A 71920-nucleotide genomic window follows, 5' to 3' on the forward strand; every position below is an offset into this window, starting at 1 on the left:
CCCTCTGTCACAGACAGCGGGGATGGGAATAGGGTGAAAATGGGAGAGAGGGAGAAACGGGAGGATACAAGGGATGGGATAACAATTGAGATTATAATCTGAATAAATTACTAAAATAATAATAAAAATGTATCCCTTTATAAGAGTTGCTGTGGTCATGGTGTTTCTTCACAGCAATAGAAACCCTAACTAAGACAATGACTATTGTGGAAAACTTAACCTCCAAAAATAAAAAGGATGAATTTTAAAGTAAATCATTTATAGTGTCCATTTATAATGCCAGGGAGAAAAACAGTACTATTAACTCTCCAGATCTCAATAGATCTTCCTAGTATGGTTTATGCTTAGACAACTTCATGTGTGACTTTTTGTCACTTCCTCTGATCATTGTCCTTGGATACTAGGCGTTCTTCACAAAGAACAAAAAGAAGACGTCAGCTAGAAGCCCAATACTTGCTGGTGTGGACACACAGCACGCCAAGAGTTTCTTCTCTACTGGCTTGCTTCTAACTTGAATTTTCTCAGAGATTCTTTGAAGACTAGTGGGATGACTCTCTGGATAGAACAAAGAGAAGAGGCTCTATCTTCTTTACCATCTCAGTTTAAGAAGGGAATAATTCCAGTAGGAATTTCATATTTTTGTATTTGTAATTTTGTATCAACAAGGTGTGTCATCTTAAGAAAAAAAAATCTCTGTTTTGTTACTGGAGTATTTAGGGGGAAAGCCTGGCCTCTGAGCCCCCAAACAACTAGGTTGAGCTGCTCATTTTTTCAGTACATCCATTATAAATACAAACAATAGTGAAAACCAGAGAAAGGAGATTTCTTCACTGTGGCTGTCATACTTAGAGTTTTATTATGTGATGAGATACCATAACAACAGCAACTACAATAAAGGGAAGGATTTAACTTGGGCTTCCTTACAGTTCAGAGGTTTGGTCCATTGTCATCACGACAGGAAGCATGCATGCCATTGCCCAGACAAACACGGTGCTGGAGAAGGAGCTGAGAGTTCTACGTCTCGATCTGCACGCGGCAGGCAGAGAGAATAAGCCACTGGACCTGGTTTGAGGATCTGAAACTTCAAAGCCCACCCCTGTGACACACTGTCTCCAGCAAAGCCACACCTCCTAATCGTGTCGCCCCTCATGCACTTAAGGGCGTCATTTTCATTCAAACTGCCACAGTGGTCACATTGAAAAGAAAGACTGAAGGTGTCACATGATCCCCAAAGTTTGTCTTTGGGAACAATGTTATGAGGTTTAGGTTTACCTAAAGAGCAAGAGGTATACACAACTGCACAGTCCAGGACAACATGTGTCCTTGCCCATCACTGACCAATTATTGTCTTAGCTTCATCATCCTGCCAAATAGTCCAGTTGATTGTCAGTGTGGTGTAAACATCTTCCTGTGAGGAATGACCCTCCTCTGGATGACACCAGGATTTCAACCCCCACCTCCCATCTCATAGGATTCTTAGGGAATTTTAATGGGAGGGAGATATCTTTGTTTTAATAGTCTAGTAGCTAGCCTCACATTCACAGAGATCTCCCACCACCACTACCTCTGCACCACCACTGTCCTAGGCTGACTTCCATTTGATATGGCCTGGTGTTAAAACAAAGGGACAGAACACAGACTTAGCCCAAGAAACCTTTGAAGGACCATCCTGACATCCTGACTCCAGCTTAAGGTTGGAAGCCATTTTGTTAAAAGGTCAGGATAAGTTTATTTATTTCTGTTTGCTGCAAATTTTGAGCGTGGATGTGCCTTCCTGTTTCTGGAATCTGACACGGTCCTCACCCTATAGAGTTTGACTCACATCTTGAACATACCTTGATAAGATGCCCTCTCAAATGATTTTGAAATATTCAGCCAAGTTCATACATAACTGTCGAACTCCCTGTGGCCAAGATATGCCTAGAGGAAGGGCGGCAGACATCTCTTTTGTGACTGTGTGCACATTGATTGACTTCATCAAGTGAATTTAAACAGAAGCTGAAGTATCTGTTTTTCGATGTTGTATTATTCAATGTTCTCTAGAGTAACAGAACTTATAGAATATTATATATATATAATAAATATATTTATAATTATATACAATTACCTATGAATAACAGGATCCTGTCAGGGATATTTTTTTCTTAGCTAATCCACTTCTACTCCAGATGTTTGATTTGGAAAGACATTGACTTTGATCTCAATCTTAAGATGGGAAGACACATCTGTTGTGATACATTATGTGAAGGTGTGTCTCTGTATACTCAATTGTTAATTCTCTACCCAAAGAAAGCTAAATACTGGAAGGAGTCTCATATTGTCATTTCTTTGACCCTCTACCAAGTTTTCTATTTTGTAAATGCTTGTTCTTCCACCTAGAACATAAACCCCTCTATGCCTGAAGGCAGTCTGAGGATGTATCATCTGACCGACTGTAGTAAGGAACTGACTGCCAACATCTGGGCAGGAAGTGGAGGGTAGATCTTATAGGCAGAGAAAGGGTCACTGGGGGAAGAATGGAAGGCAGGAGATTCCCCAGTAGATACAGAGGTGGAAGGATGATACAGGGTAGAGTAGGACCTCGCCACATGGCAAGACATAAAGCCAGGATTAGTCAGGATAGAGCATAAATGTGTGTGTACATATATGTATATACATATATGTACATATGTATGTGTGTATATGTGTGTATGATTATATAAGAATATATATTAATATATGAAATTTATTAGAGTGACTTACAGGCTGCAGTCAAGTTAATCCAACAATGGCTGGCTGTGAACAGAAAGTCCAAGAATCCAGAAGTTTCTCAGTCTAAAAGGCTCAGTGTCTCAGCTGGTTTGCAGCAAACACTGGAATCCCGAAGAAGTCAGTGCTACCGCCCTGGTGAAGGAGAAGACTTGTTAGTGAGGAGGGCAGCAACCAGGAAAAGATCAATATCTTCCTCCTGTCCTTAAATAGGCTTCCCAGAGAAGGCCTGGCCCCAATTAAAGGTGTGTGTAATGAGGATTGTCGGGTCCCAGCCCGCTGGAAAAATCAAATCAGGGCTCACCTGAAAAAGGGAGTGGGGATTGAAAGTAGGATACAGAGACGCGAGAAATAACGAATCAAGTCAGGAAATTTCTGATCAAGATTCCTGTTTAAATTTAAAGAAATGCTCAACCTCCTTAGTCATCAGGGAAATACAAATCAAAACAACTCTGAGATTCCATCTTACACCCATCAGAATGGCTAAGATCAAAAATTCAAGCGACACCACATGCTGGCAAGGATGTGGGGACAGAGGAACACTCCTTCATTGCTGGTGGGAATGCAAACTAGTACAGCCACTTTGGAAATCTATCTGGTGCTATCTCAGAAAACTGGGAATAGGGCTTCCTCAAGACCCAGCTATTCCACTCCTTGGAATATATCCAGAAAATGCTCCAGCACACAACAAGAAAATTTGCTCAACCATGTTCATAGCAGCCTTATTCATAATAGCCAGAACATGGAAACAGCCTAAGTGTCCCTCAATAGAAGAATGGATAAAGAAACTATGGTACATATACACTATGGAATACTATTCAGCTATTAAAAACAAGGAATTCCCGAAATTTGTGGACAAATGGATTGAGCTAGAAATGATCATAATGAGCGAGTTAAGCCAGAAGCAGAAAGACTCAAATGGTATATACTCACTTATATCTGCATACTAGCCCAAGGGGCATGTCCCATGAAAGCCTTCACTTACCAGGAAACTGGGACAGAGGGGAGGACATCCCATTGAGACTCTGGATGAGAGAAGCATGGGAGAATAGCAAAGTAGAAGGATCCAGAGGGTCCTAGAAACCTACAAGTTGAACATTATGGTAGGCAGATTTGGGCCCCGGGGTCCTGCCCAAACTAAGGCACCAGCCAAGGACAATACAGGCCGTAAAACTTTAAACCCCTACCCAGATCTAGCCAATGGTCAGAACAGTCTCCACAATTGAGTGGAGAGTGGGATATGACTTTCTCACGTACTCTGGTGCCTGACCTTTGACCATGTCCCCTGGAGAGGGAGACCTGGTGGCACTCAGAGTAAGGACAGCAGGTTACCAAGAAGAGACTTGATACCCTATGAGCATATACAGGGAGAGGTAATCCCCCTCAGGGACAGTCATAGGGAGGGGAATAAGGGGAAAATGGGAGGGAGGGAAGAATGGGAGGATACAAGGGATGAGATAACCATTGAGATGTAACAAGAATAAATTAATAAAAAAATAAATAAATAACAAAAAAAAAGATTCCTGTTTAATGCAGATGAGTAAGACTTTATATAGTAAGGTCAATAGGATCTAGTCTGATCCCTCTCTCCCTAGCTCCCAAGGCAAGAAGAACACAATAGCCTGAATAGCTCTCTGTAAGAACTTCCTTAACCCTCCAGGTGTTTCTCAGTAAGGACTTCTCTACTTCTTTAAAAGGTAAATAGTCCAAGGATGGCCTGGAACACAAAGGCCACCTCTGGCAGAGATCAGCAGTGGAAGGTCACAGTATGCAGCCTAAGCACGGGATTTCTAACATGGCAGAATTTGGCATGGCTTCCCACAGAAGATGAAAGCAACTAGGAAAAGAGCAAAATCTTGCTTCTTCCATGTCCTTATATAGGCTTCCAGCAGACGCTGTGGCCCCGATTAAAGGTCTGTGTAGTGGGATTACCTCAGACCCAACATCAATATGAATAGTGACATGGAGGCTTATTCATATTTTAAAGCTTGAGTTGCCAACTACTCTATCCTGACTAATCCTGATGTAACATCATGCTATATGCCCAGGTCCACCTCCCTGCTCTACCCTGAATCGTCCATCCACCTCCTTGTCTACTGGTGAATCTCCTGCCCTCTAGTCTTCACCCAGTGACTGTTTCTTTGCCTGGAAGATTCTCCCTCTACTTCCTGACCAGATATTGGCAGTCAGCTCTTTATTACAGTCAATCAGATGAGACGATCTCTGACACACCCTTAGACTGCCTTCAGGAATAGAGGAGTTTGTGTTCCAGGGCAGATAAAAGAACAAGCACTTGCAAAATAGAAAGCCACAGGCTGGAGAGATGGCTCAGTGCTTAAAAGCATTGACTGCTCTTCCAAAGATCCGAGTTCAATTTCCAGCACCCACATGGCAGATCACAGCTGTCTGTAACTCCAAGATTGGACAGCCTCACACAAACATACATGCAGGCAAAACACCAATGTACATAAAATAAAATAAAATAAAATAAAATAAAAAATAGAAAACCTGGTCAAAGAAATGACAATACTAGAATCCTGGCAGTATTTAGCTCTCTGTGAGTACAGAATTAACTACTGAATATACAGGGACACACCTGCACACAATGCATCCCAACAATCTTCCCACCTTAAGATCCAGGGAGAAGCCTACTTTTTAACTAGAGATCAAAACAAAGGGATCTTGTTAAAAAGGAAAAAAAAAGATGAAAGTAATCAACTAGATAAACAAGGTGCTAAAAGGTATTGACATCTCAAAAATCCAAAGGATCCCAACACTAAGGAGAACATCTAACGCCCTCCTTTGGCCTGCACATGCATGCATGCATGTATGCACACATATGCGCACACATACATGAACACACAATAAAACAAATAAATGTAAAAACCTCTAAGGTTCAGCTAGGGAACATTTATACCACCAAATAAGTCTTTGGTATTGACTTGAAGATGTAAGAAGACAGATCTCATGATAATTGGAGTAGAGCTATGACACCCAGGGCTGACACAACATGGTGGGTGAGAGAACGCCAGCTCACTCCAGTGAAATTCCCCTAGAGCAGAGAGAGCAAGCAAAGGCAGAGTCTACCTCCCAACAGACTGATAAGAAAAACAGGTGAGTACACTTGCACAAGAGACCCTGTCCCCTCCAAGTCCAGACACCAAAGAGTAAGAGAAAAAAAAAAGCCAAAGTTGAAGACAAGAAGGAAAAAACAATATTCCTCCTTTCTGGAGTTTTCCAAAAGACTGCCACCTGATGTCCGGTTGAAGGATTTCAGGGCTCAACAAATAGAAATATAACAAGTTATTGTCAACTCCTCAGAGTCTGGAAGCCGGCTGGCCCCTCGCTACTTCAGTAGGGGGCAGTATAACACAATATTTTCTGAGGTTTATGCATATAAGAGAGTCCCACTGAGAGACTAAAATACGGGTGCCAGAAATGATAGTTTGGGGGTAAATCTAATTTTTAACTAGATATCAGAACAAAGGGATCTTGAAGAAGAAAATGAGAATAATCAGGGAGACAGAAAGGATGCTAATAGAAATTCACATCTCAAAAATACCAAGTGGTGCCATCCCTAAAGAGATAGAGGCAGGAGAATAAGGAGTTCAAGGTCAATATCACCTATGCAGAGAGTTCTAGGCCAGCTTGGAACATGTAAGACCATGTCTCAAAAAAAGTCATAACTGTATGTGGATTAGCAAACACTGTGTCTATGGCATTTAGCAATTGTATACTCATGAGTGACTTTGACCAGGTGAGAGCCATTTTAGTGAAAGCAAAATCAAGGCTCTCCTTCCCTCTTCTCTCTCTTCCCTCCCTCCCTCACCCTATTGAAACTGTCTTCTTCTACATCTGGGGATGAAGACAAGCGAGCCTGTGCAGCTTCACTGAAGAACATGGGGAAGCATGCTACAGTGTGAAGGTTAATCTTCATTGTCAACTTGGCTGGATTTTCAATTGTCCAAGAGACACTTCTGAGGGTATCTCTGAGGACATTTCCAGAGAAGATTACTAAGAAAGGGACACACCTCCTCCAATAAGGCCACACCTCCTAATCCTTCAAACAGCGCCACTCCCTGGTGACCAAGCATTAAATCTATGAGCCTATGAGGACCGTCCTTATACCAACCACCACATTCCACTCCCTGGCCCTCTTTAGGCTTGTAGCCATATTATAATGTAAAAATGCATTTGGTCCAACTTCAAAAGTCCTCATAGTTGATCACAGTCACAACACTGCTTAGAAGTTCAAAGTCTCCTCAGAGACCCATGGCAACCTCTTAACTGTGGCTCCCTGTAAAATAAAAAAAAAAAGTAGATCATATACTTTCTATATACAACGGCAAAAAATATATTACAATTCCAAAGGGGAAGAAAAGGAGAAAATTGAGAAAGCACTGGACCAAGGCAAGACCAAAAACCAGCAGGGCAAACTCCAAATTCTGCATCTCCATGTCTGATGTCAAAGTGCTCTTCCCATCCCTACTTCTTCCCAGCTGTGTTGACTGCAGCACACTTCTCTCTCTTGGGTTGGTTCCACACCTGGTCTGCAGCTTCCCTCGGCATTTCCGCAGAACTCTGGCATTTCCAACATCTAGGGGTTTCCAACACAATCCACACTTCACCTTTACAGCTTCACCCACTCAGGGAAACCCCTGACTCATGCCTCACCTCACAAGCTTTCCTTGGCCATGGAGGGAGGTTCCACAGCCCCCTTTTTTGTATCTTTGACTCTAAAGCCAGAACTACACGGGCCAAAGCTGGCAAGTTCTGCTGCTTACTGGGGCTGGAACACGCCTCCCTCATTCAATTATATCTGTATCAGCTTTCGATTGTCGATCTTTGTGCTGATTAAGCTCTTCTTTAATTGCTTTTGATAAACTGGAAGCTTAGCTGGATGAGGTCTTTCCCCATGGTCACTACTCCCTTTATTCCATCTAGCATCAGGTTTTTCCTTAAGCTTCTTATCATTTTGAACACTGGACTTAGCTCTACATACACTTCTTGGTGTTCTGTTTTTCTTTAAACTGTACATTTTGTATTTCTTATTCTCCAGATTGCTCCTTTTTATTATAAATCTGCAGAAAAGTGGCCACTAATAACCACATGGCAGAGTCAATATGAGGCTTTCTTGAAATTTTCTCTGCCAATGTGTGGTGGTTTGAATAGGTTTGGCCCCCATAGATTCATGTTCTGAATTCTTGGGCCACAGGGAGTGGCACTATTAGGAGGTGTGACCTTATTGGAGGAAGTATGGCCGTGAGAGAGAAAGTGTGTCACTGTGAAGGTGGACCTTGGAGGTCTTAATTGATCAAGCTATGCCCAGTATGAAACATACATAGTCTCCTTGCTGTCTGCGGATTAAGATGTAGAACTCTGCTTCCCCCGACCCCCACCCCCACACCATGTCTGCCTGCGCACTGCCATGCTTCCCACCATTATAATAATGGACTAAACCTCTGAAACTGTAAGCCAGTCCCAATTAAATGTCTGCCTTAGTCACGGTATCTCTTCACAGCAATGGAAACCCCAACTAAGACACACTGCCATTAAGACAAAACTCTTCAATTTAGCTTCAGGTAGACTTTTTTTTTTTATAATGACAGAAAGCAGTCACACGCTTTCACAAAAATATCAAGAATGGTCTCTAGGCCACTTGCTAATATTCTTCTCTGAACTCACTTGACCCAGGCCATCATAACCCACATTGCTCTTGACATCACTGTCTTCCACACAACTACTAATGTGGCCCATTAAGCTTAAAGCACTCAACTGCTTTCCTAGCCCAAAGTCCACATTCCAACCAGACAAGCAGCATGGCCAGGCTTCTTTCAGCACCGCCCTGCTCCCTGGTACCAACTTCTGTCTTCTTCGTTAGTGTTTTATTGCTGTGAAGGGATACCATATCTATGGCAACTCTTACAAAAGAAAGCATCTAATTAGGGGCCTGGCTTATAGTTTCAGAGGTTTAGTCCACTATCCTCATGGCAGGGAGTATGGCAGCTCTCAGGCAAACATAATTGCTGAGAGTTCTACATCTGGATCCAAAGGGATCAGGAAAAGAAAGATCCTGGGCTTGGCTTGGGCTTTTGAAACACCTCAAAGCCCACTTCCAATGACACACTTCCTCCAGTGGCACACTTCCTCCAGTGACACACTTCCTCCAGCAAGGCTGCACCTCCCAATCCTTCCAAATAATGCCAATCCCTAGTAACCAAGGATCACATCTAGGAGCCTATGGGGGACATTCTGATTCAAACCACCATAGACTGCATCCCTCCCCACTGTAAGCTCACCTTCTTCATGGTGCTTCTTGTCAGGCAGTTGGTCACAGCAACAAGAGAAGTTAACATCTGAGAAGTTAAGTCTTTTCAAAAGTTGGGAAAATGAAGGCATTTTAGAGTGGCTGAAGCAGACACTAGCTTAGGAAAGAGGGACTGGGTGGTTAAGGTTGGTTGGTTTGTTTGTTTGTTTGTTTGTTTGTTTTTGTAAATTAGTAAGAGTTTTGATTTGGTCTTGGAGGTTTGTGAGGGAACATCATTGGCAGATTGTAAAAAGATGAATGGTGATAAAGGGAGGAATAAAAATAGAATCAAGGAGACATTATAAGGCTATGGGATAGGTTCACCCTAGTTATAATAAAGATATTAACAAAATCATGGGTGGTTAGGAATCGAATGGGTCACATGGGCATAGCTTGATACTTGGTTGTGTATGGGGAGAAGGGTGGGAAAAGGTATCTGGTTTCTGCCTTGAATGATCAAAACAATGAGCAGCATAAGAGATAAATTGGGACCTGAAACACAGTAAGTACAGTTCTTGAATCTGCTAATTTAAGAAAGTTTAAGATACAGGTATGCATATATGGGGGGGCGAAGAGAGAGGAGAGATCTGAATTACATAGCAAATATGTGAACAAATTATGGTCATGTCATATGTATGTACGGGTAAGGGTTTCGCTTGGAAAGAACATATGAAGTGAGGGTGGTTAAGGAGGAAATCCCCCCTAAAATACCACCGTTCTAAGGGTGACAAGGAAAGAGACATGTAAATGAAGTTGGTAGTGATTTGCAAAGTAGGAAGAAAGCTAGAACATTTTGAAGGAAATTGGTAGAAGACTAGAGGATCTGAAGACCTGAGAGAAAGAACAACTGTAAATAGTAGACAAAGACAAAGGGAAATTCAGACATACCGAACTCTAGTTATGGAAGGAAAAGTGGGCCCTGACACAGACAGTAAGGAATGGAGAGAGTCCTTCCAAATGGGACTACGAGCAATGCCTTGGGTGCTTCATGGACATACCATGTATTGCTGTGAAAAAAGAAAACTTAAGACGGAAGATGTATGGCCCACAGAGCAAGCAGACACTAGAGAAAGCCCCCATTCCCCAACTTCTCACTGATGCAGTGGAGAGAGGACATTCTCATGGGAAAGGCTTTGTCGTTGAACCTCTGTCCGAGGAAACAAGAAGGACATGCATCTCAAATCTCCAAACCACACAGGACTTCCATTCTGAACTAAGTACGTGACTACTTCAAAGATAGATATGGATCTGAGAAGCTAGTTGTGACTGGATCTCAGATCCTGGGACACCAAGGGCTAGCTGTGCTGTGCTGTGCTGTGCTGCATGAGGACGCCAAGGACAAAGACATGATGGAAGCTGAAGCTGAAACTCAAAGAGAAGAGGAGAGAAGAGAATGGAAGAGAAGAGGAGAGGAGAGGAGAGGAGAGAAGAGAAGAGAAGAGAAGAGAAGAGAAGAGAAGAGAAGAGAAGAGCACAGTCTAGCATGGTAGTACTTATGTACCTTTGACCCTAGCACTTGGAGGCAAGCCTGGTCTATACAGAGAGTTTCAAGCTTAGCAGGGATATATATAAAGATGTACATATGCGTGTGCGTTAGAAAAATGATAGATGATAGAAAGATTGGTCGATCTATAGATAGATAGATACATAGATAGATAGATACATACATACATAGTAGATAGATATATAGACAGACAGATAGATAGATAGATAGTAGAGACCAGACAGGTGTATATGAAGAACTGAGATGTTGTTGCCAAATACAGAAATGAGATGTGATGAGCTTATGGAGCTCTGTGCATTGGGATGTATCTAAACAGTCAATTCATAGAGTAGTATAGTGAAACTAGTGTCCTGAATCCTATCCAGAGTAAGTCCACTTTGCAGCAAGCCACCATTCAGAGTCTCCATGGACCAGGCTTCAGTTAATCAAGCCATCCTTCTCACAGTTGCACTATGCTTCCCAAAACCATCAAGGATTTTGACTAGGGAAGAATGGAGAGCACACATATGTACAGCTTACCCAGAGCCTGGTTCTATCTGTGTAATATGTTATCCTAACTTGGAGTCACCTCTGTTGCTTTAAGACTGAGTAGTACTGTGAGCAGAGACGTGCATCAATCCTGCTTCAACTTAGAATCATATAAAATGAGAGGTTAATAGCTAGAGGAGTTGAGGCTTGAGGAAAATGCAGCTGTTTGGTTGTCTACTGTTCTCTAACTCAACCCTGATAATTCGTGTGTGAGTCATTCTTTGGGCTATTGGTGCTGTCCCTTCAGAAGCAGATGTTAACTTCACATCCCCCAGGGAAAGTTGCACAAATAAGAATAAGAAAATAGCTCAGAAACATATGAAAAGTACTAACTTATATTGAAAATTTGAGAAATGAAAATTAAATATAGTTCCCTTCAAGTTGGGAAAAAATAAATGGATTAACAGATTACCAATGGTGGTAGAAATAGTGAGGCACACACACACACACACACACACACACACACACACACACACACACATCTGATAAAAGTATACATTCATGTCATTTGGAAGGAAATATAATGTTATCTGAAGTTTTCATTATACATTCATTACCTTTGGTAATGCATTCTACTTGCAATAAGCTACATACAAACAAAATAACAGACCTAGAAAGCAGCTCAGATGGCAAAATGCCTGCCGTATAAACATGAAGACCTGAGTTTGGACCCTCAGAGCCTACAGTGCAGTGGCGATGCAGGTCTAAAATCCCAGCCTTTTTTTGAGAGCAGCCGGGACAGCTGAGCCCCCGGAACGCATTGATATGAGCTACCCAACTAGTCCACTAGCCTAGTTGAATTGCCAAGCTTCAGGTTCAATGGAAGAAGAGGAGAGTGATCAAGGAAGCCACACAACATCAATATATAGCCTCCATATGTACACACATACATGCAATACACATACATATAGACACAGAAATACACACACATACATAGAGAAATATGCTGCACAATTGCACAAGGACAACCTCACATACAATATTCATGTTTATGCTTGTTTGTTTGTTTGTTTGTTGAAACAGGGTCTGTCTATATAGCTCTGGCTGTTCTGGAACTCACTGTGTAGACTAGGATGTTCTTGAACTCACAGAGACCCATCTGCCTCATTTGGTGTAGTTTATAGTGAAGTTGAAAATGACCTACAAATACCAAGCAGAGGGAGGCTAGATAAACAAATTTTTGGACAGACAAGGACTTTTAGGGTCCTTCCAGAGGAATTTCTCTCATGAGTTATTGGGGAAAAGTTGATAGACTTTTGACATATGACACTCTTCTTTTTGTTAAAATCTATGAGTATAGAAAACGTTATGTTTAATATGGTTATGTATGCACTGAAAGCACTAATGGATTTGCATAAAACTGGGTGCTAGTTTCTAGCTCAGGATTGTGCTATAAATCTTGAATAAAGTTTTAGCCTTTATTGTTATTTTATTTTTTTCACAATAAACATTTTTAAAGATTTATATATTATGTGTAAAGTGTTCTGCCTGCATGTATGCGTGCAAGCCAGAAGAGGGCACCAGATCTCATTATAGATGGTTATGAGCCACCATGGTTGTTGGAAATTGAACTCAGGATAACTGAAAGAGCAGCCAGTGCTCTTAACCTCTGAGCCAGCTCTCCAGTCCGCCCATAGCAACTTCTAAATGCTTGTTGTGGCTACAGTTCTTTTTTGTTCACGTGCATATGTGTACTTTGGGTTCATAGCTACTTCTATAATTATGCTTGATAAAATTTTGATTTTTTTTTTCATCAGTATGTTAGAGCTATCCCTTGCATCTACTACCCATTACATGCCACTGACACACTCTGGGGCCCAGTTGTAATAACCCAAAATGTCTCCAGAAATCATCAGATGTCCCTTGTAAGGCAAAATCACTCTCAGTAGAGGACTGTCACATAGGTTTCCATGTTAGAGCAATGACATCACTAGGATTTCAGATGTGATAACAGAGACTTGTAATCTTAGTGATGGAAAGGTGAGGCTGGAGGTCAGAAGTTCAAGGCCAATCTGGCCTTTAAATCACTGGGGTTGTTTTGTTTTGTTTTGTTGAGAATTATTTTTGCTGTTTCATAGAGGGAGAACTTTTTTTTTCAGTTATCCAGTCTTGCTATTGAAGATCTGCTCCTGTCTGACTTCAGACACCATGATTGCTCAAACAACATGAACTTAATAAAATTGGATGTGTCTTAAAAGACTGGTGAGAGCTACAGTCTGTAGAAGAGCTGATAGGGCAGTGCTGGAAATCAAGGAAAGGAAGGGGGTAGTTGGAAGAACAAGTTTCTAAACAAGGCTCTTCGGGCTTCCCAGGCTGCCATTGGAACTGCTGAGCTGTCTTCTAAGCTCTGTTCTGACTTTTTTGAGGCAGCAAATAAAAGTACCACCTTGCTGGTGGTACTCCTGGGTCTCTGAATGAATCTGGAGGCAATCTTTACACTCCTCTCACTTTCCCCAGATCTACACCACTGTGTGTCTAACAAGCTGTTCTGGTTGGTTTTATGTCAACTTGGCACAAGCTAGAGTCATCTGAAAGGAAGGGTGAACCTTAACTGAGAAAATGCCTCCTCGTAAGATCTGGCTGTAGGGCATTTTCTAATTAATGATTGATGGAGGAGGGCCCAGCCCATTGTTGGTGGTGCCAGCCCAGGGTTCTAGAAGGAAGCAGGTCAAGCAAGGTATGAGAAACAATCCAGTAAGCAGCATCATCAGCCTCTGCATCAGTTCCTGCCTCCGGGTTACTGCCCTGCTGAGTTCCTGTCCTGACTTCCTTCACTGATGAACTAATGATGTAGAAATGTGAGCCAAATAAACCCTTCCCTCCCCAAGTTGCTTTGGTCATGGTTTCCCATCACAGCAGTAGAAACCCTAACTGAATCACAAGCCATGTGACCCAAGAATGGCTTCCTTCCAGGTCACCGGCTCTTGGCCAGGGTTTCGCCATTTGCTTTCAATCCCTCCCATGGCAGTAGGGGAAAACAGTTAGGGACTGGATCCAAATCTCCTATGCTTTCACTCTAAACCAAAACTAAACCTCACACTCTAGACTGAGTGATTCTACCTCCTCCATTCATCTGAAGAAATCCTAACCCCCATAGGTGATGGTCTCAGGGAGTGGAACATCAAGAATTGATTAAATAATGAGAGTAAAGGTCTCATGAAGAAGATTAATGCCCTCATAAATGAGGCCTAGAAAAGCTCTGACCTTTTTCCACCATGAGGTTCGGTGACAAGGCTTTATCTATGAACACAGAAGTTGGCCTCACCAGACCCTGAATCTACCAACATCTTGCTCTTGTACCTCCACTCCCCAAACTGTGGTAAATAAATTTCTATTATATATAAACGATTCCATCCATTGCATTCTGCTTTAAAAAGCCAAATGGCTAGAACAGGTATTTTTCTGCCCTTTCATTCAATATGTTTAACTTTTGAGGCACGGATATTTAACAAATGCTTTTAAAGAGTCTGTGTAGTAAAGAATATTACCTTGGGCCTGGGAATGTAGCCCAATGGTAGAGTCAGAGAGGAGAGGGGGAAGGGAGAAAAAGTGGGGGAAATAGAACAAGGAAGAGGAGGAGAAGCAGGAAGAGGAGAAAAAGTAGGAGAGGAGAGAAGAAGAGAGAAAAAAAAGAGAAAGGTAACCCTATAAATTCATCCAAAGAGCAAACTAACCGTTGTCCCTGGATTATGAGAGATGATATAAGAGTCCTTGAAATAGCATGCCTGAAAGATCTCTGTGTGTTTGGCAGAGAATTGTACCAGTTAGCCAGTAAAATGATTTGGTGTGGGGGCTTTAGAGCACATAGAAAATTGAGACCAACCATAAGCATCTAATCATGCCCATATGAGAGCATCCCAACAACAACTCTAGACTTTGATGTGCTTTCCTAATGGACAATACTCAAAGTGTACCATCACATGCCAATGAGAAAAGTTAAAACTCTTGGTGAGTCCATAGGCAAAGAACAATTAGAATGTGTGTATCTGGAATCCTCCTGGACTCAGCTCCAGTGTCTCTTCCCTTCAGTAGCTTTAGTCATTACTTTATAACCACCCTCTGGTTATAAACTAACCCTTCTAAGCCTAACCACAGGATTCGTTTTCTGTAAGTCATGTGAGAGCTTATACTTAATTACGTAACTTGACCATAGTTTGAGGAAGTTGCTCAACTTGTAAGGTAATGTCAGAAAGAAGGGAATTTGGAGGGCTGTCCCATAATCTTACAGTTTACTAGCTTTCACAGATTGTTGCTGCAGGATGATAGAATATAGAAAGTGAGACATTGACTTCTCCATTTTCAGATGTCAGAGAATGAAGATTGTAGTGGATATAAATATGTTTTGGTTTGATCCCAAGTGTGGGATGTGACACAGACTTGTGTAAGGGTGTACAGTGTTTTTCTGCTGAAGATAGACTTGTGAGAGAAAAGGTGATGTTTGTCCACTGGAAAAGGAACTGACTCTTGTCGGGGCATGGACTTTGCCAATTGACAAACATCCTAGTATGAACTCTGAAAGGATATATAGATATAGATATGGATATGGATATAGATACACACACATACATACATACATACACACACACACACACACACACACACACACACACGGCGGGGCTTTTTGATCTTCAAGATGTACCTAGAGAGAACTGCTCCAGGAAATGCTTTGAGGTTCCAGGTCCCACCTGCTGCTCCAGTTCCAGCAGCTGCTCCAGGTTCCAGTGGCTGTGGTTGCACTCACCTTTGCTGAATTGCTGGTTTGCTATTTAACAGGTCTGTTGGAATCCTGCCAACTATGCCAGTGGAATTGCTCCAAGGAAATTGATCTAAAAAGGTCTATTTGTCCTGTTCCTATTAACCTCTTTTCTTTCCTATCTAGGAGAGGTGGGTTGGAAGGGGGATATAAACATTAAAGAACCCCAAATAAAGTAGGTTTGAAAAAGTTCAAAGCCTACAGAAGAAGAACACAGTCATCAGAGATGGGAAATTCATAATAATGAGGCTAGCTAGAGAATGACTTTGTGGTTATCTGTGTTGGTGGTAATTTATTATTATATATGTGATAAAACCAAATTGCTTTGAGACAGATCAAGGAGATCTACGCCTCTCTGGGCACTGGACATATATTAAGCATCTATAAAGCATTATTGAAGTCTACTGAAATCATTGCCACTTAATGATAAGTTCTTTAAGTTTATATTGTAAGCATTCTTTCTCATGTCTGTTTTGTAAATAAGCAAGATATTGAGACTAGAGCAGTTACACTCTCTGATCAACAGCTACTCAACTTTTGCTGTATAGGAAATAGCTAAAACAATCCTGAACAATAAAAGAGCTGCCGGAGATCTCACAATTCTTAATTTCAAGTTGTACTACAAAGATACAGTAATAAAAATGGCATGGTGTGTCCCCTGGAGGGGGAGACCTGGTGGCACTCAGAAGAATGACAGCAAGTCACCAAGAAGAGACTTGATACCCTATGAACATATACAAGAGGAGGTAATCCCCCTCAGGAACAGTCATAGGGGAAGGGAATAAGGGGAAAATGGGAGGGAGGGAAGAATGGGAGGATACAAGGGATGGGATAACCATTGAGATGTAACAAGAATAAATTAATAAAGGAGAAAAAAAGGAAAAAAATGGCATGGTGTTGGCACAAAAATAGGAACATTGATCAAGAGAATAGAATTGAAGACTCAGAAATAAATCCACAACCTATAAACACCTGGTGTGTGTGTGTGTGTGTGTGTGTGTGTGTGTGTGTGTGTGTGTGTGTACACATATATTTCAGAAATATACAGTGGAAAAAATACAGCATCTTCAACAAATGGTTCTGGTACAGCTGGATATCAGTATGTAGAAGAACACAAATAGATCCATATTTATCACTCTGCACAAACTCAAGTCAGCTGGATCAAAGACTGCAACATAAAACCAAACACATTGAACCTAACAGAAGAGAAAGTGGGGAATAACCTTGAATGCATTGGCACAGGAAAAGACTTTCTGAACAGAGCATCAATAGTGCAGGCACTAATATCAACAAGGAATACATGGGACCTCCTGAAGTTGAGAAGCTTCTGTAAGACAAAGGACACCATCAGTCAGACAAAGTGGCAGCCTACAAAATGGAAAAATGTTTATTAACTCCATTTCTAATAGACAACTAATACCCAAAATATATGAAGAATTCAAGAAGCTGGATATCAAATACTCAATTTTTTAAAAGAGGTGTAGATCTAAATGTAGAATTTTCAGTATAGGAAGCTCAAATGGCTGAGAAACACTTAAAGAAATTTTCAACGTCCTTAGCCATCAGGGAAATGCAAATCAAGAGCACTGTGAAATTCCATCTCACACCTGTCAGAATGACTAAGATTAATAACACAAGTAACACAAGTAATGGTCATGCTGGCAAATGTGTGAAACAAAAGGAAAACCAGCTCATTGCTGATGGGAGTAAAAATTTGTACATCAACTGCAAATTTGGAAATCAAATAGTTCCTTGGAAAGTTGAGAATCAATATACCTCAAGATCCAGATAGTCTATACTTGGGCATATACCCAAAGGATGCTTCATCTTATGACGAGGATACTTGCTCAACCATCTTCTTTGCTACTCTATTCATGATAGAACAACCAGATACTGGAAACAACCTAGATGTCCCTCAATAGAACAATGGATAAAGAAAATGTGGCACATTTACACAAGGGATTACTCAGCTATTTAAAAATATGGCATCATGAAATTGGCAGGTAAATGGATGGAACTAGAAAAAAAATCATGCTGAGTGAGGTGGCCTAGACCCAAAAAGATAAGTGTGGTATGTGTTCACACACACACACACACACACACACACACACACACACACACACACACACACACTGAGAGAGAGAGAGAGAGAGAGAGAGAGAGAGAGAGGGAAGGAGGGAGGAGGAGGGAGACAGAGACAGAGAGACAGAGAGACAGAGAGATTATTTATTAAATAAATGATAAGCAACCAACAATCTATATACCCGAAGAGGTTATATACAGAGGAAGGGATTGTGTGGAGCACGTGGAACTCCATGGAGGGGGAAATAGAATAGGTTTTATGGGTAGACGTGGGGAGGTGGGGATGGGAATAGAAGGATCAGGTGGGGAGGGGGGAAGAGACAGGGTTGACGGGGAGAATGAACTGGAGTTGGGGGATATTTGAGCGGTGGAATGGAAACTTAGTGTGGTGAAAACTCCTTAAACTACATGAAAATGATCCTAGTGGCCCATCTGGCCACCTCTTGTCACCAAAGAAGCCTCAGTGCTTGGATTGGGTTACATGCAATTTAAGTTGCTGGCCAAAGGGCTTCATGGAAATCCCTAAACAACCTAGGCTATTGCCAAGGCAATAAGGTTGCTCTTCATAAACTGACACCAAGGCCCCATAGCTGAAGACAACACGCATACAACTCCTGTGTTCTGGTGTCTTTGGTATGGATGGTACTCTGCAGGCTACCAAAAGAGAAATGTAAACACCAACGCAGCCATGAAATCTTTGATTTACAATCTGGCCCGCCTGCAAAATATGCTAGGGCCATGGTGGCACAAATCCTGAGGGAGGAAGCAACCAATGCTTGACTTGACTAAGGCCCACTACGTGAAATGGAATCCATTCCAACACTCCTTCGAACGGTGCTGACCAAGAGCAACAGCAACGAAGGCGACAATAAAATGACTCCTGATGATGCTCTGCTACAGTCATAGATCAGTGCCTTGCTCAGGCATCGTCAGAGAGGCGTCCCCCAGCAGCAGATGAGAACAAACACAGAGACCTGCAGCCAGGCATTATGCAGAGAGACAGTCCTTGGAACTTTGTCTCCATCAAATCCCTCCCCTCAGAGTACAGGGAACCATGCAGAAGAGAGGGTGGGAGGGTGGGAGCCAGAGAGGATGGTGGACTTAAGGTAAACAAGTCTCTCTAAATCAATGGAGTAAAGCTCACATGAACTCACAGAGCCTGAAGCAGCAAGCATAGGGTCTGCGTGGTCTGTACCAGGTCCTCTGCCTATATGTTACAGCCTTGCGTTTAGCGTTGCCATGGGATTCCTTAGTGTGTGGATGAGTGGCTCTCTGATTCATGTGCCTTTGTCTCTTTCTTTCTGTTGGTTGGCCTTGCTCAGCTTCGATGTGATGGGTTTTGTTTTATCTTGTTATATTTTGTTTTGTTGTGGGGTTTTTTTGTTGTTGTTGTTGTTGTTGTTGTTGTTGTTGTTGTTGTTGTTATCTCTTCGAACCCTGCTCTTTTCTAATGAGAGACAGAAAGGGAGTGGATCCAGATGGGAGGAGAGGAAGGGAGGGCCTGGGAGGAGGAGGGGAAGGGGAAACTGCAATCAGGATATATTGTATGTGAAAATAATTTATTTTTAATGAAGATGGGGGGAATGAACACTCCAAAGCTGCCAAGGTAGAAAGCAAGAAAGTAGAGGCACAAGGAGAGAAAGCAAGATGCTTTCTCAGGAAGCAGAGACAAGGACCTGCAGGCTCTGCTTGCTAGAAGACTACAGAGAGCCACTAGTCCTCAGTGCCAACGATTCTCGACCACAAACTGAGAGCTCTAACACTGGCTGCTGCCAACAGGCAACAGGCAAAGATCTGATACCACAGGACTGCACTGAACTGGAACACAAGAGGGTGCTGCTTGCTATTTTTTTCTGCCCGCCTGCTTCCAGCTGCAGTCAAATGCCAGTAAGCAAAAGCTGCTATTGGCTGGTCTTTATTCATCTCCTTCCTGAGATGAGTGGGTCTGTCTGGTAAGTGAGCATGCTCAGAGAAGGGGAAAGTGAGGAGTAACATCTGAGTGGCAGGAAAGCTTACAAAAAAGAAAGAAAGAAAGAAAGAAAGAAAGAAAGAAAGAAAGAAAGAAAAAGAAAAGGAAAAGAAAACATCCAGATACAGGATGAAGTGGAGTAGTGGCCTTGGCTAAGATCACGTCATTTATACCCAGCCACGTGCAAGTGGCCATAAGCTCCACATCTGAGGAGGAAGCCATAAAGAGCAAAGTAATTGCTCAGAGGCATGCTGCTCATTAGATTTGCATCTGGTATAGGACACGATTTATATGCCGTATTCTATGACCTCTGGTGCTTTCACATTCTGGGGCTTTCCTCTAACTGCGACTCTGCCTATATTTGTCTACATCAGTCATACACTCACACGCTGTTGATGTGAGAACAGGGCTGACCACGGCCTGTCAGAATCATGTGTGTGTGTGAGAGAGAGAAACAGTTTCCAATATGCTTAGCATTCTTAGCATCCGTTTGATGTTATCCATTGATTAACGTAATAGCATGGCCCTCTGAGGCAAAACCACCTTTAGCTTCCACAATATGGAGCCAGACACGCTCTATACATCTGCTTGTATCTGTGTACACATCTGCTAGACAACTGGTGGAGACAATTTTAAGATTCTATGCTAAGCTCCACTCCCTCCCTCCTTGCCTCTCTGTCAGATAAACTTGTGAGATAGGAGTAGCTATAACAGACATCTTTGCAACTGTCCACATGTGTACATGAGATACACACACACACACACACACACACACACACACACACACACACACACACACGTTACTGCATGAGTTACCGGGGCCAGCATTAGGTGACCCGAGGATTTTCCCCCATAGGAAGAAGCCAGAACAGCACTGAGGCACGTGGTTCCCCAGCATTCCTCATTGAATACAACAACCGAGCTTGGCTTGATCTGTTGATACACAGAACCTAACCTAAGATCTGATCAGAAGTTAGCAAAAGCTGCTAAAAATGAATTAAATAATAGTCAATGTTGGGGCTATATAAATGGTTCAGAAGATAAGAGCACTTGGTCCTCTTGAAGAGGACCTGAGCTTGATTCTAAGCATCCACATGATAGCTCACGACCATCCACTGTTCCAGTCTCAGGGCTCTGGTGCTTTCTTCTGATTACTATGGGTACTATATGTATGTAGTGCACATACACAGGTGCAAGTAAAACACTCCTACACACAAATCAAGTAAGTAAATCTAAATATTTTTAAATGATAGTTGGCATTACTGAAGATTGACCAGGAAGTAGTCTATTTTGTTGTTTTTAATGTGTGTTTTTTCATTTATTGTTTCCGACCTTAATGAATAGAAGAAACTCATTTCCCTGATGAGGAAACTGAGGTATAAAATATTAAAGTCACCTTGCCCAAAGCCCGATAAAGAATGCACAACTCTGAAGATTAACATTTCCACTTGATGGAATCTACAGTCACTAAGGATGCGCCCAAACCTGTAAGAAAATATCCAGATGAGGTTAGCTAACCAGAAAGTGCATCTTTGCTGGGCTCAGGACCATTCCTTGGATTGGGATCGTGGACTTTGTATATTTTTTAGTCACTACAGAACTGTTTTTCAGAGTTACCCTGTTAGCACTTCTACCCCACAAGTGTAAGGTAGGTAAAAGGTGGTTGTGCTCCAGCGTTACAGATGTAGAGTCAGTGAGTCAGAGATGAGGCGGCAGGTTGTGGTAGGTAACGCTTTTACACGGTTCAACTGTTCTGTGTCCAGGGTGGGTTTTCTTTTTGCTTTGTAATAATGCTTCTCTCTCTCTCTCTCTCTCTCTCTCTCTCTCTCTCTCTCTCTCTCTCTCTGTGTGTGTGTGTGTGTGTGTGTGTGTGTCTGTCTCTCTCTCTCTCTCTCTCTCTCTCTCTGTGTGTGTGTGTGTGTGTGTGTGTGTGTCTGTCTCTCTCTCTCTCTCTCTCTCTCTCTCTCTCTCTCTCTCTCTCTGTGTGTGTGTGTGTGTGTGTGTGTATGTGTGTGTGTCTCTCTCTCTCTCTCTCTCTGTGTGTGTGTGTGTGTGTGTGCGCGCCTATCCATGTGTGTCCGTCGATGTGTGTCCATGTCCTTGTCCGTGTCCCTCCCTCCTCTTTTTCACTCATCAACACAGGATGATTCAGTAAGACGTCCCCTCCCTCAGATGCAGGCACTTCAACTCTGGACGGTCCAGCCTCCAGAACAGTAAGGACTAAGTCTTCATCCTTCATAAATTACTCTTTCTCTCATACCTATATGTGTTCTGAAAATTTAGTGAAATTGTCATTTTTACAAACTCAGCTACCTCCATTGCTTCAAAACAAGCAGCAGGGTTTCTTATTATGAAGTGTGGTCAACCCCATGCCCAAATACATAAGCATTCTAGTCTTTCTTCAAAACATTTTTTTCCAGAATTCTGAAATTTCTGAGTTCTGCCCCCGCCCCCACATTCTCTCCTCCATGAGTCTCACAAATGAGAGACTCCCCCCAAGGCCCTGGAAACTCTACCCTTTCCCGCTCCCAGCTTTCTTCTCCAAGTCAGAGGCAGTGCTGGATCTTCACACCTGCTCAGTTTTCACTGCTCAGGACTCATTCGCCCAGCATATGAACACAGAAGTTGTGAGAACATGGAGACAGGCGAAGACAACAGTGGTTCTCCTTTGATGCTTTTTATATTTTAGTGTGGTAGATTCTGTGGCAAAAAAAAAAAATCAGGCAAAGGAGAGGGTTAGAGAGTTTTTTAAAATCCAGGAATGAGGTTAAATGTGGGAGGAGGAGTGCATGGGGGGAAGGGAGAGGCGACTCCGAGTAGAGAAGGGAGGGGAAACTGCAGTCAGGATATAAAGTAAATGAACTAATTTTAAAATCTCCAGGAATGATGCTCTGTAGAGAGGAAAAGAGAAACCTTGAAAGGACCTGACCCCAAGGACCCCAAGCCCCCCAAAGACCCCAGTTGCTTGACTAGACCCAACTCCATGACAGGCTTCAGGTTTTCACTCTGTCTAACTAGGCCAAGTTTCTAACAATTCCTGAAAAAAAAAAACTCAGCTTATGGGCAGCTCATGGATAGTTAGCTCATGGGCAGCTAATCTGCTTACAGAACAAAATGACCAGATACCATGTTTTTATTGCTTCATGGCCTTTGTAAAGAGCACAACTTACCCCATCCAATCAAATTAAAGGCCAACTCCTGAGTAAGAGCCAAAACCTCAGTGATTCAAGAAGTCTTCAGTAACCAAACAAAAAGCCAATCCCAAATCCCCTCATACACTCTGACTCAATTATTTTTTTTAATTTTTTAATTTTTTACATATGCATTTATATTATTACATGTATACACAATAAATTATCTATAGCAAGAAGAACCATGACACAATCAGGAATTTTGTAAATGTTACATTCTTGGTGTTTTGGTTATCTGTATTTGACAGCCTTGAAGAAAACATCTTTTCTGTCTTGGTGCATCTGAATGTAAATTCTGACCAATCAATTAAAGCTTGTCACAAACCCTCTAACTGTCTATAAGTTGAGCCTGTGTGCTTATTTCGGGGTCACCCTCTAGAGGAGAGAGGCGACCCTAGCATGCTAGAATAAAAACACTCTTTGTTTTTGCATATTGCTTTGGGGGTCTTTCTTCAGCAGATCACACAAACCCTAACAGCCCTAGTGGAACTTAAAGATGAGATGGCCATGTGGGTATGTGAGGAGCAAAAGGGAGGACTTCCTTGTACTGTAGAAGATTGAGGTGAAGGTGTACTTGAGAATTCTTGAACACTGAAGACAAGTGAGCCTCAAGGAAAGGACATTAGAATGGGAACCCAAACCATCATGAAGGTCTTGGAGACTCTAGAAAAGGCCTACATTTTATTCTAAGATCTCCAGGAGACAAGCAACAAGAAGAGGAATAACAGGCCAAGATGTTAAATGTACCACCTTAGTAGACTATTGATAGGTTTAGAGGGCCAAGACAGAGACAAGAAGACCAGTTAGGTAGTGTTGAATATATTGAGGATGATGAGATATGAATGCAGGCCAGGTACTTTTTTTCAAGGCATAATGATAATGAAACAGCTAAAGCAATTGACAATATGACAAAAAGATTTATTTAGTTCATGGTTTTGGAGGCTCCAAAATTAGGTGGTCCCATTGTTTTGGTCCTTTCAGAAGGGCGCCAGGTGGCAAGAATAGAGAGTGCATGATGGAGTGAACCACTCACAATCATAAGCCAGGGAGAAGAGTGAAATGAGAACACTGGGGACCACAGTCCTCTTTGAAGTGTTTGGATCCCCCAAAACGGAAAGACCTCCCATAAGGCCTTACTTAAGCATTCACAGCACCCTCAGTAGTATCACCCTGAGGACAAACCTTTAGCACAGGGCTTTGGTGGACACTACTAATATTCACGCAAAAGCATAGAGCCCTGGGAATTTGCTAATGGTTGGATATGGGACATGACAGAGTAAAGCTAAGGAAACCTGCAAGTGTCTGGCCTGGGAAGCTGAGTGACTGCAGCAGAAATTTACTGGGATGGAGACAATACTTCGGGTGAAATAAGAGGCTCAGAGTGAGACGGCAAGAGTTGATTTGGCCCAGATGTGCTAAACCTCCCCATGCAGATGCTGAGAGGTGGCTCTGTGCACAAGATTTGAGTTCAGGAAAGACACTGTAAAACTGAATGTATTAGATCGAAAGACCATGTCAAATGGCCTAAGGAATTGAGTAAAGAAATCATTAAGACTTGACTTAGAAATAGTTCAGGCTTTATAGATGAGAGAGATTCCTAACAAATAACAAAGAGAGCAAGACAGAATGGGATCTCATGGGCAAGCAGTACTGGCCAGTTCAGCTCTCAAAGGCAGTTTACCCTTTACCTTAGTCTTTCTTTTTCAATTTCTCTCCAAGTAGTCCTTGAAGGGACACCTCAGGACTTTTCAGTGATCTCATCTGACTACATCTGGGCCTCTTTCTCTTTCATAATTCTGTCCATATTGTACAAGGGAAGCTACGGCATAAGTTACCCAAGCCCCTTCCTGGTCAATTTATTTGGATAGTTTCTTTCAGATCTTCATTCTGCTTGTCAAGAATTTCAGAAATCAGAATGGCAATGAGTTATACCATTATTTCTATCACTTCACACATCTGTCAGTGTGCTACGAAAGCAAGCAATACTCAATAATGTCTATGATTAGATAGGATAAGATAGGGTAGGGTTTTATGCCATTGCATGTGGATTCTTGTCCTGGCTTTGCTAATGACATGTTTGCTGTTAAGATGCACTTAGAAAACTATACACGTCTGGCTCTTAGTTGAACTAGATCAAAGTAATAAATGAATGGGAGCCTGTGAGCCAATTTGGAAAGCTATCTAGGCAGGATTTTGGAAGATGGTAGATGATACATAGGCAAGACCTGAGGAATCTCCCGGGAATAAGCTGAGCGAAGTTGCCTAAAGCCACCAGAAGAGGTGAGTGATAGTATAAAAAAAAAAACCCTCTTTGAGAGCAAAGTAGAAGAGAAAAGGACACAAGTAGAACAGAGGAAAGCTCATTCTGTCTCAAGTGGCTCAGTGGCTTTGTGGATCTCCAGCCTTCAAGGGACAGAGAGTGAACCAAGGCAAGAGAGAGACACACACAGAGACATGCAGAAAGAGAGAGAGAGAGACAGAGATAAAGACAGACAGAGAGAGAGCTAGACAGACAGAAAAAGGCAGACAGACAGAGAGAGAGAGAGCCTGCCCTATACTCTCAGTAACGGACATTTTTGTTGTTTTTTCATTATATTTTTAAGAAATTCGTTGCCAGTTTCCTCACAAACATGGTGAATTTTAGTCATTTTCACACCTACTACTCTCTCATCCACCCTCCTCTTATTGGAACGCTTCTCCCTAAGAAGTCACACATACTTTCACATCACTTGACATGTGTGATCCACACAACTTAATTTACCTACTTGAGCACTGGGTTATGAGAGTGTCAGCTATCTGTTGGCAGTAATAGCACTAAAGAAAATGGTACTGCCTCCTCCAGAAGCCATTAACTGCCAACCGTCCCTTGGGGAGGGTGGGGCTCCATGAGCATGGCTCCTACCCATGATGGAGTGTTGTTGAAAGCCCATGCTTGGCAGAGCCTGTACAAGTCACCACAGCGGTGGGGAACCTGTGAGTGCATAAGCTATGTCAAGATTCAAGATGTCATCTCACAGCACACCTCCCCGTCTTCCAGCTCTTACCTTCTTTCCACCCCTTCTTCCGCAATGGTTCCTGAGCCCCGGAGGGGGCCATGTCGATGTCTTGTTTAACGCTGAGAATTCCACTATCATTTTGTATCCTTGGAACTTTGACCAGTCATGAGTCTCTGCACTAAACACTGCCCAAGGCTACAGGAAGCATCTCTGACCAAGGCTGTAAGTAGTGCTAATCTGCGGATATGATCATGAGTGTTTAGAAGGCAGGCTAACAGTATGACCATTTAGTGAATCAACAGTGACAGGTTCGCAGTGAGGGCCTGTGAATTACCCAGCCACAGGTTCTCGACTAAGTTTATAATATTAAGCATGGATTCTTTCCTGTGAGACAGGCCTCGAATCCAATCAGAAAGTAACTGGCTATTCCCACTATAATCATGACACTGTTGTACCAGTGGGTACATCTTGTCAGGTAGGTCAGATTTACAGCTTTCAGAGTTCAACGTTAGGTAAGACTATTAGTGGTTTTTCTCCCCCAGTAGCCTCTGGAACCTTCCAGAACTTTGAAAGCCAGCCAGCAAGGAGGAAGGAGGCTTGCAGTTCAGTTCCAGCTTCATTTCTCTGTATTCTGTGTGTGTGTGTGTGTGTGTGTGTGTGTGTGTGTGTGTGTGTGTGTGTGTGCGAGCGCGCGCGCGTGTGTGGTTGATGTCTTTAGCAATAGGGTCTTTTATCATCAAATTCTGGTGGGCAACCAAAAACAATGGCGATAGCTTGTACTGTTTTGGGGGCCTCTGACCCTCCTTGACCTCCCAGACCAACAACTGGTAAGGAGATATTTTATATCTGACATTGAGATTATTTAATAAACTATGGCTTCTGTCTATCTCTGCAAGATACCTCTGTTCAAATTCCAATTGCTAAACTTTAAATAAACTTATTAAATAGTAAGTTGCCGATCTTTACTGTTGGTTTTCCCCCATGCGCCGTTCCTTCCCATTCCCACCACCACCACTTCTACTGAGACCATTCAAGCCCAGGCCTCCCTGCTTCCACTTTCATATCACACTTGTAATAGAGATATTAACATGGAAATGAGGGAGACAAAAGTTGTGCTCTACAGTGATATAGATACCAAGAGAGATGCCAGGAAAACTCTTGGCCAGAGCAGTGGTGAGACAGCATTTAAAAAAAAAAATTCCAACTGAGTCAGCAGTTCGAGAGACCCAGATTGGCCATGAAGTTCATTTTCAGGAAGCAGAAGCAAGCATCACCTGACTATGTGCAGAGACCTGGTTGACAAATACCTTAGGCTGTGGGGGAAGAAACCTTAAAACAGAACCCTGTGCTATATCAGTGGGATAAAATGGAGGAAATGAAGATGCAGGTTCCAAGTAACCCAGCAAGCACTGGAAGTGGCCATCCAGGGTGTAAGAACTGTTCATGGGTGCAGCAGGCATTTGGGACCCCAGGAAGGAATGCCAAGAGAGTTGAGACTGGAAGAGCAGGACCTCACTCACACGCACACATATACCAAGCCACACTCCCCTTCACACGTATTTCTCCATCGCTGAATTCCTAACACCAATGCAGGAAGCCATCCCTGTCCTGCTGTGTTCTCTCTTCTGCTCCCACTGTCATTGTCACCCTCCTCCCCATTCCTTTTCTCCATTTTTTTTTCATTTCCTTTTCATGGACTTTCCCAAAGGCCATAGGTTAACCTAGTTTGCAGGGTCTCTGTGGCCCAGACTCCTGAGACCTTGGACTCTCTTTGGTTATCATATTGCATTTCTTTACCTCTCTTTTTTATTTTACCTTTAACCACAACTGCCTCATTCCCCACCCTCACTCATACCCATATCCCCTCATTTTTTACATTTTTTCCTCCTCTGTTTTTTGTTGTTGTTGTTGTTGTTGTTGTTCAGAACACAATACAAATCACAAGTCACGCTGATCATTTCCTTTCTATTAATAGCCTCAGGACCTAATGCCTAAATGACACTGTTCTATTAATATTTGTTGACTTCTTACAGGGAGTGGAGATTAAGAGGTAATCATTAGTTACTTGGCTCTCACTCTATGTTCTTGATGGGCCTTCACTTTGATAGCAATCTTTTTATTTTTATTTTTTTCAGATAGTGTCTGCTTTCAGGGGTATATTAGGGCCTAGCCTGATGCCCCAAGCAGATAAATAAATAAATAAATAAATAAATAAATAAAAAGCCCTTCAAGCCAAGCAGAATAAATAAATAAATAAATACCACCCCAACCTTATTACAACCCATATACTCTTGAACGTTTTAAATATTCCACTTAAAAGAAAAGTCCAGATATGTTTTTAATTGATATGTATGTGTATGCCTCTATCTGTGAGTGTGCCGTGTGTGCAAGTGCCCTGTCTCCCCCTATGCCGGTGCTGGGTTCAGAACTCAGGTCCTCTGCAAGAGTAACAAGTGCTATCAACCAGTAAGTTATCTCCTCAGCTCCAAAAGGAGCCCTTGATGCTGTTGCCATGAGCCCTAATCTCTAATCTCTCAAATGGAAGATAGGATGTATGGTAGAACTTCACTTGTAGAGTTTATGTAAAGAATAAAACAATGTATACATTCTTAGCACAACCCCTGGCATTTAGAAAAGCATATTAAATATTATTCTCTCCCTTCTGCCCTCCCTGCCCCCACCTAACCTATTTCCTGTTCTTGGGTCTCTTAGAAGTAACGGGCAAAGTAAACAGAGCAAACCATTTCTACTTAAAAATCCCTACAAGGTGTGTGGTTCCCCATCTGTAATAGAAAATAAGGGTCTTATCAATCATTTTTTCCTTACTTTTGGAAATCTTACCACTGTGACATCAAGGATGAGTCACTCTGACATGACTCCTCCTACTTAATTTAAATTCCAGCTGAGTACTGAAGCAAGGGGGGTGACTGCTCTTCACTTTACTGGCTGACAACGTGAAAACGCTATGGCTGGCTTCTCAGTGCGCATCATCCTTACCTGTTTCCTCTGTCAACTGACAGGTGAGTCCAGCCATATCTTATGCCATTCTCCTGACTTCCTCAGCCTGAGGTGTGACCCCAGGCTCCTGGGTCCTCAGTTAGCATTGCTTTTTAACTGGCCACTGGTATCTGCAAGAAGAAAAGAACCAGCTCTTGGACTGGGCTCCTTCACCTACTCCAGGGAAGAAGCAACTAAAAGAGTGTGGGCTGGGCTGTAGGAGACCTGCTCTGATCCAGAACTGCCCTGAGTTAAATGGAGACTGTGGGAACTTCCCTGGACTTCAGAGTTTCTCTCTCTTTTAGCCTTCCCTCCTTTTGACACCACTTTAGAAGCAAAGTCGTGGAGCTGTGTCCTTATTCATAAATATATCTTAATTAAATACATTCCCAATAGATTTAATGATTATGCATAATAATGAGATCAATGGAAGGAACCACTGAATTTTTTTTTTCTCTTAGCCTGAGCAAGCCAATCTGCCTCTACCTAGAAAACTAATTTCTTAAAGGTGCTCTGCGTTCACTCATGTGAAGGACTGAGGGATGTGATGATCCTGTCATGATATGTATGCGTCATGAAAGATTTTACTATACTCAGTTTTCTATCTGACACATGGGGTAATAACCATGAAAGAGATCTCTCTCTCTCTCTCTCTCCCTCTCTCTCTCTCTCTCTCTCTCTCTCTCTCTCTCTCTCTCTCTCCCTCTCTCTCCCTCTCTCTCTCCCTCCCTCCCTCTCTCTCTCTCTTCTCTCTTCTCTCTTCTCCCTCCCTCTCTCTCTCTCTCTCTCTCTCTCTCTCTCTCTCTCTTCCTCCTCCTCCTCCTCCAACTGTCATATCTGTACACACTAAACTTACGTGAAATACCTTGCTCCCAAACCACATAGCATTTTCTTTTTTTTTTTTTGCATTCTTTTTTTTATTATTATTAATTTATTCTTGTTACATCTCATTGGTTATCCCATCCCTTGTATCCTCCCATTCTTCCCTCCCTCCCATTTTCCCCTTATTCCCCTCCCCTATGACAGTTCCTGAGGGGGATTACCTCCCCCTCTATATGATCATAGGGTATCAAGTCTCTTCTTGGTAACCTGCTGTCCTTCCTCTGAGTGCCATCAGGTCTCCCCGTCCAGGGGATATGGTCAGAGGTGAGGCACCAGAGTGTGTGAGAAAGTAATATCCCACTCTCCACTCTACTGTGGAGAGTGTTCTGTCCATTGTCTAGATCTGGGTAGGGGTTTAAGGTTTACCGCCTGTATTGTCCTTGTCTGGTGCCTAGTTTGAGTGGGACCCCTGTGCCCAAATCTGCCTATCATAATGTTCTATTTGTAGGCTTCTAGGACCCTCTGGGTCCTTCTACTTTGCCTTTCTCCCATGAATCTCACATCTAGAGTCCCACTAGTATGTCCTCTCTTCTGTCTCTGTTTCCTGGTAAGTGAAGGCTTTCGTGGGACATGCCCCGTTGGGCTAATATGCAGATATAAGTGAGTATATACCATTTGAGTCTTTCTGCTTCTGAGTTAACTCACTCATTATGATCATTTCTAGCTCAATCCATTTATCCACAAATTTTGGGATTTCCTTGTTTTTAATAGCCAAGTAGTATTCCATAGTGTAAATGTACCACAATTTTTTTATCCATTCTTCTACTGAGGGACACTTAGGCTGTTTCCATGTTCTGGCTATTATGAATAAGGCTGCTATGAACATGGTTGAGCAAATTTTCTTGTTAACCACATAGCATTTTCAATCCTCACCCCACCCACCCCCATACCACACCACACTAAGTGATTCAAATCCACAGACGCTCACTCCTCCTGGGATTCATCAAAGCTTGCATTGTTAGGAAGCACCTGGCCCTAAGTAGGTTGTCCTAAAACAGTCTCGTTTCTAAAATTTCTCCCTGAACGGAAACGGTGATCAGAATTAAAACTTGAGGACGTGGTAGGGGAGGGCATGGCAGGGCTTCGAAAGCCCCAGGTGCTCACCTGAAGCACACGTAGTGCAATGAGTAGGAAACCAGAGTCCCCTGACACCCTGCTGCAGAAAGCTGTGGGCAGTCTGGTGCTACACCCTCTGTGGCTGAAAAGAGTTCGAGGCTGTCCTAGAACCCCCAGTGGGCAGAGCAATGGAAGCAGTACAGACCCTGGATGAGAGTTTCCTAGTTTAACTCCGTACTGGATTGCTGTGATCAAGCAACTTTGAACTTTAAACTTCGCTTTTTCTGTAAATAGTAGGTAGTTAAAAGTAACTTGCAGAATTGCTGTGATGTTCTAAAGGGGGGTGGGTATCAAAAGCAAATTAATTCAACAACAATTGCCATAAAAGTACCATTTAACAAAAAAGGTACTTTTTGTATCATCTCCTTACAAATCCATGAGATGGGGATTTAAAAATAAGAAAACTTGGGCTGAGAGAGATCATGTTTTCCTAGGCAAGATCATGCACAGTGATTATAAGGTAAAGCAGAAACTAAGTTTCCAAAGCTGGTATTGTCTCCAGCACACCAAACACTCGAACCGACGTGACACCTGACACTAGACACGTGTTCAGTCAACGTGCATTTGAACTGGGTCCTCCACAGCAAGAGCCAGATAGGATTTCTTCCTTCTGCAGATACAGGCGCCCAAGGTAGGGACCGGATAGAACCTCAGCAAATGAGTAGCACTTTTCTGGGGACATGGCTGTACCAATGGGCTGCCACTCTGGACAATTTGACAGGAGCCAAGGAGGTAGCTCTTGCAGCCTTGATGTTCTCATCAGGAGAAGGGGCACAGCAGGCTGTTCCTCTGAGTGTTTTATAATGATTGAGAAATACAGTGGTTTGAAGGAAAACAAAGCTGAGTGTCGGGGGGGGGGGCTCGGGGGGAGAAAGATCCTTGCAAAGGACCTAAAGCAACACAGAGAAGGAAGTGGAAGACAAACAGGAGGCAGAGAGGCAAGTGAGAATGAGGCTGGCTGCCTCAGGCAAGCGGTTTGGTGCATTGGGAAGTTGGTGAGCTCTGTTGTGTGTGTGTACCCCAGTGCAGTTTTCGGGGAGCATTAGAAAAGGGGAAGTCAGTGCAGGACCAAACATTCCACACTTTCCACTGGAACAGAAACAAACACACAAGTGATTCTCCGTGTGATCAAAGCCTCTCTGCAAGTGAGAAAGTGCCAAGCCTTCTTAACACCTCCCCCTCACCCAGGCCCCCCAGAACAAATGAGATTTTGAGACTCTAACTGTAGCAAGAGGTACAGGGGAAATCTTACCTTTAGCACCTCAGTTCCTGACCTCCCACATCACCCGGAGTCTCCGGATGCCAGTCTTCCTGTCAGAGAAGTGGAATGGAATTAGACTAATTATTACCACCTGAGGAGGCCTCTCAGTTCTGAGACGCTCTATTCTTGATTTCTGTGAGGAGAAAGCTTCAGCATGAATTAGCAGCATTCTTGAGGACTGGGCTGGCAAGCAGTTGAGCTTTCCACCCTGCGTCCCCTCCCTTGTGTCTTCTTCCTGGGGTTGGGCCTGACATTACTTTGGTGGTGCTGGTGGTGATGTAACAAGAGGGAGAAGTGACAAAATGAAAGGGAGCTGACCTCCCTTTCTGTCCTGAATGGGGGAGGTACCGCCTCTTTCTGTCCTGGAGTATACCTCAGAGGTGATAATGCTCCTGACAGAGAGCAGGAGTGGCTGGCCTCCTGGTCCAGAGCCATGACTATGGGTGGGCTGCCTGGGAGATGTGGAGGTGTTCTGTTCCTGAGGCTCTGGCTTCCTAAGAAGTCATCTGCTTCTGCCCTGGCCTCCAGCCTGCTTGGGATCTGTCAAAACATTTTCAGATTCACATTCACTTTTCAACTTCCCCAAATTTCTGGGACACAAAGGTGGTTTTTCCTCCCATAAAGTAGCAGAGAACTGAAACTCAAAATGGTAAATTAAAAAAAAAAAATCAAAATACAGGCCTCTGAGATGGAGGCTCTCAGGCCTTCCCTCTCTCTCAAACTGGGGATCAAACCTGGGGCCTCATCAGCATCCACCAAGAGTCCTACCACTGATCTACACCCTTGCCATTTGTGAGGCCTTGGAAAGGTCACTCAGCTCTGGAATTCTCATTTCTAACATGGAATGTGTTAACTCTTATCTCCTGAACTTGTTCTGAAGACCACCAAAGCCCACCAGACTTGTTGACAGGTAGAAAGTGTTCGTTTCTGGATTATGACTGTGGAAGAGCTAGAAAGGATCCTGGATCCCTTGACTCCCACTGAAGACGGCTCTTTTTCACACTGCAGCATCCTGGTAGGAAGAGAGACTAGTCTATGAGCACAAAATTGTGGGCAGACTGCTGCCATTACAGCGTAATCTGGGCCCTAATATTTGCAGACTGGCCATTGGCTAGTTCACACACATAAAAGGACAGTTGTCACAGAGCAAGGATTTTTTTTTCCTTGAAAAGTTAAGGTCGAAATGAAGGAACATATATGTCAAGGTATTCCAGATGTGTGGATAATATTTATTTCAGATAGACAGAGAAGCTGAAGCACAAAAAAACAAAAACAAAAACAAAAATAACAAACCATGAAACAGAAAGTAAGCCAAGGGCTGGAGAGATGGCTCAGGGGTTTAGAGCACTGACTGCTCTCTTCCAAAGGAGCCAGGTTCAATTCCCAGCATTCACATGGCAGCTCACATCTGTCTATAACTCCAGTTTCAAGGGATCAGACACCTTCGCATAGACATACATGCAGACAAAACACCAATGAACACAAAATAAAAATAATAATTTTTAAAAAGTGAACCATGGGCCTGATGAGGTGGCTTGGCAGGTAAAGGCACTTGCCACCCAACTCTGGCAACCTGAATTAGGGCCCCAGAACCTACACAAAGGTGAGAGGAGAGATTCTATTCCATAATTGTTCTCAGGCCTTCACATGACGCACCAGGGCATGTGTCCCACACACGCATATATCATGTGTCCACAAACACACATACATACAAACCGAGGATCAGAAAAGGGAAGAGGCCTGGGTACTTGTCCAGTGACAACAAGTGGGCTTTGCGTTTTTTCCTACAGCCTTATACCTTGGCCTTAGAGCTAAACCTCAGACTTCTCTCAGCTACCATCACTCTAGGTGATGTGAGAACTCTAAGGAAATCCCTGTGCCAGAGGAAGACTACCACTGACAGCCGAGTGCTGTCAGACCTACTCAGACCACTTGGCTGCTGTGAAATGAGAGAGAGGAAAGGTGGACACAGAGAAAGCAAGCTACGCCATGCCCTCTTGACCGGTGGGACTATGGTGTGTGGGTAATGCCTCGCAGGACCCAGATCTTCAGGAATGTGTTGGTAGCCGTAACCCTCTAGCACACGTGCCCAGCCTGTAGCCTATGGGTCACATATAACCCAGAAAGCTATGAATGTGGCCCAGCACAAAACTGGAAGCATGCTTAAAACATGCTGTGGTCTCTTAAGTAACCCTACTTTGCAGTTTTCAAGGGCAAAATTTTCAGATGACTGTTATGGTGCTATGTCAAAAGATTGGGCATGGGTCTAGACTCTAGAGCTTTCTGATCCCACAGGTCAGGCTCAGCCGTCTCGTGGTACCCATTACTTCCCCTCTCGTAGCACATGTAGTTGCTTAACTCTTTATGTCTCACAGCTTGATGGGTGCAAGAATCATGACCGTCTTGCCCAAGCCCTCAGTTCCATTTTTAGCTCCTAAAACAATGCCTGGCATAGTAAACATGGCCTACTTAGATATGAGAAAACTGTGGTCAGACCTAAAGGTGTTAAGTAAAGCCAACACAAAAACAAAACAAAACAAAACAAAAAACCCCGTGATTTCAGTTCAGCATTGAATATTTTTTTTTTAATGTCTCTGCTTTCTAGATCCCTTTTCCCAGTAAACTGAGATAATAAAACCAAACCGAATAGAAGTTACTGGCCCTCCATCTGCCCATTAACCCATTACTTAGGAAATGACAGGGAACTGTTTCCTTCAGCTGACTTCCTTTTCCATCCTGAAGATACATCTAAGATAGAAAAATGATCTGAGTATGGTATCTCTTGGGAGGTGGAGGCAGGAAGAGCAAGAGTATAAGGCCTTGGCCCTAGAGAAATGGCTCAACAGTTGAGAGCCCTGGCTGCTCTTGCAGAGGACTTGGGTTTGAGTCCCAGCACGCACATGGTGGCTCGTAACCATCTGTAACTCCAGTTCCAAGGGATCTAGTGCCCTCTTCTGACTTTGGCAGGCACCAGGCACACACATTGTATACAGGCAAACAAAACACTTGTACACACAAAATCAAATTTAAAAATATTTTAAATTTTTAATTTAAAAAAGAGTTCAAGGCCATTATTGGTTGCTTAGTTACATATCAAGTCTTAAGCCAGTTTGGACCACATAAGATCTTATTTAAAAAAAAAAAAAAGGAAAGGAAAGGAAGAAGAGGAGGAGGAGGAGTGATGGTGGTTGTACCTGGGGCGCTTTGCTCCACATCATCCTCTACTTTCATTCTAACAAGGCACAGTGACTCTCAGATGTTTCTTCACACTTACTCCACAGTACTCACATCTGGTGACATTTACCCTGAGAAAATAGAGAGTGAAAAGACAGCTTCCTCCTGGCTTACGTACATGCATATATGCTAACACACTGAAGCCGTATTGTCACAGCGTTGTCGCTTAACCATGTTTGCAATGGGTTAGATGTGATTTGTTCCACCCGTGAGTTTGATACTAGAATCTAAGTCACCATGATGGAGAGCGAGATGTGTTTAAAAAAAAACAAAAAACAAAAACAAAAAACCTTTAGGAGATGAGGCCTAGCACAGGGTGTTAGCTGACATGGGTACCACGCTGAGAAAAAAATCACCTTTGCCTTCTTGGAGTAAGCTAACTGTCCTGAAAGCAGATTTGTTATAATGAAGCCAATCCAATCTTCGCATTCTTTCTGTTTATCCACCATCTTGTGACCCAACCAAGAAAGTCCTCATCAAAGGCTTCACATATGGTGTTGTACATGCTCAGAGTTTCAACCTCCCAAACTGCAAAGTAAATAAACCTCTTTTTATTTATAAACTATCAAGCCTCGCCCACTTTGTTATCACTTCAGAAGAGAATTAATACATCCCATGAATATATCTGCCCAAAAATAATGTGAAAATGAAATTACTTGAAGGTCCAGGAACTGGACCAACCTGGGCGACAAGTGATACCCAATCTTTTCCTGGCTTCAAAATCTTCACCCTTTCTATCTCTGCTGCTGAAGTGAAAGAATGGATTCATCAATTGATCAAAAATATCAGAATAAATTTTAATTATGTCTGTAACTTTTACTGGTGCTATTTTTACATATTTCAAGACAATTAAAGTGAGGACAGTCTAAAACCACGCCAGTCTTCCTATTATGAAAGCAGACAGGGTTTTGAAAACTCAGATTGTTTAACTAGATAAGTTAAAAAAAAAAAGATTAGAGTAATCTAAAGGGTATGCACACTGAACGATAAGGAAGGATGTTTGAAAATGAAAATTGGTTCGAGGAAGAGAAGTCAGCACTTTGGAATATGATCTGGAACTAAGGGAGTAAGTAGGCCCTGATCTGTAAGCTGCAGGTATAAAAATTCTTCTTCTAGGAACTTTAACATCTAAAGAAGATCAACAGTAAATGCCTTAAATTGTTGATCTCAATGGAATGGACTTTTGTTAGCCCCAGATTCTGTCCCTTAGACTAATTACAGACAATCACCCTGTCACCATGGCTGGAAATGCTTAATAGGTCTCTTCTGGAAGTTCCACCAAGAGTCATCCTTTCATGTGCAGTAACGTAACCAGTGGAAATTGCTTCAGAGTCATGCTCTACATAGTGACCTAAGACTGTGGTAAAACAAAAAACAAAACCAAAAGATTCTCGCAGAATGAAAACCCTTTGCATCCTCTAGCATGTGGGGTAAGCATCACAAGCAATGCTCCCTGACACTCAGGATCACCCTTCTCCTTCTTCCCACACAAACACGGTAGAACGAGAGTGGATGAAAAAAAATTTGTGAGGGATGACCTTGAGTCTTATACAGTCAGCTCCTGCTGTTAGTACAAACATACTGTTTTCCTCTCGTTGCCCTGGTGTATGCTTGTGAACCATTGGCCCCTGTTTGGGTAGCCTAGCTCACCAACTACGTGCAGAGCTATCTCTGGAGCAACTTTGCAGTCCTAAGAAGCCCCAGATAGAAACTTCCTTAGTTGTCCCCACACAGGAACCTTTTGAAGATGGAGTTCACCAAAGAGCTTAATCTACTCAGCTGGGGGTCTCTGAGAATGTGATATGGTGGCATCAAGTGACCTTGCAGGCAGAAGGTTCTAATCTCGATGCTTTTGTGTAGGTAGGGTTCTGCTGATACCGAACTTAGAAATATTTCTCAGGGTCTTCCAAGGTCTCAAAGGACAATGGCAATCTGTGGCGGGGGCTTACATTATAATTTTCTGTATCTGCAGCAACAGCAGCTTCCGGAACACGGAAGGAGGTGGTTGGTGCCCTTGATGGATCTGTGACCTTCTCTCTGGATATCACCAAAAAAGAGAAAGACACTGTTATATGGACCTTCAATACACTCACTATTGCCATAAAAAATAAGGACGATATCATTCTGACACAAAAGCACAACCAAGAAAGGATAGTCTTTCCAGAAGGAAGCTACTCCATGACACTCAGCCAGTTGAAGAAGAATGACTCAGGAGTCTACCGTGTGGAGATTCACAATACAGTACTTGGGTCTTCCTTCACCCAGGAGTATGTGCTGCGTGTCTACGGTAAGCAGGTTCAGTCCTAATGGTGGATGGCTGGCATATGGATGTAGTGAGCATCCAGTTACAGGGGAGGTTCAAGTCCAGGTTGGGTATCACACAGCAAAGATCGGGAAGCAAAGGATTCCTCACATATAACTGACTCATAAGGTCTCTGCTTACTTTGAGATTTTGCAAGAGGCTGTGCAGCATAGATGATGGGCAACCTAAGAAGAGGCTATAAGCCAGGTGGTGGTGGCACACATCTTTAATCCCAGCTACTCGGGAGGTAGAAGCAGTCAGATCTCTAAGTTCCAGGACAGCCTGGTCTGTAACAGGACAGCCAGAACAGCACAGAGAAACCCTGTCTCAAAAACAACAACAAAATGTGGCTGTCACACAGACAGAAGTTAACGGTTGGCTACTTACTAGGTGCACAACCTTAGCCAAGTTACTTTCTTTAAAGTCTTAGTTTCCATATATGTAAGGGGGAATAATGTTACCTACCTTAAGAAGACTACTAGATACAAACTAATTATATCCCTTCCCCTACAGACTCTAAGCAATTGAGTAATGTACACAAAACCAGAAAGAAGACAAGATCTCCTACTGTGGTTCATGCCTGTAGCTACTCTGGAGGTTGGGGCAGGAGAACTGCGTGGGCTTAGAATTTAGAAGCTAGCCTGGGCAACAGAAAGAGAAAAATGAAAAGGGAGGGAAGCAGGGATGGAAGGAGAGAGAGGGGGGAAGAAAAGAGGAGGGAAAGACCACCCAGAGAAATTAACTTACAAAACAATCACTTAGCTATCTACCAGAAGAGTTAGCTGTCTTGTGCCCTGAACCACAGTATCAGAGACATCAGAAGATGGGATCTAAGACTTGCTTGCAGGAGGTAGGCAGGCAATGTACCTTGATCCAGGCTTATGTTCCACCGACACAGTAGAAGGGAGCAGAAATTACATCATCTGCACACAATCTAGCTGGACAAAGAATGGAGAGGAAAAAAGTATGTGAACAAAAACATTTCATGGACCACGCTCTAGGATAGATAATGACCTGCCACATTCCCACCATCTCACCAATAAACCGTTTGCTGATCCTCTAAGCTTGAAGGAGTGGGCACAAGAAGGTAACAAAAAGGGTTCCTGCAGTATTATTCTCTCCCAGAGAAGAGAAATGAAAGTGTTTTCAAGGAAGTCTGAGGACCAGTAATAAGAAACCTCTGGGTAAAGAATACATAACATCTAAACTGCAAGTAAGCACGATGTTTACCCTGAATCTAGGCTTAGTGAATGTCACTATATCTTTTGTTGCCTGATTATTTCTGCTATAATAGTGGCTATTATTCTTGCTATACATCTAGGGCCAAGTAGACTTAAGAGGTTTCTTTCCCACATAAAAATAAGATATTCTGTAAAGGCTAAAGGTATGGCTCAGTGGTTAAGAGAAATGGCTCTTCTTCCAAAGGTCCAGAGTTCAATTCCCAGCAAACCACATGGTGGCTCACAACCATCTATAATGAGATCTGATGCCCTCTTCTAGCTTGCTGAATCACATGCAGCAGAAAACTGTATAAATAACAAATAAACTATTTTATAAAAAGATATTCTGTAGGGTGGTGGTGGCACATGCCTTTAATCCTAGCACTGTGGGAGGTGCTAGGTGAATCTCTGTGAGTTTGAGGCTAGCCGGATCTACAGAGCCGGTTCCAGGACAGCCATGACTGCACAAAGAAACCTTGTGTCAGAAAACAAAACAAAAGAATAAGATTTTTTTTTTGGTCTGAACTGTTGCTTCCTTCCCCTCCTTTGGCTTCCAAGGGAGATTCGGGTCCTAGATGTGCAAGGGTCACTCAGAGAAAGCAGATTCAGGACTAACTTCTATCCTTTGTTCCACCTCCTAAACAGAGTATCTGTCGAGGCCCAGGATCACCATGGATTGGCAAGAGAACAGGAATGGCAGCTGCAGAGTCAACCTAACATGTTCCATGGAACAAGAAGGAGAGAATGTGACTTACAGCTGGAAAGCTGTGGGACAGGCAGCCAATGAGACCCACGATGGTGCCAGCCTTCCCATCTCCTGGACCATGGGAGAGGAAGACAAGACCTTAATCTGCACGGCCAGGAATCCCATCAGCAATTCCTCAACTCCCATCCTTGCCCTCAATCTCTGTAAAGGTGACTGCCTCCTTTTCCCAGGAGCCTCTGGTTGAAGAAACTGTATTTTCTTTAGCTCCCAATTCCTATGGAAACAGGGTCTGTGTCAACTAAAGGCCCCTGGGAAAGCACCAGGGTGGGAGGAAAGTGAAAGATACAGCCTTTGCCTTAGCTGACTCCACCACACACACACACATCCACCCTCCTCATGCCTCTACTCATTTTCTCTTTAAAGATGCTGCCAAGGACCTAAATCCATCCGTCATCTTCCTATGCACCATACTAGTGCCCATCCTGCTCAGCATCTTGCTGGTGATTATGTTTATTGTTATACAGACAAAGAAAAGAAAAGGTAAAGCATATATGGTTTTTTTTTTTTGTCTTCATGTATTTTCTCCCTTTTGCTCCTCAAGCAATATGTCAATCTATGTGCAAGATTTAGTAGTGTTAAAGATAGAAAGATAAAGATAAGAGGGCATGGTATCTTCTCTTAAGAAGTGCACAGTCATGAACGTCTTCACGTATCAGGAAAGTGGGACAAAGGGGAAGACATCCTATTGGGACTTTAGGTGAGAGAAGCATGGGAGAATGGGGAAATAGAAGGACCCAGAGTGTCCTAGAAACCTACAAAAAGAACATTATGATGGGCAGATCTGGGTCCAGGGGTCCTGCTCAAACCGTGGCACCAGCCAAGGACAATATAGGCAGTAAACTTTGAATGCCTACCCATATCTAGCCGATGGACAGGACATTCTCCATCGTTGAGTGGAAAGTGAGGTCTGACTTCCATGCAAACTCTGGTGCCCCATTTTTGACCATGTCCCCTTGATGGGGAGGCCTGCTGGCACTCAGAGGAAGGATAACAGGTTACAGAGAAGAGACTTGATACTCTATGAGCATATACAGGGGGAGGAGGTCCCCCTCAGTCACAGTCATAGGGGAGGGGAGTAGGAGGAAAGCGGGAGGGAGGGAGGAATGGGAGGATACAAGGGATGGGCTAACAATTGAGATGTAATATGAATAAATTAATAAAATATTTTTTAAAAAAAAGAAGTGCAAAGTCAGTGTGTGGAAAGATAGCTCATTCAGTAAAGTGCTTGCCATACAAGTGTGAGGACCTGAGTTCGAGCCCTCAGAACTCACATTAAAAATAAATAAATAAACAAATCAGATGTGGTAGCATGCACTTGTAATCCCATCACAGGAGAGGTGGAGATAGGTGTATCTCTGGGGCTTACTGGTGAGTTAGTTCCAAGCCAATGACAGACCCTGTCTCATAAAACAAAGTAAACAACACCTGAGAAGCAACACCCAAGGCTGACCTCTGGCTTTCCCGCATGTGCACGTGCACCCCACACACATGCTCATGCACTCATGTGCACACACACCTGCACCAGTTCATACATGAATATGAACACGAACACAAACACCTGCTCAGACACACACATATCCACAGAGAATCTCTCAGTCAGCTGTATGCCTTACCTCCAAATAGAGAGAGCATGGCTTGCTTTCTCTCCTGAGGGCAGTGTCCACCCTAGTGTCCACTCCTGTCCTTTCCTCTGAAGGACATATAGAAGTGGCCTTTCTGATGACACTGATGCTGCACTGCTGATTCTGTTCCTTCTCAGCAGACAATGGCCTCTGAGCCTTTCCTATCCTCATCCCTGTCAAAGCCCCCAACTAGCCTGTCTTCTCTACTTAGTCAGCATTAAGACCTCTTTTTCGTCTTTACCTCATCCAGATTTGTCTAGGAATCTCTCTCTCTCTCTCTCCCTCTTTTTTTTTTTTTTTGAGACAAGGTTTCTCTGTGTAGCCTTGGCTGTCCTTGACTCACTTTGTACACCAGGCTGGCCTCGAACTCACAGCGATCTACCTGCCTCTGCCTCTGGAGTGCTGGGATTACAGGTATGCGCCACCAGGCCCCACAGGATTTTTCTCTATTTTAACACTGAAAGTTCCCTGTCCTAGAAAACATTTCTCTACTTCAGACTGACCAAGATGGTTGGTCACCCTGAGTAGACCATCCAGGGTCGCTGGACCAGGGGAGACAGTGAGTGGGAAGACAAACAGGCTTTGATTTTCTTAACCTTGTTTCAGGCTGTGCAGTAGACTTGGACAGAGTGGACAGCTTCCAGGAAATCCCCAACTTGAAAGAGAATAAAGAATATGACACAATCCCTTACACAAATGTGAGTCTATCTGTGTATATGTGTGTGTGTGCATGCGTGTATGTGAGTGTGCGTGTGCGTGTGCGTGTGCGTGTGTGTGTGTGTCCAGCTCCATCTAAGGCTCTCCTTGCTTCACTTGAGACTTTTCCCTACAAGTCTGGGTGGCATGGAAAGAGAAGGGGAATTAAGACATTTAGTCCTTACTTAGTCGGCCTCCCACACACCTTCATTCATGTCTATGCAGAGGTTGGTGACTTGAAGAACACATGATTATTTTGACCCAAGCCAGTAACACTCGTGTGATCAGTTATGTGAGTCACCCCTTCCCACAGTTTGTGGTGTCCTCTTCACTTCCTCACAGGAGGTGGGAGGTGGGCTGCCTTTGTAGCCTGCTCAACTTCTTAAGTCAAAATGTATCACCCCATCACCTCCTCCCTTTTCTTGTGCTCAGGCTACATCTGGCAAGGCTACCCTCAGGGTCAACCATAAACTTAAGCAAACTCAGGATGTTTTTCTCCGATCACAAGTTTTTGTCGTTGTTGTTGTTGTTGTTGTTGTTGTTGTTGTTGTTTGCTTTCTTTTGGTTCAGTGGGCATCCTTGTTGCTTCCCCAGGAGCCTTTGAACTACTGGATAACTCAGTCTGCACCTCTAGCACTATAATTTTATGTCAGCCTTTAGCCACCTTAGGAGACTCACAGTTCATGAGGCACATCGCAACATATTTTGAAATTCACTGAAACCCAATACAGAAAATAATGCAACAAAGAAAATGGATAAAATATGAATGAAAAAGCAATGAGTTTCTTTAAAAGTGATTAGCACAACATTATTATAGCAGTTACTAATGAGAGAACTCCGACTACCTGTGCCTATTCCAGAACCTGGCTTTCCTTCTCTCTCTATCTTTCTGCATATACTTTGTTTTCTCTAGGTTGTGTGTCTCCCTGGTCTTGTCTCTGTGACTTGGGGGTTAGGTGATGACTGTGTTTGTTTTTTTGTTTGTTTGTTTGTTTATTAACAGAAAACGAATCCAGAAGATGCGGAAAACACACTTTATTCCACTGTGCAGATCCCCGAAGTGGTAAGAAGCTCTACAATTGGGTCTCATCTTAATGGCCGATCCCTTTCCCTGGCTCATGTTCAGATTTCCATTTCTTAGACTTAGACCTCCCTCCCGGGCTTGGGGATTTAGCTCAGTGTTAGAGCACTTGCCTAGGAAGCGCAAGGCCCTGGGTTCAGTCCTCAGCTCAGGAAAAACAGAAAACAAAAAACCAGACCTCCCTGTCAGTTCCTCATACCTGCCTCATGTGGAGAGTCCTCACTCCCTGCCCGTGATCCCAGATGTGTCAAAGTCATTTAGCTTTGAGCATGTCTTCTAGACAGTGTTTGATGGCTTTGTTTGAAGTTACCCGAAAATATAGGAAATGGATGAAAACAGAGTAGGAAAGGAATTCTAGATTGAAATGATGAAGAAAACCGGAAGGGTTCTGTCTAAAGTCACAGATACGGAGAAAGGCTATGGCTTCTGCTGTGTGCAGGAGGGAAGGGGTCCTGGTGCTCCTGAGCAGCGGGGAACCGGAGGAGGGAGGTTTGCTTGCTCTGGCTACATAGGCATCCTCCCTATCAAAACGCAAATGTGGTAAGATGGTGTATGGCCTATCCAGTCACAGCTTGTGCTTCGAGGGAACAAAGGTGTCCTCTCGCCTGTCTTCCCTTGCTCTCCAAAACAATCAAATAGTCAAGGCTGCTGAAGACGATTTTCCTTAGTGGCAGAAGCACTCGTGAATTTATTATAAGACTGCACGGTTTGCTAAGGATGGAGAGAGATAAGTAGCCTGGAGGCTAATTTCTGTAAGCCGAAAGTAAGCAGGAGGAGTGCGCATGGAGGAGCTATGGGGTCGGGAACCTTTAGCGAGAGTGGCTGGGATGAACGGTCTTCTATGAAAGATCCAGAGCTCTGGCCATGTTCAATGTTCTTCTTCCTCATGTCTACCCGCAGGTGAAGAGTCCCAGCTCCCTGCCTGCAATGCCACAGATGCCAAGGCCGTTAAGCTTTGAAAATGTTATCTAGACAGCAGCACTACCTCCTCTCACTCCAGAAAAAAAAAAAAAAAAAAAGAACTCAGCCTTCTGAATGTAACTGTCTCCCCACCAGCCCCGCCTATTTGCATCCAGATGGTGAAGGCCAGACTCAAGGGCTTTCAGAAAAACACATCCCATTCATATTACATTCTGTCAAAGAAGCTGGCTATGCCCATCCTACCTCCAGTGGTTATGAATGAGGCTGAATTCATAGGATTGATGGAGACATTTTCAAGGCAGCACAGCATCTAGGCCGTGGCACGGACATACTCAGTGTTTTTAATCATATTTATAGTAAGAACTCAAAGAAAAAGCATACAGTTTGATAAGGAGCATGAATGCTCTGCAAATGGGTTTTTTCAGTTTATACTGTGATGGTTAAAGAGATGAGCTCCTTTAAAGAGAACCCCAGACTTTGCCCTAGGACAATAGTAGAAAGACACTGAAATCGAGACCCTATCTACCAAAACCTTCAAGGTATAAAGTGAAAACCCCATTTTAAAAGCTGTCGTTTAAAAGGAAGAACGTCTGGACAGGCTGGAAAACCGTTTCTCCAGAGTCACCAGGACATGTCCTCAGCTGAAACCCTGACCCAAGGGGACATGACTTGGCACCGTCCAGTCCATAGGCTGGTGGCTTTGCAGACACTCAGAACGCAAAAGCTGAGGTACCACTGAGGTTTGTACCAAGAAGGTTCCACGGGAGGAAAACCGGGCGATGTGTATCGAGGTTGGCCTTTCCGAATGGGTCTACTCCTGAAAGCTTGTATGAAACTACGAAGGCAAAGTCCATGAGTTGCAGTGTAGACTCCAGGATATTGGAGCTGGCATTGAACTCACCCAAGAAAGAGACCATGGGTGCTTTAGGTTGCAAGGTCCTGGAAACAGGCCTCGCCACATCCACTGGAGCACACATGATGACACCACGGATCCAGATTGTCAGACGTAGAGCTTCAGGGTTTGCGTCTCTCCGCTGGGGTTTGACCAAGCTTTGATCTGCTTTGATTTGCAGCGCCCCAATCTTCCCTTTTGAAATGTGAATGTTTCCTCTGCCTTTGTACATGATAGCCCATAAGTTATTTTTATTTTATGGGAGCTCACAGCTAAGAGCTTGCCTTACATCTCACCAAAAAAAAAAAATTGGACATTGGACTGTTACGGCTGGGGAACTCTTAAAGCTAGGTAGAATGAGTTTTGCATTGTGTGGTGGCCCTGAGCCCATGTGAGCCAATGTGGGAATGTTACGGATTTGAGTCTAAAATGCACTCCAAAGACAGGCTCATGCGTTTGAACACATGGCGTTCAGTTTGAACAATTGATGGTGTTATTTTGGGGTTCTGTTGAAGATAGGGCCTGCCTCCTGGAGACAGTGGGTCACCAGGAGGCAGGCCTTGAGGTGACAGTCACCTCTGGCTCTGGGCTGAACCTTTTGCTTCCATGCTCTGAGGGAAAAGTGTAAGCCCTGGGCCTACAGCGGAGCACATGTTTCTCAATGCAGAAGTAGCCTGAATACTCAATTTGGGTCTAGTCTAAGACCTGGAGTCAGGGATACAGTCTGGGCTTTGATGGCTTGGAAACCTTCATGGCTGTGTAACTTTTTCAAAGAGAATTTATTGCAAACTTGTGCCAGGTTTGTCTTCCAGGGTAAAAAAAAGGCATTATCGCCTGCCCCATGGAGCTCATTTTCTTTTTCAGTGTTGTGAAAGAGCCATATCTTGAATGAGAAGGCTAAGAGGGAACTAGGGTTCATGGTTGCAGGATATGAAATCCAGTGGACAAACACATGTTTAAGAAAGAAGAAATGCGTTTCTAAAAAGAAGAAGCATCTGGTACAAGGGAGCACTCCCAAAGACAAGATGCAAGGGAAGACGGAAATAACTCTACAGGAATAAAAGAGGAAGCCTAGCAAATGGCTTGACTTGAGGGGAAATGAAAGCTAAAGTTAGAGTGCATTCCCCTAACACGGGGCAACTCTTTCAAGACCACAAAGGGCTGGACTGGCCTCTGCCCAGACCTGGCTAAGCATCTGCCCAAGGCATGGATGTAAATGCTATTAAATGCTTTATATTGCTGTTTATTATTCCACTTTTTTTTTAAAAAAAATAAAATATTATTTAAATAAAATCAGTATGTACTAAGGAAGGGGCTCCCTCTCATTCTTACACAGGTGAGAGAAAGAGCAGGTAACAGCACTTGGGGGAAAATTATTTACAGCGCATGCATCTGGAATAAGTGGAGGCTTCAAATGTGTCCGGGTAATAATAATTCTGTAATTTTATTTTAGTGTCCCTTGTTATGGTCTTTTTAAAGACACTGAGGAATTTACATACAAAAATATGAATTACGTTGCTATTTGCAATAGACAAATTCTGGAAACTACCTAAGAATGAGACGATCCATAGATAAATGAGCACAGAGTTTAAGAATGCAAGTTTGGGTGCCAGAGAGGTGACTCAGGAGTTAAAAGCACTGGGTGGTTTTTCCAAAGGGCTCGGGTTTAATCCCAGTACTGACAAGGTGGCTCACAATCATCTGTAACTCCAGTTCCGGGGCATCTGATACCTTCTTCTGGCTTCCATGGGCACCAGGCATGCACATAGTACACAGTCATACATGCTGATAAAATGTCTGTACCCATAAAATAATGATACTAAGTTAAATTTTTAAAATACCCAGATGTGGGTGGCCAGAATTTTGAAGGCTAGCCGTAAGTTTGAGGCCAGACTACATAATAAATTTCAAGTAAGCATAGGCTATATAGAAAGACCCTGTCAGCAGTAGTAATAATAATAATTTGCTATTGTTGTTGTTATACATTTACTTTTTTTAATTAAAAAAATTTATAGTTTGAAGGAGAGATAAACCTGTTTTTAATTTTAAAAAAATTTATAGTTTGAAGGAGAGATAAACCTGTTTTTCTTATGATCCCAAGTGTGGGATGGGAAATGGTCTTGTGAGAACAGGTAAGGTTAATCCACTAGAAGACAAACCACCTCCTGCGGGAATTTGATTTTTGCCAGCTGAAAAGATCCATGAACAGACTCTGGGAGGAGATATATAAATTAGCCTAAGGGCTGGAGAGATGGCTCAGTGGTTAAGGGCATTGCCTGCTCTTCCAAAGGACCCGGGTTCAATTCCCAGCACCCACATGGCAGCTCACAACTGTCTGTAACTCCAAGAGCACATAAATTAAAATGAATTAAATTAAAAATAAATTAAAGCAAAAAAGACATTAAAAATACAAAAAAGAAAAAAAATAAATGAGCCCAAAACTGGAGGCGGGGCCTTTGGAGACTTGGGATAGTTTTGGCTGTTCATCACTCCACTTCGAGACGCTCCTAGAGAGAACCGCTCGAGGAAGGCTTCAGGGCTCCGGGCTCCTACTAAGGTTCCAGGTTCTGATTACTCCAGGTTCCAGAAGAAAAAATCCTGCAGCAATACCAGAAAAATCATTCCTCAGAACTGATATCCTTACAGTTTTGTTACTGTGTTGTTTAATCTTCTTTTCCTATTGTTTAATTTAGTCAGGTTATAAGTGAGGTACACTCGGTTTATAAGTTTGTAACAAAATATATTTGTTAAGAAAGCTGAGCCTACAGTAGTTTGTGGTGGCATGTGTTATAATATTAGCACCCAGGAAACTGAAACAGAAGGGCTATGCATTTGAGGTCTGTCTAGACTCTATAATGAGACCTTATCGCATAAACAACTGCAAAAAGGGACAGGTCACACAGTTTTTATAAGGCTCAGGAATGTTACGGCATCACAAGTGGAAAAGAGAATCTGTAAAATTGAATGTGCTGTGTGATTGCTGCTACACTGAGAGAAATGCCTCACCTGGAATCCTGGATTCCAGCCCAAGCACAGTACGGATTGGGTGTCATGGCGTGCAGCTGTGACAGCTGCTCTCCATAGGTGGTGACAAGAGCATCAGAAATCCAGAATCCTCTGTGAACGAGTCCACAGTGAGCCTGAGATAAGTGAGACACTGTTCCAAGGTAAGTCAATAAATTAAATAAATAAATAAGGAGGGAGGGAGCAGGGAGAGCCAAGGAGGAGGAAGAGAAGCCAATTCTTCCCTTTGTCGCCCTTCAGTTAATATGAAGCATGTAAAAGAATCTGTGTGTATTTTTAAAAATGACAGAAAATACATTGCAGAAAGTGAAAGTTTAAGTGTCTTGCTATTTGTTAATTGTTTCACGTGTGTGTTCATCTTCCAAACGCTTTTCGACTTTAAAAAAAAAATGTGTATTGTATAACAGAATGGAAGAAGTTTTTAAACAGATTATCAGTGAGAACAAGAGTTGGTGTTGCTAAGAAGAGCCGAAGGGGAAATTGGAAACCCACCTGTTAAAAGTGTGGTGGAGGAAGACGGAAAATGCCCCCCTGTGGGAGAGTATAGGAGGACCCTCCCACAGCGATGACAGGAAAAGATTAATTTCTGTCAGAGAGTGTGGCTTGACTCTGTGGTAGGTTGTGGGCAGGACTCGGGCTTGAGGCTCCATCGCTCCCCACCTCCTCTGTTCTGGGAACTAACTCACGTGGTCAAAAATTAGGATTATCACCCACACTCCCACTTCCACCCTACACACACACACACACACACACACACACACACACACCTTTAATTAACTCAGTATGTCACAATGTTGGCTGCAGAAGCTGGTTGCTTCCTCCTCTCCTCAACCAGTAGGCAAAGGAAACCACCAGCTTGTCAGTGTGTGAAGTCACACCACCTCAGGCCCACCACATACAGCCTTTAGAGCTATGTGGTGAAGGACGTGTGAAATGTGAGCAATAAATTCTCTCTCTTTTTTTTAATTTATCACTTGATTATACTTTTATTATTTTTATACTATAATTATATCATTTATCCCTTCCCTTTCTTCTTTTTTTTTCCTTTTTTTATTAATTTATTCTTGTTACATCTCAATGGTTATCCCATCCCTTGTATCCTCTCATTCTTCCTTCCCTCCCATTTTCCCCTTATTCCCCTCCCCTATGACTGTTCCTGAGGGGGATTACCTCCCCCTATATATGTTCATAGGGTATCAAGTCTCTTCTTGGTACCCTGCTGTCCTTCCTCTGAGTGCCACCAGGTCTCCCCCTCCAGGGGACATGGTCAAAGGTGAGGCACCAGAGTATGTGAGAAAGTCATATCTCACTCTCCACTCTACTGTGGAGAGTGTTCTGTCCATTGGCTAGATCTGGGTAGGGGTTTAAAGTTTTACGGCCTGTATTGTCCTTGGCTGGTTCCTTAGTTTGAGCGGGACCCCTGGGCCCAAATCTGCCTATCATAATGTTCTATTTGTAGGTTTCTAGGACCCTCTGGATCCTTCTACTTTGCCATTCTCCCATGGTGAGCAATAAATTCTCAAATGTAGGAACCTTATAAGAAGAAGAAGGAAAGAAAGAAAAAAAAGGGGGCAAAACCATGTGTATTGATCCTTTCTGGAAGGATCCAGCGCATGCACTCATTCATGCATGAAGATTTGTGGACAAGGTCGGGTGCATTCAGGGCGGTGTGGCCGTGGAGCGCCTGGAGATGTTTGTCTGTCCGACAGCAGGGCTGAGCACCATCAACGCCAGGAACTGTTCAAAGCACAGAGCACAAAAGCAGTGAGCCAGAACAGAGATCTGCGCCTTCAGGGTGCTTACACTCTAGTGAAAGAGGCCAACGCGCACACTGTCCTTCAGATAACACACAGCGGGAGTGATGATAAAAATTTCAACAATGGGGGGTACCTTTGGCGGACCTGTGCCAAGGTGTACCCCTGAGAAATTACACCATTCAACCAGATACGGTGTAAGAGGTTTATTGAGGGAGGGAAGGAGGAGTGGGGAAATGTGGGAGAGAAAGAGGCAGACAAGCGGGGCGGGGCGGCGGGGGGGGGGGGCGGGCGTCAGGGGGCGTGGCAACAGAGAGAGATGAGAGCAGAAAGAAGGGGCAGAGGGAAGAGAGATCTGGGGTAACTGGGGCCCTTTTGTTGGCAGCCCACGCTCGACAGATCTGCCAGCGGGTTAGGGTGATGACTTGAGCAGCTGTTCCTCACCACTGTCTCATCTCCAGTTCCAGCCTTCTTCATAATGCACAAACCATTCCTCTTCCCTTTTCTCTCCCACCTCAGCACCACATACTCGATCCTCACAGCCGGGCACACACCACCTGTGCTGAGCAGTGGCAGGAGGGGGCCTCTGGGGTGTCTTATGCCCCCTGAGGAAACGTTTTTTCCAGAGTTATGCTATGCTTCAATATGTCAAAAATAAACTGCTCAGAATCAGACTCTAGGTGTTTGATCCAGCACCAGATAACTACGTTGTGGGATTAAAAACATGTGCCGCCTCACTCAAAACCCTGGGCTTTCTTTATGTTAGTTCCCATGCATATAGAGTTGCAGAGCTATTGCTCTGAATATTTTATTCCTCTGGATCTTAAAAAACATATTAATAATTGTACAAAATGCTTTGTCTTAATGAGCTGAGAAGAACTCATATTAATTCCACCCTGTCACTTACAGTCACTAACCCTTGGGTGAGAGGTCTGAATTCCTGGCCTAATTTCTATTTAAAGAAAATTTTTCTTACCTTCTCTGAGAGTCATGTCTCTCACACTGAGCACTAGTTTTGGGCGCTTTGCCTTTGATATAGGGAAACAGTAACAGATGAGAAATTGTACTATGTTCCTAGTAGTACAGTGAATCCTTGGGAAGTCAAACTGCTCCTTCCCAAAACCATTCCTACTGCCCCAGAGAGCAGTGTTTAAAAAAAAAAAAAAAAAAAAAAACATTGAATTTTGGGGGATAGTGTAAGATGTTCATCAGTGGCCAAGTCTAGAGCAGCATTGCCTGCAGTAGCATGCATTAAATCTGCAATATTCAGTTGAGGTTTTTCTGCCAGCTTCTTATTTCCTGTCTGACAAGAGACAAATGGCTTGTACTTTTTTTCTGTGGGGCCTAGAGCTTGGCCCCCCACTTCATTTCCCAAAGGCAAGAAATTGCCTTGAATATCTCTCTTGTACCTATACTCATTAGTCCAGTGGTAACACTTGCCACATCACCTGTGGAAGCCTAGGCCTTCTTTTTGGCTTATATTTAGAAAAAAACACTGCCCTTAGAGATGCCTTGCTCACAATTTTGTTTCAAATGGCCATATTTCCCAGGCATTTTGATACAGGAGAACTCTAGCCATAGCTTGACCTATGTGTTAGAAGCAGCATCAGCAGTATCCTTTATCCATTTTTCTATGCATGCTGTTCATGCCTTTAGTGGTCTAATAACTTTTCTACATTCAATATTTGGATTTTCAAATGCCAACATCTCAATTAACACTTGTCTCACACTGGGGTCTCGTATGGCCTTATTTACCTCCAAGGCCAATCTTTGTTTTTAAAAAAAAAATCAGTGAAGGCTTCTCCAGAGCCATGTATGATCTTTGTGAATGAGGTAGAATTTTTTTCATGGCTCCTCAACTTTTTCCCAAGTTCTTAAAGCTGCTAAAGAAAATTGTTCCATGATTGTATCTTGTATATCAGCATGCTGACCTCCACCTGTCACCTGGTCCCTCATTACATTTCCCCTTGCTCTATAGCACTGCTCTAAATTCCTGCCTTCTCTCCACCATGAAAATCATTAAAATTGAGGACCAGCTTCTAATATAGCTGTTACCAATCCCCTCCAGTCTTGGGGAATAATTCTATTTTGAGTGGCCCAATTATTTAGAGTTTGTTTCTCATAGGGAGGGTACATCCCATGAGACATCACTGCCTTCTTAAGATGTCTTAGGTCTGTCATTTCTACAGGATGCCATCCTATTCCATCATAGCCTTGTGAATTGTCCCCGTTAGCAGGCATTTGCTATATACAACCACTGGGAATGAAGATGATGATGATTTTGTGACCCAGGACTGCCTGTCCTCAAAAAGGTGCTTTTGCTCTATGGTATTTGAAATCAAGCCTCCCATTCTGTCTAGTCACATTTTTCTTTTCTTTTAATGTTTCCTTTTCCTACAAATGTCCAGCCAAATTGGGCACCACCTGTGTTTTAACCTGCTTAAACTCTATAGTCCCTCCATTGAGATCTACTTTAATTCCTAGCATAACTGTGGTCCCTCTGCTAATACTAGCTATTACTCTTAGCATATCAGAAGCCATTTTGCCTGTAGGCCACCATTTTGATTATAAGGTAAAATTAAGTTTACGTTTTCAGGCTCTGCCTTCTGATGAGTATGTTCTCCATGGTTTCATTTATCAAACTTTGTATATTTTGTTACCTGGACACGCTGTAAAGCCCCCTAATTCTGTAGTCGGTCTTTATTCAAGTGAAGTAGGACAGAAGCAATCCCCTGAGAGAGAGAAAGAAGTTCCTCCCAGGCTGAATTTGCTTTGGGTTCAGTTGTTTGGTATGTGGCTCCAGTTCTAGAACAGCCTTCCCCTGAGCAATGGGCCATCAGAACAAAGCACAGATGACCACTTTTCGTTTGCCAGTTACTCAAGTATCCAAGGAAACTTTGGGATAAAGATTCCATTTCCTCTCAAAAGCAGAAGAAGACATATGGATAATAGGTCTTAGATCTTTATAAAACTCCAGACAGTCTTCAAACATTAGGAAAACCAAATAACAGCTGTCATCCACGTGGCCATTCATTCTTGCACTATTGACACTGCAACCACAGCCAGACATCTGACCTCTTCCAGAGCTTTACATTTGTGTAAAGTGAACAAAGTGAAAGCAGTCTTATCTCCTTGGCCCTAGTAGAGGGGACAGGATCACAACAACTAAGCGTTTAATCCCAAATTGTGATTAGGGCTTTAACAGACATAAGCTTGCAACTGTGAAAAGATAAACTTTGACTTCCTGCCCTTTTAAATCATTTGTTTGTGTCAGTAGTGACTTATACATTGGGCAACACCAGTCTACAGTGGTCCCAGGCATCCCAGAAGATAAAGGGAGAAAATATTTATTCGATGCTCATACAAGCAAGACAAAGAAAACAGCTGATTGCTTAAGGTGGCACGTCCCTAGTTAGAGCTTATTTGATGGTTTCTCACTAGTTAAGGTCTTCTGAGTTAGACTCAGTTTCCTTATATAGACACCCAGAACACTGGAGCCATTTCAGCTTAAGCAGTCTCTAACTAACGTTTTAGATAGCACAGTTATTATGAATAAGAGAACAAGTCTATTCAGATGGGATCTTGAAAGCTGCTCCATAGAAATGGAATTTAAAGTGAATCTAGCCATCTCATGCATTTAAACAGTAAGAAAAGTTAATGGTGTAGAAGTAGAATACTTAATGAATTATTAATCTTTATATGTTTCAAACTGTTCAATTTTCCTTAAATGAATAAGATTTCTTTTCTGAGCACTTAAAAAATAATCACACTGTTTTTAGACATGGGAGCTGTGTCTGTTTCTTGGGAATGTTGAAGTCAGCTTGCAAATGAAATGGGTTTTATGCCCCAGTCAGAGTCAATGTCCCTCTGTCGCTCACACTGGGAGAGGCTGGCATCCACAGGGCTCCTCTTGCAGACTCCTTCATTTCTGAGTTTCCAGGGTGACTGCCAACTTGTGTTCTTCTTATGGTCTTCTCCAAGGTCAAGCTCAGATCAGTTCAGTCTTCAAAGCTCCCAGGATGAGTAGGCAAAGAAATTCTTTCCTCAGAGGGCAGAGTAGAAAGGAGGCTGGATGAAAAAATGCCATAGATTAGGAACTAGGCTAGAAGGAAGAGAGAAAATGAGAAGATGGAGAGAGAGGGGAAGATAATGAAGTCAGAAAAGCCAGAGGTATGAGGGAGTGGCAGGCCTCCACAGAAAGAGAAATCTATGAATGTGAAGAAAAAACTGGAACACGCAGACTCCATAAAGAAAAAAAGAGAATATGAATGTCTAAAGTTGCCATGTCTCCTCACATCCCATAATACCCAGCACAGATGCTCCATCAACACATCCTGGTCAGGCTAACATTTGTTGGCATGGGTATTACATACTGTGTATTGGCGCTGCAGAGAAAGAGAGACAGGCTTTGCTCACAAGAAAGCCTAACACGTGAGCCCACAATGCGGCATAGCGGCTGCTGTACATGGACAACACAGCGTCCCACTAAGGCCATTCACTACCCCAAAGTAGAAGACAAAATGACCACTAAGCTTGTCAGGTGCAGGTTGTGATGGTTGTAACTGAGTTCCTGGAGGCACGGCAATTCATCTCCGCCTCTTCTGCACTGGATCTTCACTAAAACTTACAGGATACTGAAAGACATCTAGTGTATACCTTTGCTAAAATGGATAAAAGATGCTAAAATATTTGTATCTCAGATAGTGAGACAGATGCCATAAAGGCTTTCTAGTTGAGCTACATCCCAGTCTTGATGTTATTTTTCAGTCTCTTTTATTTTCTGCTTCCTTTTTATTTTTAACCTTATCTTGATTGACACATAACCATATACAGTTAAAGGGGCCATGTAATGTTTTGTTATGTATATGCAATCAATAGCACATGATTACATCACATTAATATATCCTTACCCTGTTTATTATAATTTGCATAGTGAGTCATTTGCAGTTTACTCTTAATTGTTCTGAGATATATTTTCTCTGTGGCCTCACACATGCTAGCCAACAGAGCCGTCTCTCTATACCACATTATTATTGACTCTAGTCATTGTTAGCATTATGCCTCTCTCTCTCTCTCTCTCTCTCTCTCTCTCTCTCTCTCTCTCTCTCTCTCTGTCCCCACCCCGCCCACTCTACCCCCTCTTCACTTTCTCTTCTTTTCTCTCTCTCTGGGGTACCCCTCCCCTCTTTCCTTCTCCCCTCATGCTCACTTAATAAACCTCATATCATATAATAGCTGATGCCTAGCATCTTATTATCTTAGCATCTTATTTTCTTTTTATTAATCATAACATTGGTGCACGTGACTCGGACACCAAACCTAGAGGTCTATTCTGTCGTCTTCACAGTGAAATCCCATCTCCCTTTACTGTCCCTAACAGATTTCTCTAAGCACTCTATCTCCAGCTGCCGGGGCCTAACCTAGGGGCTCGCCCCAGGCTACCTGTGGAGATGCCTTCCTGGCCAACTCTCAAGACTGCTGCTGAGGTAAACAGATGCTCTCTTTGTCTCACTTCCCCAGCCCCTAGCCCCCACTTTGGCCCCTAGAGCGCTTAGGCACTTGGCTTCCTGTCCCTACTGCCTGTACGTAAGAATGGTCTAGGATCTAAGCCTACTCAGGTAAAAAAAGACACTGCTGCTCTGCTACATTGCTACACTGCATGGTTCATTAGAGGCAGGTGGGAAAAGAGATTGCACTGCATGGGGTGCAGCCAAATGTGCCTGCTACCGCCACTCCCTGCTTCATGATCAGCTCGTCCATGCATGCTGTTCTAAACCGACCCCAGACCATTTCTGGGGTGCTTGAGGACTGCCTGTTCTTTTCCACTTAAAAAAGTTCTTACACAGGGTCTGGCTATCTTCCTGCCCTTACCACTCCCCCTTCTCACTAAAGATGTGCTTGCCTGCCTGATCCCTGATCCCTGAGCTCAGCCTGGCCAAGGCCTGCCAGATAGGGTAGCGGTGGAGTCAGTCAACTGCACGCAGTGACTGGTTCCAGGCCTCTGAACCTCAGATGCAGCTTTGCTTTCTCTAAAACTATACTTTCCAACTCTTAAAAATAAAAATGTCTCTAATTTATTTTCTATTCTCAAAAAAAAATTGTGTGATTGTTTATTGGGTATACAATTGTTTATTGGCTATCTTTTTTATCCTGATCCAAATGTTTGATCCTAATCTATGCTTTTCCTAATTCCTAGACAAGTAAATACACGATGTTTTTCCTGTCATCAGCTAACCTAGATTCAATTACATGCTTCCTGGCTAATGGGTTTGATACGGTTTTTAAAGTTATTCTGTAATGTTCTACTGCACTCACATTCACATTCACTTGTTCACAATAATAAAATTAAATTTTAAAATCATTGTTTTAAATGATGTTTAGCCTAAAATTATAAATGTGACAATATTGGTCATACAAACTGTTCTGCTCTTTTTGGACTATACTTGTGTCTTTAACGTTCCAACTTAACAGAGATAAAACCTAAAGTCTTAGTCTTTAAGTATTAAGATAAACTATGAACAAAGTTGTCTATTTAAATATTCTTAAGATAGAAAAGACTGGTCTCGTTGCCATTTTAATTATGTGTCCTGATCCTCATACGAGAACTGGTAAATCTTTAAAACCCGAGAGGCCTTCCCGACAGGCTCAAACTGCTCCAGGCCTTAACCACTACCCAAGGAAAAATAGAGGTCTGCATGTCCCTTCCCGTCGGGGGTCCAGCCTGAGCCAGCTCTGCCAGGGGCCTGTTTCAGATGCAGCCAAGACAAGACCCCGGTCTCACAGCTGCTGCAACCAGAACAGGACACTGGTCCCACAGCCTAGCTTGTTGGCAAATTTGGCCTATGGATGTCCCTGCTCACATGCAGGCTTCTTCTCTGTGCCTAGTCCCTGGAGGTCCAACCAGCACAAGAGCGGTGCACATTTCCCCCCCTTCAAGCTCCTTGGCCTGGTAGAGAACAGATGGCTCTTAAATTCAGCAGTCTCACCAAACAGGGTAATGCTACAGGTCTGTGTTAAACTCATACTTGGGTTACATAGTCACATGGCCAGCTTCTCTCATAGGAGACTTCAGGTACCTTCCCAGCCCTCTTCCTATGCAGGAGACCAAATTTTAACTATTTCACCTATTGCTTAAAGCTTCCAAGAAGGTGGTTTAAGAACATTGAGTTGGTAAATGTGAGTTACGAAGGTCAGCATGTCTAAAAGAATGCTTCATTTCTCCCTGTTGCTATGCTAGTGTATTAACTGTTCAAAGTATTGAGACTGATCAATGGAGCTCTGATTTATTAATCTAATTATGGTAAAAACATTGCACAATATGATCCTACCATAGTTCCAAGATTTTAAATTTCCTTTTATTACTGTTCCACAGAAGCCAAAAGGGCTTCTGCCTCTCCAAGCTCATCTCAGAGTGTTTGTGCTCTTAACACAAAGTTCTTTCCCCAAGCCTGTACTATGCTATATGTCTACTGCCCTTTTCCTGCAATGTGTATTTGTCTAGCAATGTATGTTTCACTACAGATTACAAACAGTGATGAGGCTAAATTTATCTCCCTCTATGAACTCAGAAGGATTCTTGTAAGTTACCAAAAAAAATCCATCTCTCAGGTCAAATGGAGTCCAGATAAGTACTGAAATCCACAGCCTATTTTTCTCACCTATCTCCTATCTGTAAGGGTGGGATTCCACTCCTTTTTCACTCGTTTTGGGACTTCCCCTTTCCCTAACTACCTGATTGCCACCTTTCTGCACCCAACACCAGCTAAATTCCCCCTCCCTAGTCGCAGACACCTCTCTAATTCACTCGGAGCGGACGCACCCATCCTCTTCAGTGACCCACAACTAGGACAGTCCCCACTGGGTGAGAACTGACACAGTTTCCCCCGCCGCTGCTTGGCCTCTGAAAATTTTCTAGCATACTAGGTAGATGACTGTGTCCCCGGGGCCAGCTCAGCCGCTCTTTGGTCGCTGTCCAGTACTGACAAGTCACTGGAACATTCTGTGCACCTGTTCTTTGGGTCACTATCTGTTTTTGCGGGTGCCCTAATGGCTTAATGACCTCACCTCCCCATGGGAAATGTCCAGTCATCCGTTCCTTCTAACATACCTTTGGGATCCCTACGCCCATATTAAGGGTTTCTAAGCTTACATGCCTCTATAACCAAACTTGGACAAATACAAAACTAAACTGTTTTGATTATTGCCAGCAATTGGGTAAAATGAAAGGAAATTCCCTATATCCAGACCTTTTCTTTGCTGTATCAAATTTTTCACAAATTGTCAGCATTGTCTTAAGCCTTTTCTCTTTGCTCTCCCAAGAGTTTCAAATGTATACCTAAAGGGAAAATGTCCCCCTAACCTATTACTTTGTCTTCTGCCCACATATATATTCCAGTGTCCTGCCAGACTGCCTACATCTGGGACATTGTCAAAGCAGCTACCCACAAGTGCCAGCTGGACCAGCATTGTTCCTCCTAGCTTGACTGCATTGCCCTTCCCAGCTGCAGACTATTGTTCTTAAAATTATCTGTATTATCTATAGGCCTGGGTAGTGATCAATTAAGACACTGACATTTGTTATATTTTAAGATAGCCTTAGTTAACCTGGGGCAGGGCAGATATCAATCCTCTAAACTATCTCCCATAGTGGGGCAGGCATGGGATCCCTGTCTCAATCCCATGCCATCTGTTTCAGATAACTTCTATCAAGTTATCTCCCATCCATAATCCTAAATACCTGTTCATGTTTTTTATCTGGGTTGGATTCTCCATCCATGCCAGTCATGTGTGTCTCCTCCATCTAACCCATGGCAGCCTTCCTCTCTTCCCTTCGGGTCTCTCTTCTTCCAAGGATTCCTCTCTCTCTAAGTCCCACCTATCTCCTTTGCCCTGCCCAGGTGGGATGGCTTTTTATTAAGCAAAAGGTGGGTCACAGACAGCAAGCAGTAATTAGCATCAAAATACATCAGACCATCCCCCAACGGCAGATGTTCTCAGACCCTGGACGGCAAATCAACAGTCTGTTCTTCCAGAACCTGGCCAATATTTCAGCCTTTTAATCCCCTATCGCTGACCGACTGTCAGCAGGAAGTAGTTAAGACAACACTTTGCCCTTATCCATTTGCAAAAGGCTGAAATGTTGTGCTCCAGGCCTCAGACAAACAGCTCCAGGTTCTCCAGCACTCCTCGGTGCCCGTCTGCTGCAGGACATGGCTGACATAGCCTGCCTCTACCTTGAACTTTCAGGGCAGAGCTTTTCCTTCCTCTTCACCAAATAATTCGGACATTTTGTTGCTATTGCTTTTTCTATCTCTTTTCTCCCTTTACATGGCAGTGAAAAGCTGCTTCCAATGAATCTACATTTATATACTTTAACTTGATTTATATAAAAACAATCCAACATTCCTCATTTTTTAATTATAGGAAAAGGTAGGAATGTTAGGATTCTGCTTCAGTCTGCCTACCTGTGATGTCATTGCTTACCTGCCACAGGGGTGTGGCCCTGCCCAGGGCTATATAAAAGGACAAACTTCCTTGTGGCTCAGTCTTTCTACCGGCTCTCACTCTTGCCTCTCCTCCCTCTACCTGCTCTACCCTCTTAACTTTCTCTCTCTCTCTTTCTCTCTCTCTCTCTCTCTCTCTCTCTCTCTCTCTCTCTCTCTCTCTCCACTCTTTCTCTCACTCTCTGCCCCCTTCTCTCTTTCTCTGTCTCTCTGGGGTATCCTTCCCCTCTTTCTTCTCCCCCTCCCCCACCCATGCTCATTTAATAAACTCCATATAACATAATATCTGCTGCCTGGTACCTTCTTATATCTAATCACCTTCTATCTATCATCTGCCTTAAATTTTATATATAACAGTCACACTGCTGTCTAATAGGTCTCAAAACCCATGCTCCCTTCTAACTGAAGTTTTGCAGCATTTGATCTGCACAGCCTCCCACCTCCTGCAGTGACACAGGGTTTTAGGCATGAAACTAGCATAATCTGGGTTCCTGATCTTAGGATAGGAGGCGTTCTTCCAGACAGAGTGAGGAGGGAGAGGGGCCCTCTCTCACCAGGTCCCAAGAGCCAGCAGGAGCCCAGCTGAGTCGGGCAAGTGGAGACACGACAGATCTGAAGCTGACAGAGAAGGACAGAGCTGGGCCCTGGGATGTCGCTCCAGAGGTTGCACTCTGGGGCAAACCCATGTCCTCACTTCACTTCAGCTTCTTCTAGACCCAACAAGAAGGCCAAGGATAGAGGGACCAGAGATGCCCAGAAATAACAGAAACACAGAACGAAGGCATTACCTGAGCAGAAGATGCTGGCGGGAACAGAGCTGGTGCTCTGGCTGACAGGATTCTTGGCAGTGCAGCGGTAGCTGTCACTATCGCCAGATGTCCATGAGACATTGAGAGTGCTTCCCCCAGGGGACACAATTGCCCCCTGGCCACGGGGTTCCCAGTGGTACTGAACGTCTGCTCCAGCCTGCTCCAGGGAGCACACCAGGGTAAGCATGCAGGTCCCGTCCCTCGTGATCTGGGAACTGGCAGTGATACTGAGCTTCTTCAGTCTCTCTGTAGCAAGAAGAGAAGTTGTAAGCTGTAAGGAAGCTCGGGATTGGCCAAGCGGACCATAGAAAAGCAAAGGACCAAACGCGGGTCTCTCCACTCTCTTCACCAGAGACTTGGAGGATGAAGTCTAGTGATGTTCATCAGAGGACTACAAAGGGTTTATCCAGGCTCTGTAGAGCCTAGCATCCTACATCCCTAAAGGGTTGATCTGAAGAGAATAGCCTTGGTGGGGAATGCTTACTGGGCCCCTGTAGCTTGGGTGTATCAGAAGCCAGGATCTGCTGGGAGCTTTAGGAGTAGAAGGGCCAATTCCCCTAGGGTACCAACCACTCTCTTGCCCATTGTGGCTTACACTAGGGTTCTTGACCCTGAAGGCAGAGAAAGGAAAGCAGAGAAAGAGGTATTTGTATCAGTGTCTCCTACTCATGTGGGACAGCCACAGGTCCTGCCACTCCTGCCTTCCTGGGACCACAGAGGCCCATGACCATCCATCCTGGGACCACCTTAGTCTTGCAAGGATGTTATCCCTCTTTCTCAGGGGACCAGAATTCCTTCTCCAACTTCTCTGTCTACTCCAAAGCTGCTGTGAAAGGAGCATGCATGGATTTCTGGGCAGCCTGGCACCTGTGGAGGAGTTTGGCATAGTGACAGAGTGGGAGCTGCAGTTACTGACTTGGTTCTTGCCACTGCAGTCAAAGGTCAGAGCACTCCTCGGGACTCAAGGAAACACAGGGAGCAGACCCTCTGTGGGACAGTGTATGTCAGCCTTTGTCTGGAGGTGGAGGAGATGCTCCCTTCTGGTAAGCTTTGTGTTCTGAGAAATAGGTGAGTGTACACCCTGCTGGCTACAGCCCACCAGACCCCAAAATGCATTAAAAGGCTAGTTCCTTGCAGGGACACTTCCAAAGCAAACCACACAGATGCTAAGCCAAAAGGTGTTAAAAACTGGCTCTTTGAAGAAAAACATATCAAAGCTGCCCGGAAACAAGCCCCAGGAAGTGTCCTGGGTGTGGCTTCTGCAATTCACATACCCCATGGTTAAAAAATCCAGAAGTCTGGGGGTGTGGGGGGAGAGGAGGCACTCACTCTGTTTCTCCCTCCGTAGCTCCCTGTCTTTGTCTTTCTTTTATCATTAAGCTTATTGAATTAAATTCTAGCTCTTCGACTCTTGACTGTCTTTATTTTAACCAAGGGCGATTGGTCGGTCACCTGGCCTTTTACAAGTCCGAGGCTTCCTTTCCCCGCTGGAAGGGACACGCACTCCGGCTAAGTGAAAGGCCACCCTGTGCTCCCACAAGCTAGGGGATCTGACCAGAAAGCTCCCTCCCTGCCCAGGAGGCCTTCTTCATGACTGGTTCTCAGGACAGAGTGTCCAGCTGTAGGTCACAGTGCCTCCTCTGCTTTCTGTCACACAGCTCAGACACTGTATTTGATCTTAGCCAAAGGGCCCAGAAGCCACATACCTGAGAATGACAATGCAGTATCTGTTATCACTAAGCCTGGAGTTCGGGGGGTCACATGGGCCTGGGACAACTTTGTGTGCAAAAGGGGATAGCCTGGGGGGGTGGGGCTAGGAAAAGTCTCTGGGCCTCTACTTCACAGGAAAGATGACACATGGAATTGTCACCCAAACCTGCATCACCCTGAGCGCACATAAGGAACAACAGAGACAGGATCTGCCCACATCTTTTCTAGACCTTTGACCATTGCAAGATCATGTCACTTAGTATCTCAGTTGCTTTCCATGACGTAAGCAAGGCAAGTGTCACACCTATCCCATTTCCCAGGCTCGGAAGGCTTGGATAGCTTGCCCGGAGTCTCACCTATTTCAATGATGAGTCCCAGACTCGAATCCTATTCCTGGGTTCCTAACCCTTACCCCAGAATCTATGATAGAAGCATGGAACTGTGTTGTAATTGTGCCTTTTTCCCAGCAGGAGGCAACGGTTTCTAGAAAACTTGCCTATGCAATTTAGGTTTCTCGCAGTCCTTTGTCCTCTCTTCTTCCCCCCCCCCCCAATCCCCAGGCTCATGAACCCTACTCTCCTCTTCCAGTTTCTCACTACTTATTAGAACCAGGAACATTTTAGGAGGCAGTAAGAGCAGCTACCAACAAAGGTGAGCCAACTAGGCTAGACAAATTCGGAACCTCCAGAAGGCTGCTCCGCTGTCTAGCCCTGCAGCTTAGTCACTGGTAGCCCCAGGAGCAGCTGGTCAGTTGTGCCCAAAGTGTCCTCTGGCTAGAGGTCTACTGCCAGGAGACTCTCGGCTGCTTCTTCCCAGAATGTCTTCTATAAGACAAGCTCTGCAGGAAACACTTCTCCTTTGACTTCTACAGCCCATCTCAGTGTCTCTACTAGTGGAGGTGACATGTCAGCAACCCAGAAAAGCAAGGCATCCCAGGGCGAGGGACTGTGTGGAAGATGTAGCCTGACTGGTCAGCGAGCTTTCTCTCTTGCTACTAATATTGGTATTCTTGAGCTCAACCTGCTGGGACAGCCATCAGCACAGCAAGAAGATTCCTCTTCAGCTCCAAACCCATGCCAGTGAGCACAACCCTGTCCAGGCACCTGCCGCCTCATCCCCAGTGCTGCAAGGATCAGACCATAAACAGCCTAGGCCAATTTCCCAACAACAACAACAACAACAAAAATGCTTTCCACATTCATGTGCACCTGGTAGGGAGTTAGCTGCCTCCAGCTAAAGAGCATTTCCTGCCACACGGTCCGAAGGAAATAGGAAGGCTGTGTGCCTTCCCACTCTATATTACTTTATATCCAACCTACTCCAGAAGAGCTCTTGGCCATGGCCCCCTTGGGACCTTGTCCATCACCCTCAGGCAAAGACGGAGCCACAGCCAATCTGAGTCATGGCCAGAGCCAAATCCCGGAACAAGATAGGACAGGCAGGGAAGCCAATGAGACACTGCCTGAAGGCCATTCTTTCTTGCCTCTCCCTGCCCTGGCTGCTGTCCCAGATAGTTCACCTAGTTTGGGGCTCCTGATGACCATAGAACAGAACCCATCCATGACCCCTCATCACTCCCATCCCATAGCTCCCACCCTTCACCCCAGCTACAGTATGGACCAGAGTCCTCATTGTCACACGTTACACTATTTCATCACCATCATTTGGGCCCTTTTATCCCAATAACATCTTTGCTGGTATAGAGGGCAAGCCCCATGTGGCCCTGGACCTTTGATGTGGCCCTTCCTTTCTATATGAGTCATAAACTAATTAAACCCCAAAGTGGTCCACGGTCTACTTACTGGCCATGGGTGTACTTCACTACAGTTTCCTTGGTGATTCCCCTGCTAAAAGTTTTTACATTTTCTCTGGGGGGAAAGAAGAGGGCCGTCCTCTCATCTGCTTAGAGAAAGGCATTGCTCCTATCTCAGCAGTGAAGACGCTCAGAACCCTAGGGACATAATTTTTGCAAAACTCAGTTCTCAGGCCCTGAAGTCATTCCGTGTCCACAGCCTACATAGGAGCTCTGCTTAGGTTGGTCCGAAGAAGATTCTGGGCCTTTGTGTCTTTCAGCAACTCTCTTTTATAAATCTTTTACAGTAAGCCTATGTTAATCTTGTTATTGGAAAGAGCATTGTAAATGTGACTAAAGGCTGTGGCAGTAGCCACAGACCCACAGTCCCCCGCCTGCCTTCCCCAGGACGCTCACCCCAGACTTGCAGGTGGTACTTCCGGGTGTGGGTGATAGGAGAGTGCCTCAGGTTGATGTAGGCCCTGTAAGGCCCAGCGTCCTCTAGGCTCAGGTTGCTAATCTGCAGAGAGAAGTCAGGGCGCACAACACTCACGCGACCCCAGTATCGGGTTTTTGCCTCGTAAAAAGTGTCCAGCTCTCCAGTTTCTACCGCGGTGATAGAGGCGAACGTCCTTGGCTCTGAACGGGATGTCCAGGAGATGCTGTCCACCTGCTGTTCAGAAGGCAGCTGCAGGGGGAGAGTGACTGACTTCCCGATGGTCCCAGTCACCACCAAGGATTCTGGGGCTTCTCTGGACGCCCCTGGCGCTGTGAACAAGGAAGTTGCAGGAAATCCTGAATAAGCAGAAGGCCTCAGCATGTCTGAAAGAGAACTATGGACTTATTAACCCCATTTATGAAGTGAGGAAATAGTCAAAGAATGTAGGTGGTTTACCCAGTACCACACCGCTGGATGGTGACTCAACCAAAGTAAGGTGCAATTACCATCCTTCCCAGCAGAGGGCACTCTTCAACAGAGACAGAAAGAAACAGCTACCTGGATGCAGTTCTTCCAAGATACCTAGGGATCCCTGCTGCCACCTAGCTACTCCTGCTGAAGAATGAACTAAAATGTATTCGAAGCAGCGGAGCTTGTCCTGATGCTTCCCCAGAGCTGCAAGCCCCCCAAAAAAAGCTCTTCAGAGGCCCAGCCAGGACTCCCGGAAGCAAGTTTAGCTCCCTGCTGGTTAAGCCAGTTTAAAGGTGCTCAGTGACTCGGAGGAGTTTGCTGAGATCGCAACACAAAGTGCATCTGAGGGAAAAGGGTGGGTGCTGGCACCAGGAAGATGGGCAAACTCAAGCTCTTGTTTTTACCAGCTACTAGCCGTTATTTCAGGTCAAGTTACTTCACTTCTCTGAGTCTCGACTTTCTTGCCTGTGAAACACGATGTGACAGTTAGGATTTTGTGCCAGTTAAATCAAACAGGCCGTAAGACATTGCTCACTATCTTTAGCAGCACTCACTATAATTACTGTAATTCAGTAGAATTCAGCATGCGTATTCATCAAATTTCTTTTTATTTTATTTTTTTAATCATGCTTAGGTTTTTTTTGGGGGGGAAAGGTACATGCTCATGTCACAGCCATGTGGAGGTCAGAAGCCAACTTGTAGATCTCGGTTCTCCCCTCCATAATAGGGGCGCTGGGGGCTGAACTCATGGTGACAGCCTTGGTGGCAAGTGTCTTTACTAAGCCATCTCTCGGCCCTTCTCAAAGATCCTTAATATCTTTGGACTCTATTGGTGGACATATCTTGTTAGCACGTCACCAAATTGTTCCAAGTCCTTGTAAAGATGTTCTCTGTTGGTTAATGAGACAGGGTCTCATATAGTGCAGACAGGGCTCCGAGTCAACGTATAGCTAAGGGTGACCTTGACTTTGTGATCCTTCTGTCTCTGCCTCCCAACTACTGCAAGTACAGTACTGTCTGTGTTGTTGAGAGTTGTCCCCCCGCCCCTGACAAAAATCTCACTGTATAATCCTATCTGAGCTGGAATTCACTGTGCAGACAGGTGGGCCTTGAACTCATAAAGATCCACCTGCCTGCGCCTTCCTAATGTTGGGATCAAAGACTTGCACCATCACACTTACGTATAGAAACATTTGTAAAGCTGCCCCTCAGTAGCATGACCCATCTCTGTTAGAAGACGCTACTGGAAACTTGACCCTAGGTTAGGTCTCATCCATAATCCCAAGAAGCAGAATGTCTGAAACTGGCCAACATCTGCCACACAGTCCCTTTTTTTCATATTGTATTTTATTTTATTTTTGGCATATACATTTATATTATTACACATAAATAAAAAACTATATACAGCAAGAAAAATCATGAAACAATCAGGAATTATATAAATGTTACATTCAAAGTGTTTTGGCTAATTGTATTTGGCAACCTTGCAGAAAAACATCTTTCCTATGTTGGTGAGTCAAAAATTCTGAATGAAAATCAATATCTATCATATCTCATCTCTATCAACTTAAAACATCTCTCTAGACTTAAAAACATTTTAACCCAAAGGTGGCACATGCCATTAATCCTAGCACTTGGGAGGCAGAGGCAAGGGGATCTCTGTGAGTTCGAGGCCAGCCTGGTCTACAGACCAGTTCCAGGACAGCCAGAGATGTTACACGGAGAAACCTTGTCTCAAAAAGCAACCAACCAACCAACTAAACAAACAAACAAACATAAAAACCCAAAACATCTTAACCCCTAAACAACTAAGCTTAACTGTAAGACTAAACTATCTGGTCTTCAACCCCATCAGAGACTTGAGAAGGAATAAAATTAATTACCTGAGTAAACAGGAAGTGCAGATTAGCAGCTTCCAAAATGAAAAAGTGACAGAGACAGTTTGCTGCCTGAAAAGTCACCCAAAACTCTATAACATTGAAACATCATCTTCATCCTTCTGGTCCAATATATCTGATAGACATATCGGTGAGGCAGGAACTATTGGGGACTTGTTTACCCTGTCGTGGCAGAGTTTGTCCATCGACTCTACCTGCATCCAAGCTTGTCCATTTTTAGGCAGAATTCTATCTGTGGCAGAAAACAAAGACATTTTGCCCAGTGGCTTGTTTGCCACATTTGAAGCCATCTCCATAAGGAGGTTCTATGATGCTCATCATCTTCTTGAGGTAGGCTGGGTGTTGCCAGGAGTTAACCTGTCTTGTTGTCAAAGAATCTTTAAAATATTAAGAGCATCTTTAAATGCCATATTCTGTAGGTCTCTAAGGTTTTTGAAGACCTTATCTATCTATAGGATCATATCTATCTGTCAAACCTAGGATATATATATTCTTGTGATTAAAAATAGACTAGTAATGGCCATGACCATTATTTGATCAACTAACAGTTTGTATTCATTATCCTAAGCAGCACTTTCAAGCCAAGGTATTGGAAGTAAACTTTGTATCATAATTGAGTTCCATGGGTTCAATACCTCGTGCCACACAGTCCTTTAAAGAGAAAAAGCCGTGGCACTGGGAAGGGTCTGGATCGGATTCAAATTAGGATCCAGAAATGCTAACTACATCATTGTACCTAAGTGCAATGAGAAGGCACTGGATAAACACCAAGTCAAGGGCCTTGGGAGGCAGCTCACTGAGTAGAGCCTTAGCCAGGCAAGCATGAAGCCAAGCAAGCTGTGTAAGAAGCCTGTCACACTGCTGTGCCTGTAACTGCAATGCTGTGGGGGAGGGAGGGAGGAAGGAAGGGGAGGGGAACCCTTGGCACTGGTTGGCCAGCCAATCTAGCCAAATCTGTGAGCTCAAGGTTCCCTGAGAGATTCTGTCTTTAAAAATAAAGCAGAACCGGATGTAGTGGCTCACACCTTTAATCCCAGCACTCAGGAGGCAGAGATAGGCAGATCTCTAGGGGATTGGGGCTAGATTGGTCTACACAGCAAGTTCCAGGCCATCTAAGGCTAGATTGTGAGACCTTGTCTCAAAAAAATAATAATAATTTTTTTTCAAAAATGAAAAGCAGCTGAGGAAAAACAGTCTACATAGACCTCTGGCCTCTGCATATGTGTACACACATCCATACACACCTGCATAAGATGTACGCATGTATCTGCACACCTGTTCATGCAGACATGCGCATGCGCGCGCAAACACACACACACACACACACACACACACACACACACACACACACAGCTGAACTAAGGAGCCTGTTTACTGTAGCTGTGGAGTACCAGGCTGGTGTTAGGCTGGTGGCTGCATACACACCATGCCAGGAAACCACAGCATCCTGGTTTGCTCACCACTGAAACCTCTGGACACACACTGTTGGCTCCTCTGCAGGACTATTCTGGCTCCATAGGGGGCAGGTTGATGGGACTCACCTACAGGACAACAGTGCCAACACCAGATCCAGCCTCCTCTGTGAGCCTAAGAGCTTGCCTGTATTCCCCCAGGGAGGAAGTAGAAGAATTTAAAAATGAAAATAAAATAACAAAATAAAAAAGGAAGGCACTTTGGACCCAAGGCTATCTTGTTTCCTACACCATTTCCGTAGCAGGAATCCCCACACAAACTTTCTTTTAGTAGTGGCTGATCTCAGCTGCCTACTTGACACACTGGGAAAAGGGACCCTCAACTTAAGAACTGCCTCCATCAAAAGAGCCTGGGGCCATGTCTGTGCAGGAGGGTCCAGCCCACTATGGGTGGTTCCATTCCTATGTGGGTGAGTCTGGGCTGTATGTGAAAAGTAGCTAACTGTGAGCCTGAGACCAAGTCAGTAAGCAGCCATCCTTCATGCTTTCTTCTTCAAGCTCCTGCCCTATATAATGGACTATAACGGATAGAATGGGTAAAGCCCTTTCTTCCTCGAGTTGCTTTAGGTCATGGTGTTCATCACAGCCGTAGAAACCAAACTAGAACATTCCCCAGGTCACGCTCATGGGCCCCTTTCCCCAGTCACATCCACATGGTGGGGCTTGACGCACAGGAAGACTGGAAATATTTTTCTAGGCTTGAACTGAGAATCTGTGACCGTTTGGGGTCTGTGGTTATTTTAAATGAAGCTCGTCTCACTATTCTTTCTCCATAGGCCCCAGAGATGCTACTGTGGGCAGTGACCATCAGGTGCCTGGTTAGTGACTGTGGAGTGGGAAAGTGCCTGGGTGTGGGGGGGGTGGGGCGGAGGAGGTTGCAGGAGGGCATGCAGGGGTCAGGGGGGCGGGTGCAGGTGGGGGGAGAAAAGCAGGACAAGGAGGCCTGTTACAGGAATCCAGCTTCTTAGTTTCCATTCTGTGTCTGTGGTTTTTCTCAGACTTGCTGCTTCTGCATTCCTAGGCTGGGCTGACCTTGTTTCATAAATGACCAACCATATGCTAGAACACGTCAGCTAATCGCTCAGTGTAAAATTAGACTAGTGCTGTCTGTCTTATCCATCTACAGAACTGTCGTAGGGATTCAGTTCTTTAAAACCTTAGTGGGTATTGTTATGAACTACCAAAGCCATGAGGAGTCCATCAGTATGTTAAGAAGCACCTAACACTGTAGTGAGGCTAACCATGATGGCCGGTTGCTCATCGCCAGTATAATCTGGGCTTCTCCTGAAGGAGAATAGATGTGAAAGCTTAAAGCTCCCAAGACTAAAACAAGAACCTAACCTTTGCTCTGATCTGCATCTAACTCCCCCTGACCTCCACTGCATGAGCCATCTCTTAGGGAGCAGCAAGAATCCCAAGGGACAGGACCTGACAAAGGGCATGTCAGATGCACGATCACTACTAAGGTTATGTTTGGGGCATGGAAGTCTCGGCTCTTAACAATGAGTGACTCTTTGGGGAGGTGGGGTGGGGCTGGAAGGAAAAGGAGAAATGAGAAAGAGACGAGGGGACCAGAGACCAAACAAAACCACTTATGAGTCCTTTAAAAACTAAAAGTGTCAGAAAGCAAGCAGAAATGGCAAGACAGGGAGAGAAAAAAAAAAAGGTGCTTCCTAAAGATGGTTGTGGTTGTCCTTAGCTTATAGCATCATTCAGCCCCTTGGGAAATGCCCAGGCTCCCTGTTGTGTCATCAGTAGAAGAAAGGTGAAGGCTGGCAGTAAGGCCAGGCCTGGGCCCATATGGCTGTGTTTCAGCACAGACACACTCATTCATGTGGGCACACACAGGTACCTCCATAAAGGCAGCACAGTGGAGTGAAAATGCCCCATTCTTAGCATAACCTTGTATTCCCGGCAGGTGGATGATCCTAGGAGCTAGAAGAAGAGGTATACTTACCTATGAGAAGACCACAGAGGAGTAAGGACCATGTCAGAGGATGACGCATCCTCACCCCCGGCTAGCCTATCTCCCAGCAGCAGCTGGACTGTGCATGTGTCAACATCAGCTCACATACTTTTTCCGGTTTTCCTCTTACCACTTTAATCACGTGTAGCCTTGAGTCATAAGATATGAGAGGATATGAAAGAAGGAACAGTGCAGATCATCCAGAGGAGCTTTTTTAGAAGTCAACGCTAACAGCTTAGAGCTGGGCCTAGAGCTCAGTAGCAGAACATTTCCTTGGTGTCTACAGCGCCTACATTCAACCCCAGCACTGAAAAAAATTATTTAGGTCACAGTCTTGCTTGTTTGGGTCCTGAAAAAGTCCAAGCCCTAACATCCTCTACAAGACTAAAAGTCCAGGGTTGGTATCCTGGTGGACAAGTCCCGTCATGATTGCCTCACATCTTGAGTTCTGTCGTTAAAATCCACACCTCGGATTCCAATCCCTGCAGATTTCCTCTAAAACAATGTGGTGAAAGAAATGAAAGAGTTCAGACATTCAAATCCCCAGGCCAAGTCTACCGTAAATAACCTAAGAGTAGAACTGCTGGAGGTATCACCATCCCTGGCCTCATATTATACCACAGAGCTATGGTAATAAACAGTACACCTATTGGCACAAAGAAGACACTTTGATCAGTGGGAAAGAATTGAGTACCCAAAAATAAGTCCAAACACCTATGGACACTTAATTTTTTTTATAAAGAAGCCAAAAATACACATTGGAAAAAAGCCAGTATCTTCAACAAATGATGCTGGTCAAACTGGATATCTATGCATAGAAGAATGCAAGTAAATTCATACTTAAAACCCTACAAAAAACTCAACTCCAAATCAATCAAACACCTCAATATAAGACCGTACACACTGGATCTGATGGAAGAGAAAGCAGGGAATAGTCTTGAACTCATTGGCACAAGAAAAGACTTTGTGAACAGAGCACTGATAGCCCAGGCATTAAGAACAACAATTAATTAATGGGACCTCATGGAATTAAAAATCTTCTGTAAAGCAAATGACATGGTTATTCAGACAAAGCAACAGCCTACAGTGTTGGGGGGGATGGTCTGATGTATTTTGATGCTGATTACTGCTTACTGTCTCTGTGACTGACCTTTTGCTTAATAAAAAGTCATCCCACCTGGGCAGGTCAGGAAATAGGTGGAGCTAGGAGAGGAAGGAATTCTGGGAAGAAGAAGGATGGCCACGAGGAGAAAGGAAGAGACCTGAAGGGAAGAGAGGAAGGCCGCCATGGGATAGCTGGAGGACAAGCACATGGCTGGTGACATGGATAGAGAATCCAGCTCAGATGGAGAACATGAGCAAGTATATGGGATTATGGATGGGAGGTAGCTTGATAGAAGTTATTAGAACTTGGGATGGGATTGGCATGGGATTGAGACAGGGATCCCATGCTTGAGGCCCTACTATGAAAAGGAGTTTAGAGGACTGATATCTGCCCTGCCTCAAGTTAACCAAAGCTATTTTAAAATATGACAAGTGTCTGGGTCTTAAGTGATTGCCAGCCGGGCCTACAGGTAATACAGATAAATTTTAAAGCAATATTACAGAATAGAGCAACATCTAGTCAATGGAAAAAGGATAGCTTATTCAACAAATAGTGCTGGTCTAACTGGATGTCTACATGTAGAAAAATGCAATTACTCCCATATTTGTCACCATACACAAAACTCAAGTCCAAGTGGGTTAAAGACCTCAACATAAAATCAGAGACACTAAATCGGTTAGAAGAAAAAGTGGGGAAGAGCTTGGAACACACTGGCACAGGAGACAACTTCCTGAGCAGAACACCAACAGCCCAGGCCTTAAGGTCAACAATTAATAAATAGGACCTCATGAGGCTGAGAAGCTTTTGTAAGGCAGGAGATACTGTCAACAGAACAAAGCAACAGCCTACAGACTGGGAAAAGATCTTCACCAACCCTACATCTGACAAAGGTCTAATATCCAAAATATA

The 71920-nt window shown here is 43.8% G+C and overlaps 2 protein-coding genes and 1 long non-coding RNA gene across 3 annotated transcripts; 1 reads left to right on the forward strand and 2 right to left on the reverse strand.

Moving 5' to 3' along the window:
• Positions 1 to 2748: 2748 nt before the first annotated feature.
• Positions 2749 to 32908, reverse strand: LOC311597996. The gene is made up of 4 exons (XR_014779426.1): positions 32326 to 32908; positions 29076 to 29206; positions 7238 to 7345; positions 2749 to 2883 (listed from the first exon to the last, which is right to left on the reverse strand). It is a non-coding gene; the product is annotated as an uncharacterized lncRNA (long non-coding RNA).
• SLAMF7 (SLAM family member 7) lies at positions 28351 to 44840 on the forward strand. Its single transcript, XM_084782542.1, has 7 exons — positions 28351 to 29098; positions 37541 to 37855; positions 39736 to 40005; positions 40220 to 40336; positions 42085 to 42176; positions 43178 to 43237; positions 44156 to 44840. Exons 1-7 carry the CDS (start codon positions 29044 to 29046, stop codon positions 44225 to 44227), a joined length of 981 nt encoding a protein of 326 aa, XP_084638668.1. The 5' UTR covers positions 28351 to 29043; the 3' UTR covers positions 44228 to 44840.
• An 8669-nt stretch (positions 44841 to 53509) lies between these two features.
• On the reverse strand, positions 53510 to 70001 carry LOC311597970 (SLAM family member 9-like). Its single transcript, XM_084782667.1, has 4 exons — positions 69898 to 70001; positions 64078 to 64428; positions 60138 to 60404; positions 53510 to 53914 (listed from the first exon to the last, which is right to left on the reverse strand). The coding sequence occupies exons 1-4, from the start codon at positions 69944 to 69946 to the stop codon at positions 53835 to 53837; spliced, it is 747 nt and encodes a 248-aa protein (XP_084638793.1). The 5' UTR covers positions 69947 to 70001; the 3' UTR covers positions 53510 to 53834.
• Positions 70002 to 71920: the final 1919 nt, after the last annotated feature.

This window comes from Acomys minous, assembly GCF_964271855.1.
Source record: "Acomys minous genome assembly, chromosome: 1".
Lineage (NCBI taxonomy): Eukaryota > Metazoa > Chordata > Mammalia > Rodentia > Muridae > Acomys > Acomys minous.

Bases quoted from the DNA above. Each gene is read 5' to 3' on its own strand.
- SLAMF7 (XM_084782542.1), top strand. From the start codon at position 29,044: ATGGCTGGCTTCTCAGTGCGCATCATCCTTACCTGTTTCCTCTGTCAA. The intron at 37,856-39,735 runs GTAAGCAGGTTC...CCTCCTAAACAG, and splicing joins GTATGTGCTGCGTGTCTACG to AGTATCTGTCGAGGCCCAGG. The intron at 40,006-40,219 runs GTGACTGCCTCC...TTCTCTTTAAAG, and splicing joins TGCCCTCAATCTCTGTAAAG to ATGCTGCCAAGGACCTAAAT.
- LOC311597970 (XM_084782667.1), bottom strand. From the start codon at position 69,946: ATGCGTCATCCTCTGACATGGTCCTTACTCCTCTGTGGTCTTCTCATA. The intron at 64,429-69,897 runs GTAAGTATACCT...CCTTGTTCACAG, and splicing joins CCTCTGTGGTCTTCTCATAG to CGCCAGGGGCGTCCAGAGAA. The intron at 53,915-60,137 runs GTAATGCCTTCG...TTTTTCATCCAG, and splicing joins CGCCAGCATCTTCTGCTCAG to CCTCCTTTCTACTCTGCCCT.